General features: G+C 40.0%; 2 protein-coding genes and 1 long non-coding RNA gene across 3 annotated transcripts; 1 reads left to right on the top strand and 2 right to left on the bottom strand.

Moving 5' to 3' along the window:
* The first annotated feature begins 4217 nt into the window (after window positions 1-4217).
* LOC121367243 (phospholipid phosphatase 1-like) lies at window positions 4218-32969 on the top strand. The gene is made up of 6 exons (XM_041491352.1): window positions 4218-4352; window positions 21606-21760; window positions 23635-23930; window positions 27399-27456; window positions 31113-31289; window positions 31804-32969. Exons 1-6 carry the CDS (start codon window positions 4292-4294, stop codon window positions 31939-31941), a joined length of 885 nt encoding a protein of 294 aa, XP_041347286.1. The 5' UTR covers window positions 4218-4291; the 3' UTR covers window positions 31942-32969.
* A 6218-nt stretch (window positions 32970-39187) lies between these two features.
* LOC121367250 lies at window positions 39188-39838 on the bottom strand. The gene has a single exon (XM_041491360.1). The coding sequence runs from the start codon at window positions 39836-39838 to the stop codon at window positions 39188-39190; it is 651 nt and encodes a 216-aa protein (XP_041347294.1).
* A 3218-nt stretch (window positions 39839-43056) lies between these two features.
* LOC121367238 lies at window positions 43057-45963 on the bottom strand. The gene is made up of 3 exons (XR_005957349.1): window positions 45814-45963; window positions 44729-44868; window positions 43057-43164 (listed from the first exon to the last, which is right to left on the bottom strand). It is a non-coding gene; the product is annotated as an uncharacterized LOC121367238 (long non-coding RNA).
* Window positions 45964-60661: the final 14698 nt, after the last annotated feature.

The following is a 60661-nucleotide window of genomic DNA, read 5'->3' as shown; positions in this document are numbered from 1 at the left end:
AGATGAAACCCGCTACATTTTTTCATTAGTAGCAAGGGATCTTTTATATGCACCATCCAACAGACAGGATAGCACATACCACGGCCTTTGATATATCAGTCTTTTCCTACTGGGCTACGCCCCGCCTTCAATAAAGCATTTGGATTACTAAAAAATCAAGATACATGTACAAATCTTTCGCAAATTGGTTCCTGAAATCGACAATTCTTTCGCTTTTTTTCGCAATTAAGAATACACGTACAAAATAGGATTATATGGAAAGGAAGGAAGGACATTTTTTTATTATTATTTAACGACGCACTCAACACATTTTATTTACGGTTATATGGCGTCAGACATATGGTTCAGGACCACACATATACTGAGAGAGGAAAACATACCACGGCCTTTGATATACCAGTCGTGGTTCACTGGCTGAAGCGAGAAATAGCCCAATGGGTCCACCGACGGGGATCGATCCCAAACCGATCGCGCATCAAGCGAACGTTTTACCACTGGGCTACATGATATATGAAAGGAAGGAAGGAAGGAAATGTTTTCTTTAACGACGCACTCAACACATTTTATTTACGGTCATATGGCGTCGGACATATGGTTAAGGACCACACAGATATTGAGGGAGGAAACCTGCTGTCGCCACTTCATGGGCTACTCTTTTTCCGATTAGCAGCAAGGGATTTTTTATATGCACCATCCCATCGACAGGATAGCACATACCACGGCCTTTGATGTACCAGTTGTGGTGCACTGGCTGGAACGAGAAATGGCCCAATGAGCCCACTGACGGGATATATGAGAGCGGCACGACGACAAACCAGATTTGGAATCTAAGAGTTTTATTACAGTCATCAGAGGAAACCCGCTACATTTGCTTTTAATGTATCAAGGGATCTTTCATATGCACCATCCGACATACAAGAGAGCACATACCACGACCTTTGATATACCAGTCTGCTAGCAATAAAGTACCAAGGTTGGTTGGTGGGTTTTTTGTTGGTTTTTTGTTGGGTTTTTTTGGGGGGGAGGTTTTGTTTTTGTTGTTGTTGGTTTTTACATGGCATGTTGTTTCCCGTAGACAGGGCCGTACATACTACGGCTTTTGAAACACTGGGTGCGGGCATTGGTTGGAACGGGAAAACACCAGAGTCCATCCATAGCAATCGATTTACCGCACCTCTGGGGTGAACTAGCACTGAGTTGCTGCATCCCGCATCGAAAACGTTTGTTTTGTTTAACGACACTACTACATTATATTTGTTAATTAACCATCGGTTCTTGGGAGTGTGAAACACTTGTTTCCATTAGTAACAAGGGATCTTTTATATGCATTTTCCCGCTGACAGGACAGCACATACCACCTTGTGTTAACAACGTTTATTTTGTTAACGACACCACTAAAGTACGTTGATTTATTAACCATCGGATATTGGATGTTAGACATTTTGTAATTTTGACAGGATAGCACATACCACAACACTTGATTTACCAGTCGTGGTGCACTGGCTGGAATGAGAAATAGACCACCGGTGGAAATCGATCCTAGATCGACCGCGCATCAGGCGAGCGCTTTACCACTGGGCTACAATACGCCCCGCTTCTCGTTGACGAAAATGTACGTTTTTTTGAAGGTTTTTTCTTTTCTTTTTCTTCTTATTCTATATAAATAAAAGTTTTTTTTAAATGTGGCTTGTGTCCGCCAATAAATACACACACGCACACATACACATACACACACGCGTGCGCGCGCGCGCACACACACACACACACACAGAACGTAATTTGAGAACAATACATTGTAAAATGATCGATAGCATTTATTTCATTTCAACTTATTTTCGTGCTTATATCCAATTACGGTTCAAGTACGCTGTCCTGGGCACACACCTCAGCTATCTGGGCTGGGATGTCCAGAACAGTGGATTACTTGTTAGTTGGTTAGTGGTTAGTGCAAGAGAAGAGGGTGTAGTGGCCTTACACCTACCTCTGGGTTGGTGACGGTACTGGGCTGCGAACCCTGTACCTAGCACTCTGTAGTCCGATGGCTTAACCACTGCGCCACCGAGGTCAATACAATTTGCGACTGTAATTTTAAAAACATTATTTGACTGGATCATACACTGCGATCAATGTTTGTAATTATTTCATTTAATTCACTAATTTACCAATTTAGTACATGAATTGTTTTCACATATTCAGTGTATACATATGCATACAAATAGTAACTCGTATTTCATATTAAAGCATGCATTTATCAGCATGTATCATGTGGTACAACTGTATTTCAGAAGAAAAAAAAATAATGTTCCTTCCCTGTTCCCTCCCACTAAAATTTCGATCTGTCAGCTCCCCCCCCCCCCCCCCCCAACTCGCAAAAAAAAAAAAAAAACAAGAAAAGAAAAAGGAAGAAGAAAATGTTTTATTTAACGACGCACTCAACAAATTTTATTTACGGTTATATTAATAATATATGGTGTCAGACATATGGTTAAGGACCACACAAATATTGAAAGAGGAAACCCGGTGTCGCCACTTCATGGGCTACTCTTTTCGATTAGCAGCAAGGGATCTTTTATATGCACCATCCCATAGACAGGATAGCACATACCACGGTATTTGATGTACCAGTCGTGGTGCACTGGCTGGAGCGAGAAATAGCGCAATGGGGCCACTGACGGGGATCGATCCCAAACCGACCGCGCATCAAGCGAGCGCTGTACCACTGGGCTACGTCTCGCCCCCCAAAAAGAAAAGAAGGCATTGCCCTCGTTTGACACCCAATAGCGCGATGCGTGCTTTTGTGCCATTACATCGTAAACTATTCATCCATTCATTCATTTGTGTCTGCGAATGCCTGCCACATCAGTATCGAGGGGCCTTTTATATTATCAATCCAACAGACAGTGCCTGAATTATAAGGGGGCAAAAGGGGCAATTGACCCGAGCCCGACTGCTAGAGGGGCCCCCAGACAAAGGACTTCCTTTATAAAAAAAAAAAAAAAATAATAATTAGTTAATTTTTGTATATGTCATGTAATTTAATTTCTATGTAAAGGGTCCCCCGCACCTGAAGTGCCTCCCCGCCCCCCCCCCCCCCCCCCCCCCCCCCCCCGGTCTAAATCCGGCCCTGTCAACAGACATACCACGGCCTTTGATATACCAGACTTGCTGCACTGGCTGGAACGAGAAATAGTCCAACGGGCGTACCGACGGGGATCGATCCTAGACCGATCGCGTACCAGGCGAGCGCTTTACAACTAGGTTACTGTATTATGTGGTAGCATGTCTTGCCCTCACATCCCCGCCCCAGGGGAAATTGCTGCGGAAGCCCACGGCTTTGGGGAATCCTCTAACTAAAATGTGTGAATACTTGATGTTCTAAAATACAATTTCCTACTTTCAATAAACGAAATTCATCCTGACAGATATATCAATCTAAGATAGATTTTAACAGAAGAAAATACGTCCACAACAATCCACGCCCCCCCCCCTCCCCCCCCTTAACCATCCCGCCATAAGCGTACGAGACAGGGTGCGGGGGAGGGGGGGGGAAGGTCAACTTCCCTCCTAGTGCTGGAGCAAAACCTCAAATTCGGTCAAAAATGGTGCATAAAAAAGGTGCTAACCTCAGGCCTTTTTACCATGTATTTCCATCATTCAGTTATTCATTTGCAAACCTATATAGCTGTTTGGTAACAATGCTAATATGAATAAATTTTGTTATGCAGATTCGGGCATTTTCGATTTATATTCGGACAAAACCCTGCCTATCCCCTACACAAATGTGAGTCCGTAAGCCTACGTCTATGACCCCCCCCCCCCCCCCCGCCGCAGGCCTATTTCCTTTCATACACCATATTGTTTCTGGGCCGAAGGCCCTACCCCTAGGCTACGTATACGTCACGCTTCATAAACTCTCATTGGTACAATAAATAAACAAACCATACCTGACCGGTTTCGAAGCGTGATCAATGTATAATGTTATGAGTCGACGAATAAAATATCAGGCGAGACGACACCGTAGCCTAGTCGCTTTCATCTCAGTCTGTGCACAGTTAATCCTACTGACTGTCATTTAGCCAGGCTATATAGCTCAAACGTCACTAGTTTTGACAGCTACCGGTATGTCAGGTGAGACGGCCGATCTGGTGAGAATGCGCACGATTGGGCACGAGGTAGACTTCGGGTAAAGTCGTGAGCCATCGTTGGTGGGATTGACGATAGATACCTGGGAATTTGTCAGTGTTGAGTAAAAATACACCCGGACGAAGGCGAAGAAAGGTTTCCCCTTAAAATGGACACTAGGATGTTGAAGAAGATAAAACTCGGAGTAGATGTTCTCTTTATAGCTGCACGTGAGTATTGTTAGAAGTTTACACAGGGCATTCACGTCGCGGTCATTCACAAAACAACTGTCCGGTCATATGTCATGATATGACCTAGTTTTTAGTTCAGGTTTTATTTTACGTGCCTTCTCTCTTCTTTTTTCTTGTTTTTCAATTGTTGGGGCGGGGTGTGGAGCGACAGTCAGGGATTCTAACCGTATCTTTCAATATTAAATATTAACGATGTAAAATTTACAAAGCTTTATCCCTGAGAATAATTAAAAACAGTTGGAGTTCCGGGTGGGGTGCGCCGACATGTAGGTATGTGTGTGTTTGGCGGGGATGGGGTCGGGGTGGGGGTGGGGGTGGTGGGGTGGTAAGGCAAACGCCCTTGATATGATAATATGACTACTTCCCCATTTGAACAATGAAAGATTACATTTACTTGATCTTCTCATTGCTTTTAATTCTCAGTGTGTGTTATAGCAGTGATACTTTTTGTATGAACTGTTGTAATAGTTATACGTACTTGTTCCATTGTTTTCACCAGTGTCTAGTGAAATTCTGTGTGTACTATTAGTTGAACAGTGAAAAGCCTGGTATACCAAACTTAAGATACAAGCTAGTTCACAGGGTCCATAGGCGATGGTTCTGGGTGATGTAATGGCCACTCATTTGAATAATTAATTTTGGATAATTCTGTCCCAAGCTGCAAGCCACACGATATACTTTCGATTGTGCCAAAACACATGAAATAAAAATGGGATTAATCCAAATCCACAGCATGAATAAAGAATGTGAGTATATGATTATACTAAATGCAGTCGAACTCCACGACTAGGTCAAAACGAAAAGTGTGTCCCTAAATCTAAACTAAGTTATTGATGTGATCAAAATTCAACTCAAGGTTCATTTTTCTGATTAGTCACCAGACAGAAAGAAAATTATTGATCAAAACAGAACTTAAGTCCCATATTTTTTTAAAAGTTTAACTGATGTAAAACGACCGATTTGGAAACATGATCGCTGAATACATTTAAAGATCTATGTCTGAATATGCTGTTGACAGTGGCGGATCCAGAAAATCCGAGGGGTGGGGGGGGGGGGGGGGGGGGGGCGGCAATAAATATGTGGCCGAAGTTCACAAACGTTCCCGTAGGGATTCCTCGGATTCTCCAACATAAAAAATTAAAACAAGAGCAAAATCCTCGAGTTGTTGGTAATATTTTAGTAATCAGCAGCTCAATCGTAATTACTAAACCGGGAGCCCAGAGAGGTTTAATTAGCATTGCGAGTACAAAAGGTCTGAGGCCTGGAATATGTAGGTGTGGGCTGTGGGACCCCCAAACGGCCATTCTTAAGTGTCATCTCCTGTACCAATCTGAGGGCCGCCCATCAAAATACCCAAAATGTTAAGTTTAATTAGCATGGTTGAGTACACCAATCAAACCTCAGTGTTCGAGATTAAAATTTTGGGGAGTATCCCAGTTGGATACTAACATTTCAAAATCTGGTATCCCACCTGAGAATTTAGTATTATATGGTATCCCGGTAGGATACTGGGTTCTTGAAGTCTGGTATCCAAAATTAAATTCTGGTATCCCCGGGATATCGGGATACCGTTAATCTCGAACACTGAACCTACACCAAAATGTTCTCTGTTGATGTACTAATTAAGATCCACCATTCTTAAGTGTCAGCTCCTGTACTTAGTCCACTTAAGAACGCCCCTAATTAGCACTAATTAGAAGTTTAATTAGCATGGTTGAGTACATCAACGAAACTGATGCCAAAATATTCTTTAGGGTACCCTGACTAAGGATCAGTGATTCTTAAGTGTCAAAACCTGTACTGAATCCACTTAAGAACGGGTCAAAAGTCAAAATCCATCCAATTTCAGGTTTAATTAGCACGATCGAACACATCAACGAAACTAACGTTAAAATTTTCTCTGTTGACGTACAAATTAAGATCCTCCACCATTCTTAAGTGTCAACTCCTGTACTTAATCCACTTAAGACTGCCACTAATTAGCGCTAATTAGAAGAATAATTGGCATGACTGAGTACATCAACGGAACTGATGCCAAAATATTCCTTAGGGTACCCCCACTAAGGATCAATGATTTTTAAATATCAACTTCTGTACTGAATTCACTTAAGGTCAAAGGTAACAATTTGGCCAATATTAGGTTTATTAGCATTTACGAGTACATCAAAACATTAATATGTTCTCTGTTGGTATGGTAAACAAGATCCATCATTCTTAATGTCAACTCCTGTAGTTAGTCCACTTTAAATGCAATGAGCGTGAAATGAAAATGTATGATTAATATAACTAAATAGTTTTCTATTTGATTGTAATATTATATGAATATGATAATATGACTACTTCCACATTTGAACAATGAAAGATTACATTTACTTGATCTTCTCATTGCTTTTAATTCTCAGTGTGAGTGTTATAGCAGTGATACTTTTTGTATGAACTGTTGTAATAGTTATACGTACTTGTTCCATTGTTTTCACCAGTGTCTAGTGAAATTCTGTGTGTACTATTAGTTGAACAGTGAAAAGCCTGGTATACCAACCTTAAGATACAAGCTAGTTCACAGGGTCCATAGGTGATGGTTCTGGGTGATGTAATGGCCACTCATTTGAATAATTAATTTTGGATAATTCTGTCCCAAGCTGCAATCCACACGATATACTTTCGATTGTGCCAAAACACATGAAATAAAAATGGGATTTCTCCAAATCCACAGCATGAATAAAGAATGTGAGTATATGATTATACTAAATGCAGTCGAACTCCACGACTAGGTCAAAACGAAAAGTGTGTCCCTAAATCTAAACTAAGTTATTGATGTGATCAAAATTCAACTCAAGGTTCATTTTTCTGATTAGTCACCAGACAGAAAGAAAATTATTGATCAAAACAGAACTTAAGTTCCAGTCTGGTTCTATTCCATTGCCTTCCTAAACAACTTTCACCTTCCTTAATCTTCATCCTCAAAAAGGACTACCTCATCATCAGATGATACTGTCATGTCATCCTCTTCGATGCTGTCATCATCAACGATCCCGTTTTCATCTGGAATGAGGGTTTCTGGCAGTTGTATCAGTGAGATCGGCATTCACCCACATTTGTGAAACAAAGGATGCATGTTTGATATGCATGGTTAGCTCTGCTTCACATGGTGGAATGGCACTTGCAATTATGGCCTTCAGCTTCTCCAACGGATTTTTGGTCGTTGACTTTGGTCCATAACCCTTTTCAAATATCTTGTATTGAAAGGCATTAGGTGTTGTCTTGCTTGTATCCTTTGTTCCATAGATGCTAGCGGTAAATGTTTGCAGGGTGTTTTGTATGATATGACTGAGTTCTGCATCAATCGCCATATCTTCAAATGCTTTTTGTACCTCGGTATTCTTTTCCAGCTTAGCAGATGGTCTCAACTTTCCCTTGCGAACAAATGATACAGTGTAGTCACTACCGGTGAATGCATGGAATCCTGGTAGTGCTGCACATATCTGAGGGACAAGTATCTGGTAAATAGTGATTATATTGGTATATCTGTGGCTATTTTTGACAGCTGTACCAACATCAATCCACAGTGGCGATCAAACTGTCTGCAGTCATACAGCATGATGACTGCTATGTCAGTATCTCCTTTTACCCCAGTCTTGTGAGTGTCATCAACTGCTTTTGCATGAAGGCATATCTTGGTATCCGCCTCCTTGTGCCTTCATGCAAAAGCAGTTGATGACACTCACAAGACTGGGGTAAAAGGAGACATAGTCATCCGTGCGTCAGGTACTGACAAAGCAGTCATCATGTTGTATCACTGCAGAAAGTTTGAGTTTGATACTTGGCCCTCAGATATGTGCAGCACTACCAGGATTCCGTGCATTCACCGGTAGTGACTACACTGGATCATTTGTTTGCAAGGGAAAGTTGAGACCATCTGCTAAGCTGGAAAATAATATAAAGGTACAAAAAGCATTTGAAGATATGGCGATTGAAGCAGTCATATCACACAAAATACCCTGCAAACATTTACCGCTAGCATCTATGAAGCAAAGGATACAAGCAAGACAACACTCAATACCTTTTGATACAAGTTATTTGAAAAGGGTTATGGACCAAAGTCAACGACAAAGAATCCGTTGGAGAAGCTGAAGGGCATAAATGCTAGTGCCATTCCACCATGTAAGGCAGAGCTAAACATTCATATGAAACATGCATCCTTTGTTGCACAAATGTGGGTGAATGCCAATCTCACTGATATCCAACAACATCCAACTGCATCAACTGGTTGGGATTTTTACAATGGATATTATCAACCAATATTCCATGAAGAAACACAACTGCCAGAAACCCTTATCCAGATGAAAACGGGAAAGGGTTAACCTGAAATTAGATGGATTTTGACCTTTGACCCGTTCTTAAGTGGATTCAGTACAGGTTTTGACAATTAAAAATCACTGATCCTTAGTCAGGGTACCCTAAAGAATATTTTGGCATCAGTTTCGTTGATGTTCTCAACCATGCTAATTAAACTTCTCATTAGTGCTAATTAGGGGCGTTCTTAAGTGGACTAAGTACAGGAGCTGACACTTAAGAATGGTGGATCTTAATTAGTACATCAACAGAGAACATTTTGGTGTAGGTTTGATTGGTGTACTCAACCATGCTAATTAAACTTAAAATTTTGGGTATTTTGAGGGGCGGCCCCTCGGATTGGTACAGTAGATGACCCTTAAGAATGGCCGTTTGGGGTTTCCACAGCCCACATCTACATATTCCAGGCCTCAGACCTTTTGTACTCGCAATGCTAATTAAACCTCTCTGGGCTCCCGGACTATACCGAAATCTACAGATTCGCCAATTTGTGTTCGCTAAATTGTTCTACTTAGGCTGCTGACATATGATATCGATATAATACAACCATATTATATAACCCGTTACTGTATCGATGTAATACAACCATATTATATAACCCGTTACTGTACCGATATAACACAACCATATTATATAAACCCATTACCATACAGATATAATACAGCCATATTATATAACCCGTTACCATACCTATATAATACAACCACATTATATAACCCGTTACTGTATCGATATAATACAACCATGTTATATAACCCGTTACCGTACCGATATAATACAACCATATTATATAACCCGCTACCGTACAGATATATTAATACAGCCATATTATATAACCCGTTACCGTACAAATATAAGGCCAAGTAAAAAAAATTGTTTGGTTCCTGTTACATGCCAAAAACAAATAGGGTAGGTAGGTAGGTAGGTTCCCCCCCCCCCCCCCCCCCCATTTTCGAGCTAATATTTCCTGAATAGTATAGCAGATTAATATATTAAAAGCTCTTTCTTTGTGTTACAGTGCAACTGACAATACATACTCTAATGAGAATCATTAATTATTTTCTATAAAAAAAAACCATGTCGTAACCTAGTCAAACCACAATCGGTATTAATGTAAACACCACCCAAGTCTAATACTACACGGTAAGGTTATAAACGACGATAACACTAAAATAACACTATAATTTGTTCATTTGGAAAAAGTTTTAATATCAAAGGTCTGATCCACAACATGGTTACACCCCCTCACAACTACAGCAACAACACTGATCTTCCCGGCCTATTTCATTGCCAGTATTGCAGTAACAAAATGTACATCATGAACACAACGAAGATGTCAATAAAAATTAACAAAATAAGTTAACAAAAAGATCTCCATACTAACTATCCTCATAGCAGAGATATCAAAAGAAAACAACTATTTTCAGGAAAACAGTTTCCCTTTTGGTCGTCCATAAGGACACTGCACAGTATCTTTGCACTGTTGACAAAGAGGTAAAACAGGTTCGTATTTTTGCTTTTAAAGGTCTGATCCACAACATGGTTACACCCCCTCACAACTACAGCACTGCAGACGCTATTAAATGTGAAAAGAGTTGTAATTCCTTAAGGTTTTGGGTACTACCAGTTCATTTCAAATGCCATGGATATCATATTTAATAATAAATACAGGGGTTATTTGTCAAACAAATGCAAAATATTCATAGAGTTGATGTCTAAATATTTAATTTAAGTAATCTTTTCAGCATAATCGGCTATTTTCATGTTTACTCTTTATGTTTAACATTGAATCGTAACTCGGTATTTCTAGAAGTTCGATTACGTTTTAGGGAATTCCCCTACCAAAATAGACTGGACATTTGTATCATTCTGCTTTTTAACAGTAAACTAGCGTAACATTTTGAAGATTGGATTCACAAGTTCCGAGTAGTTCCGAATGAGTACGAGAACACGTCCGAGAGCATGTGGTGTCAATGGCGTCTTCCATTTACAGAGTAGAATGTCAAAAATGTGCTCATTCAAATCAAATAATATTACACATGTATTTAAATCAATTTCAAATGAAACGACATTCAAGGAATCGGAACACCTCGTCACATTCCGCTACGCTTATATTTCGTGGAAATGTACGAGGAGTTCCGAATGGCTCTCGGAAGCTTTTCATTTGGAACTCTTCGGAAGTAAAATTGCGCGAAGTGTTCCGGGTCTTCTGGTAACGAGATCTTGGACTGACAGATCTCGTGGCATCTCTCTGCAGTTGTTGTTTTTAGAGTCGACGAAAATTAGGATTGATATTAATGGATTATTAAATAAAACAGGTGGAAAAAAAAGGGTGGGGAAAAGGTTAAAAAAAGTTTAGGGTCGGCACCAAAAATTTAGGGACGGTCGGGTAACCGGAACCAAACAATTTTTTTTACTACGCCTAATACAACCATATTATATAACCCGTTACCGTACCGATATAATACAACCATATTATATAACCCGTTACCGTACAGATATAATACAGCCATATTATATAACCCCTTACTGTATCAATATAATACAACCATATTATATAACCCGATACCGTACCAATACAATCATATTATATAACACGTTACCCTATCAATATAATACAACCATATTATATAACACGTTACCGTACCAATACAATACAACCATATTATATAACACGTTACCGTACCAATACAATACAACCATATTATATACCCGTTACTGTACCGATATTATACAGTGCTCGCCCAATCTTCAATTTCTTTCGCCAATCTAAATCTGTATTCGCCAATTACATTTTGGCATTTCAGTTAAAAAAAATTGTTTTTAATCCTGTTCTTTATGATAATATAGTACATGCTAAGATGTACTTATTAATCAGTTTACGTCTACGTATGACACTGTTTTAGGGGATTATTTTTTTTAGCAGATCTTTCAACCTGAAAAGAAAAATTAATTAGATCTGCTCGAATTTTAGTATACACCATCCGCGTATTAGACCAAACTCTGGTTATCGACAACAGTGTGTAACCCCCCCCCCCCCCAAAAAAAAAAAAAAAAAAAAAAAAAATCCCGATGCATATATAAATGCAAAATAAATGTTTTTATTAACAAAATGTAAAAAAAAGTGCGAAACGACCCTACATGGGTGCGAACCGACTCAGTTAACAGTACAAATGGATCCGGGTCGAAACGACGCGGGCGATCTAATAACAGGGGCGAAACGACCGGTTACCAGTCACATCAGATACTGTGCTACCTCTCCAGAGTGCTCCAAACCCACCGGCCTATATGCATATATCTTAATAAATAGATGTATTATTGTATATATAATAGAATAAAATAGATAAGATTCTTCTATTATATATACAATAATACGATTGTTTTTAGAAACGAAATGACCAGACATGCTGTTTTATTTTATCAAACAAATATCTACTCAAAAAGAATTTAAGGGTCAAAAATTTATAACCAAATAAGTTTCAGAGTGTATTAGATTGATGATGTAAACTACACCAAAAAAAGTATTTATTGTTCCATATTTACAAAAAGCCCACAAATAAACGTCACTGTATACAAGAAAGTCACATGACATGCTGTCAAAGTTGAAGGTTGTCAAACATGGATTTTACACATTAGAACATTCGTTTAATAGTGTGTGAATCCACCCCTGGCGCGAATACACTCGACACATCGTTGCCTCATGCTGTTGATCAGACGTCTGAAGAACTCTTGGGGAATGGCCTGCCACTCTGCCATAAGAAGTTGACCCAGATCATGAAGGTTGACCGGAGGGGCATGGTTATCCCGAACTCTCCTGCCTAATTCGTCCCAGGCGTGCTCTGTTGGGGCCAAGTCAGGCGAATATGCTGGCCAATTCATCCTGGCGATACCTTGTTGTCTGAGAAAGTCCGTTACCACCCTGGCGCGGTGGGGTCTGGCATTGTCATCCTGCAGAACTGCCCCGCCGCCAATCTGCTGAAGGCCTGGGAGAACCAACGGCCGGATAATCTCATTCAGATAGGGGATTCCATTCAGATTGCCACCCACCACATAGAGGGGGGTCCTGTGGTGGATAGAGATGCCGCCCCACACCATGACGCTGCCACCACCGAAACGGTGACGTTGTCTAACGTTAACGCCAGCGAAGCGCTCCCCAGAACGTCTGTAGACACGAACCCGACCGTCGTTGAACTGGAGACTAAACCTGGACTCATCAGTGAACATCACTCGACCCCACTGAACACGTTGCCCCCGCAGATGAAGCGTGCACCAGTGACGTCTGGCCGTTCTGTGACGTTGTAGGAGTGTTGGTCGAACAGCCTGGCGACGGCAGCGTGGATTATTGGCTCTCAAGATGATTGTGTATGGTTTGATCAGACCCTCGAGTTCCAGTCGCAGTCCGCAGATTGTCACGTAATCGGCGTGCAGTGGTTGTGCGTTGAAGTAGAGCCATATTGGTGATGTAGCGGTCCTCTCTATTTGTAGTGCTTCGTGCTCTTCCCGAACGTGGACGATTTTGAACAGAATTCGTTGCTTGGTACCGTTGCCACAGTCGGCCAACGACACTCTGACTGACACCAAGTCTCAGAGCAACATTTCTTGGCGTATTGCCATCTTGAAGCCAAGCAATAGCCCTTCCTCGATCTTCGATAGTCAGTTGACGTCGCTACATTGTCGAATTTGGAGTGTGCACCGTACACGAACGCAAGCTCCAATTATACGGAAATTCAGCATTGGGAACATGGAATACACGTGCAAAGCGTGCAAATGAAGCGCTTTGTGAAAAAGCAAGTTATTTGCACTTAGCAGACCTTTCGCTTTCGCCCTAATTTACGTGCAAATGTAAGCATGTTTTCGCCATTAGAACTAGTCGACAGTGGATTTTAATTCATGTATGGGTTGCTTAGACCCACTTTCGTCAAAATGGAACAATACCATGCGTGACATTATGGTCTAGCTAATATAATTGACATTCAGAAAATAATGTCGAAAATATCGTCTGACCCTTAAATTGTTTTGAGTAGTATATATATATATATATATATATATATATATATATATATATATATATATATATATATATATATATATATACTGAACAAAAAAAAGAAACTTCCGATTTGTACATATAGTATTTGTTGTGTTAAAGAATTCATTGTGTAATGAAATTATATAGGTAGTATTAGCCGTGAGCTGTATTATCAGGATTCATGAATTTTATCGATTATTTTTGCACTGTTAATCGTCGACAACGTAAAATTCAATTTGCACGTGCATGCTGGTTCGACATGTCCCATGTAGTATTCGGTCAATTTGTTTTACTTGTCTTACTGACATTGTTGTCAAGTGAACGAAAATGCTTCAACATTTGTAAAAAAATTAACGTTTTTTACATTGTAGCATTTTTAGTATGCCAAGAATACCCAATAATTTACGCGAACGGGCGATTGGCATGCTTGATGCTGGCATGTCGACAGAAGACGTTGCAAGGCATGTTGGGAGTTCTAGTTGAGCGATACGAAATCTTCGCATAAGATTTCGAACGACAGGACGCACCAACGACTTGCCACGTCGTGGACGTCCGCGTGTTACAACGCGTGGTCCCCTTACCTAACCGATATAATACAACCATATTATATAACCCTTTACCGTACCGATATAATACAACCATATTATATAACCTGTTACCGTACCGATATAATACAACCATATTATATAACCTCTTGCATTACCGATATAATACAACCATATTATATAACCCTTACCGTACCGATATAATACAATCATATTATATAACCCGTTACCGCACCGATATAATACAACCATATTATATAACCCTTTACCGTACCGATATAATACAACCATATTATATAACCCCTTACCTTACCGATATGATACAACCATATTATATAACCCGATACTGTACCGATATAATACAACCATATTATATAACCCCTTACCGTACCGATATAATACAACCTTATTATATAATCCCTTACCTTACCGATATAATACAACCATATTATATAACCCCTTACCTTACCGATATAATACAACCATATTATATAACCCCTTACCTTACCGATATAATACAACCCTTACCGTACCGATATAATACAACCATATTATACAACCCTTACCGTACCGATATAATACAACCATATTATATAACCCCTTACCTTACCGATACAATACAACCATATTATATAACCCCTTACCTTACCGATACAATACAACCATGTTATATAACCCCTTATTGTACCGATATAATACAACCCTTACCGTACCCATATAATACAACCATATTATATAACACCTTACCTTACCGATATAATACAACCATATTATATAACACCTTACCTTACCGATATAATACAACCATATTATATAACCCTTTACCGTACCGATATAATACAATCATATTATATAACCCCTTATCGTACCGATATAATACAACCATATTATATAACCCCTTACCTTACCGATACAATACAACCATATTATATAACCCTTTGCCGTACCGATATAATACAACCATATTATATAACCCATTATGCTATCAGTATAATACAACCATATTATATAACCTGTTACCGTACCGATATGATACAACCATATTATATAACCCGATACTGTACCGATATGATACAACCATATTGTATCACCCGTTACGGTATCGATATAATACAACCATATTATATAACCCGTTACCATACCGATATAATACAACCATATTATATAACCCGTTACCGTACCGATATAATACAACCTTATTATATAACCCGTTACCCTACCGATATCATACCACCATATTATATAACCCGCAGTCTTTCGTTTTTGACGGACGCGAGCGCTATAACGCCCGTGAATCCCCGCCAACTCGCCCTGACGGGCGCGAAATAACGCGCCCCTAAATTGAAGGAATCACGCTTGTATATTTTTTTATTTTTTTATCTCTGCCATTTTAATTGTTTATTGAATCCAATCCACAACGCCACAATCCATTCCATTCTGTTCACAATGAACGTCCTAGAATACGTTTTATTAATTGAAACACGATTGGTTGGTTATCTTTACACTTAGCCAATCAGCTAGGAGTTCACTTATTATTAAGATTTCGTCGGTTTTGTTTTGTTTAAAGCCGCACACCCTAGTTCCATCCAGCGAAAATAAATTATAATTTGGTTAATCTACAAACCTGTAACACACTTAGATCACGTTTGTATCAAATGGAGTGAAAAAGCAGGTTTTATATCGATAAATACCATGGGAATCCCCATGTCCCAATTGCTTGAAATAATTTTTAAAGTTAGTATTCTGATGTCACCGGTAGATGTCGCTCGAAGCACAACAATGCCTACGTCACGACAAATTTCACAGACTTGGGGTGCGTTCCTTTCACCTCTCCTGGACATGTTCCAACTGTTCTGTCCTGGTTGTATCCCCTCTCCAGATATCGTAAGACTTAGCAAAATTATTGGTTTTAAGGGTTTGTAACTTTTTGTATTGAGACACTTACTTGTCTGAACTTTATTGTTACTGAAAATTTTCACGAACTGTGAAGAAATATCTCACAAATGAACAACAAGCAAACGACAACAAATCGGATGTTCATTGCGCGAACCGTGCTCGAGAAAACAAACCGAACGAAAATGATAACGGTCACGTGGTATACCAAAGTCTGTGGCGTTTACACAGGAAGATCCCTCTAAAAATAGATTGGACCTCCCTTGATTAACGTTTTTTTTCTCGAGTGCGCGCGGCATTTTAAGAAATACACAAAATGCATTTCGTGGTTTTACAAACATCAGGATTACCAGGATTACCAAAAAGCACTTCAGGTGAATGGAAATGTGTATTCTAAATAATAAAATGTAACTAAAGTGCAATTTTATTTGTGAAAAAATGGGTTTAATAGCGAAAAACAACGCCGTAATGATTAACAACTAGCCGTAACTAGGGCGTTTCCCTTTAATTTCGTACAATGCAGGTAATGTTCGCGAAATTTATTTTACACTGTCGTCGTTTTGATCACGTACAGAACAAATAATAGGTGCGTTGTCCAATAATTCTATGATGTGACTAATGTTTATACATGTTGATATCACAGTAAACGCGTACACCAACAAAAAACTAATTTAGTAAAGCAGGTTTTATTTTTGTTCATAGCAATGCGACGTATTCGCACATTTCTACTTTTTGTTTCACGATACTGCCACGTTATTTAAAGCCAAGGACATTGACTTCAGTAAAGTCAGATTTCTAGTACATGTGATCGGTTGCCGGACACCTGAAACAAACATACAAACATACACCGATTTAATTTCAACTCAGTAATTCGAATTTACCGACTGTAAAGCGTGTATATTTTAAAATTTATTTTACATTTAATAGGGTTGGGGTTTTTGGGGGTGTTTTTTGTATGGGTTGCTATGATTCGAGTTAGTAGTATAATAAATGACGTGTTAACTACAGTACACCGATAATGAAAGTTAATCCTGCTTGTAAAAAAAGATATATTTATAAATATTGCAGTAAGATATATTTGGGTAGAAAACAATAGATGTTGACATTTTCTCTGTTATGACATTTTTTATTTTTTTTTAAATAGAGAATTTGCAGGTACATAACATGTATATTATGATATGATAAATGTGATAACCATATGCTATGTGGTTGTTACACTTTTAATTTCTTTTTAGTTTAAATGATTTACAAATAGGCCTACTGACATTACTTTTTGTAAGAGTTTTATTAGACATTTTACAGTTAGAATTCTTAATAACAATATCATAGTTGTTACAATGTCAGTTCACATTCAGTTCACAGGTTTGTGTCCATGGAGAAATCATATCACTCTGCGATGAAGATTAAAATAATGCACAAACAAATCAGTTTCAATTCTTTATTCATAAAATAGTCAACAGATTATCATGATTCAGAATTTTAATGTAACATGATATGCATATAATACATAAGAAATCGATAAATGTTGTGTTCATGGTGTTTCTTTTTCTTGTGTAAGACTGCAATGGCCCATTATTTCATCTTTGAGAACAACCATCATATTAGTTAAATTAGGATATCTATTTTGAAAACAAAACATAACTCTTAAGATATTTAATTTAGAAATCATTACTCCTCAAACTTAATCATGTTCATGGGTGCAATTCCTCTCGGTCTCTTGCCTCCAGTTCTGATTATTTTGAGGGATGCGATTTTCCCCTTCTGCATTTTGAGGAGTGTGATTTCCACACACACACACACACACACACACACACACACACACACACACACACACACACACCCTCGTAAGCATTTTGAGGATTTTTAACACTCCTGGGTTTTTCAGAAACTAAAGTCTGAACCCGTTACCGTACCGATATAATATAACCATATTATATAACCCGTTACCGTACCGATATAATAAACACGAAAGACATCCAGTTTTATATTATGATTATTAGTTTTTTGTCAGGTCTTATCAGGGGACAGGAGGCTTGGGTGCAGTCAGCCTCTACCCCTTAAATAACCCTTATCTACCCTTATCGGGCTCATGTATAATTATTTTCCTGAAATAAAACAATACCAGAAGATTGATTGTTAATACTGACATGTAACCACAAACTTGTGAAGTGTACACTGGCGTAGCCAGGATTTTATATTCGGATGAAGTAGGGAGGTGGGCATAATGTAAATGTTTCCGACCAGTAGAGCCTTTTCAATGACGTAACGTACAAATTAAATACATTTTCTTATTTAAAGTATCAGTGTCTGTATTTACAAGGTGTTTGTTGTTGCCTTAATGCTTGTAGTATCCCCGTCGTGGGCCCATTGAGCTATTTCTCGCTCCAGCCAGTGCACCACGACTGGTATATCACAGGCCGTGGTATGTGTTATCCTGTCTCTGGGATGGTGCATATAAAAGATCCCATGCTGCTAATCGAAAAGAGTAGCCGATAAAGTGGCGACAGCGGGTTTCCTCCATCAATTTCCCTGTGGTCCTTAACCATATGTCCGACGCCATATAACCGTAAATAAAATGTGTTGAGTGCGTCGTTAAATAAAACATTTCCTTCTTCTAATGCTTGTAGTAGTCTAAACCGGATTTTACATCCCAGTAATTTCGTACGTACGAACAAATATATATCACGAATTAAAGTAAAAACTGAGTGCTACAAACAGTATACGACAGCAAACACATTCGAAACTGGCATTCTAAAGAAGAAAATGTGTTTAGTATGAAATAGTATTCGTTATCTTAAACATCTTACAATGGCTGCAAACTCAGGACAGTCCCTTAAAAACGTTCGTTATTTTGGGTTCGAAGTAAACTGATAACTTAATGATTGTTAATATGATATATAAGTTAAAAGTGGTTTTTTGTTTGTTTATCGAAACCACTTAGTCGGACTAGAGGACATTGAGTAAATTAATCATCGGCTATTGGATGTCTTTTATATGCACCATCCCACACACATGATATCACGTAACATGACATTTGATATACCTGTGGTGATACACTGGCTGGGACGAGAAATAACCCAATGAGTCCACCGACGGGGATTGATCCTAGGCCGACCGCTCGTCAGGCGAGCGCTTTACCACATGGCTATGTCCCGCCGGCCGTTACAGTCGCACTCAATTAGTGGTCTCTAGTGGTGTCGTTAAACAAAACATACTTTAACTTTCAAATAGCGGTGTTCCGATCATCGATTATAAATTGTAGTGTTTTCCCTAGCTTGTTTTAGCATGGTGCAGCACCATGCCTCAGTAGTCTAGCGCCATCTTGCCTTAATCAGTGCCATGCTGCCCTGAGATTAAATAAGCCTTTTTCAATAACTAATTCTAAAATTGTCTTTATAAAACACCCAGAAAGGTATTATTAATCAATAAAATATGCCTTTTATATCTTTTGCTATTCATTTATTAAAGCAAATGCATAAATCACTTTAATGTTTATTTCAATTAATTTTTGTGTATTTTTTAATGAAAAACAAATGCCCTGAACATGGTGAAAATGCCCCAAAAGTGTTTGGCACCGTCTACTATACTTTGCCAAATTTCTAGGGAAATCACTAAATTGCATAATTGATTATCGTCGAAAATATCAACTGTTATTGGAAGGAAGGAAATGTTTTATTTAACGACGCACTCAACACATTTTATTTACGGTTATATAAAATCCTAAAATTTGCTACAGTTATATTTTAAATTGATTTTTGAGGGGGGGGGGGGGGGGGTTGGGGTTTTTTTTTGTTTTTGTTTTTTTAACGTTGGAGAATCCGAGGAATCCATTCGGGAAAGTTGTTTGTATCCTTCTCCCACATATTATTGTCTATGCGCTCACCTCCCACCCCCATCCCATATGGATTTTTTACGTGACACTATTGTTCTAGCTGTCACGACCTCATGGCTAACCGCGCATCATCTTCGACCCTCGTGGGTTAGTTTTCTACAATCGACAGTCTGACGTAAACCGTGTATTACCGACCTCGGTGGCGTCGTGGTTAGGCCATCGGTCTACAGGCTGGTAGGTACTGGGTTCGGATCCCAGTCGAGGCATGGAATTTTTAATCCTGATACCGACTCCAAACCCTGGGTGAGTGCTCCGCAAAGCTCAGTGGGTAGGTGTAAACCACTTGCACCGACCAGTGATCCATAATTGGTTCAACAAAGGCCATGGTTTGTGCTATCCTGCCTGTGGGAAGCACAAATTAAAGATCCCTTGCTGCCTGTCGTAAAAGAGTAGCCTATGTGGCGACACCGGGTTTCCTCTAAAACACCGTGTCAGAATGACCATATGTTTGACGTCCAATAGCCGATGATAAGATAAAAAAAAATATCAATGTGCTCTAGTGGCGTCGTTAAATAAAACAAACTTTACTCCTTTTTTTTTTAAAACCGTGCATTCTCTGTTGCAAAATAAGCGGATTATGAATACGTTTTCAGTGAGCAAATTAAATATAAATAACTCGTGAAGGCAGCGAGATGAGTGAATCAAGGCAGATATTGTGTTGCATGTTGATAATGGATTATTGTCACAACAGAATGGACATGCATTAATGAGAAACATTAGCGGTGGTAACATCTATTGGACCAAGTTGAAACACGGAACACTCGCCGATCGATAGTCTTCATTAGTATAGTTACATTTCCGATGACAATCGCTTTATCGTTTCAAAATCTACTATATAATTAGCCACTATATGGTCAGTTTTCGATTATTTCTGATTATCGTGTATCTCTGTCTGTCTTTGCCTCCATATCTGTCTCTGTTGATCTATCTTCTCTGTTCTCAATGTATGTCTATAGTTTGTTTGTCTCTCCAGTCTCTCTTTTCCTCTGTTTCTCCATCTCTATTTGTCCCTATATATCTGTCCGTGTCTGTCTCTCTCTCTCTCTACCACTCAATACCCTCCCTCTCTCTCTCTCTCTCTCCCTCCCTCTCTCCATCCCTCTCTCCCTCCCTCTCTCTCTCTCTCCCTCTCTCCCTCTCTCTCTCCCCTCCCTCCCTCCCTCGCTCCCTCTCTCTCTCTCTCTCTCTCTCTCGCTCTCTCTCTCTCTCGCTCTCTCGCTCTCTCCCTCTCTCCTCCCCCTCTCTCTCTCTCTCTCTCTCTCTCTCTCTCTCTCTCTCTCTCTCTCTCTCTCTCTCTCTCTCTCTCTCTCCCCCCTCCCCTCCCTCCTCTCCCTCTCTCCTCTCTCTCTCTCTCTCTCTCTCTCTCTCTCTCTCTCTCTCTCTCTCTCTCTCTCTCTCTCTCTCTCTCTCTCTCTCTCTCTCAGTCGCTGTTATCACTCTATGTGCTTTGTTTTCCAGTATGATTTATTACACTGTACGCTTTGTTTTCCAGTGATCACACTGTACGCTTTGTTTTCCAGTGTTCGTGGCTGTGGTCACACTGTACGCGGTCGACATGCACCCGTTCCAGCGTGGGTTCTTCTGCTCGGACGAGTCGCTGAAATACCCATACAGAGATGACACCGTCACCATGGTTGTGGCCGGCGCCGTTGGGCTCATCGCCATGCTCATCACCGTGAGTAGTTATACGGAGAGCAACCGGCAGGGGCGTAGCTGTCATCGGGACCTGGGGTGGGTGGGGTGGGGAGTGGACCTTTTTGTACACATTTGTCACCTTGATACCTATATGAATAACTTAACTGTGAGTAGTTATAGGGAGAGCGACTGACAGGGGCGTAGCTGTCATCTGGACCTGGGGTGGAGGTGGGGGTGGAATATGAACCTAGCGGATCTTTTTGAGCACGTGTTACCTCGATACCTATATTAATAACCCAACATTGCACTGTAAAATAAATGTATTAGCCCATGGGGAGGGGATCGTTGAGTCGGACAGCCCAGGTGTCTGAAATGTATGCCCTGGACAGCGAATTGGACCCCACTTGGATATAAAAAAGTAAAGTTTGTTTTATTTAACGACGCCACTAGAGCATATTGATTTTTTATATTATCATCGGCTATTGGACGTCAAACATATGGTCATTCTGACACTGTTTTTTTTTTAGAGGAAACCCGCTGTCGCCACATAGGCTACTCTTTTACGACAGGCAGCACGGGATCTTTTATTTGCGCTTCTCACAGGCAGGATAGCACAAACCATGGCCTTTGTTGAACCAGTTATGGATCACTGGTCGGTGCAAGTGGTTTACACCTACCCATTGAGCCTTGCGGAGAGTCGGTATCTGGATTAAAACTCCCATGCCTCGACTGGGATCTGAACCCAGTACCTACCAGCCTGTAGACCGATGGCCTAACCACGACGCCACCGAGGCCGGTCCACTTGGATATATGCATGGTACTAATTTGAAATTAAATGTAGTTTGTATTTTGTATTAGAAAATGGTTTTATTGCGAGACAAAATGGAGAGTTTATTAAAACGGTAGTTGTGTTTGTATTTTGCATTACTAAATTGTGGAGTAATATTGTGTAAGTTAGATTGTGAGTTCATTAAAATTGTAGGGGTATTTGTATTGTGTATTTTGTAAATGATGTAGTTATAGTATGTTGATTAAAAAATTGTGACTTTATTAAAACTATACTGGTGTTTTTGTATTTCGAATTAGTAAAATGAGGTTATAATGTGGAGAGGTGATGTTGTGAGTTTATTAAAACTGTACTGGTGTTTGTATTTGGAATTAGTAAAATGATGTTATAATGTGGAGAGGTGATGTTGTGAGTTTATTAAAACTGTACTGGTGTTTGTATTTGGAATTAGTAAAATGATGTTATAATGTGGAGAGGTGATGTTGTGAGTTTATTAAAACTGTACTGGTGTTTGTATTTGGAATTAGTAAAATGAGGTTATAATGTGGAGAGGTGATGTTGTGAGTTTATTAAAACTGTACTGGTGTTTGTATTTGGAATTAGTAAAATGATGTTATAATGTGGAGAGGTGATGTTGTGAGCTTATTAAAACTGTAATTGTCTGTTTATTTAGCACCAGTAACTGATGTTATGATATGGTGAGACGGGAATGTGAATTTGTTAAATTAAGTCATGGATTATAGCCACAGAAACCTTCAAAGAGTCATGGGGCATCATGGAAGATCATGGCATATCAAAGGCTGTGGTATGTGTTGTCTTGTCTGTCGGATGGTCCATATAAAATATCCCTTGTTACTAATATTGGAACTATTTAGCGGGTTTCCTCTCTATGGTTGTTTTATAATGACCATATGTTTGACATTCATTAGCCGATGATCAATACATCAATATGTTCTAGTGGTGTCGTTAAATAAAACAAACTGTATTTGCGTTTGCATTTTCTATTAATAAATGATAAATAGTTAACGGCGATAATGAGAGATATTAAACCGTAAATTAGTGTACGTGTATATTGTGAAGCGGGCTTGTAACTTTAAACTTTTTCATGTTTGTTTTTTCTTCCTCAGATTTTCGTCTTGGAAGGAATAAGGACGTGGATCGTTGAACACGCCGGCACGAGTTCGACCCGCGAGAAGGCGATCTCCTATGTGAAATCTGTTGTCTGGAATGTAGCAGTCATGCTGTTTGGAACCGCCTTTCATTTTCTATTGGTCGAGCTGCTGAAGCTGTCAATCGGCAGACTCCGCCCACATTTCTTTGACCTGTGCAAACCAGACTTTAATACCATCAACTGCACTTCCGGTTACGTCACTCATTATACTTGTACAGCAACAGTAGATACGAAAAAACTTAACGATGCTCAGTAAGTTTTCTTAAATATTATATGCATGATGTTTTTAATTTGTGTCGACACGTCATAAGAAATTTATTTATCAAAGGCCATGGTATGTACTACCCTGTCTGTGGTCCTTAACCATATGTCTGACGCCATATGACCATAAATAAAATGTGTTGTGTGTGTCGTTAAATAAAACATTTCTGTTTCTTTCGCCTACAATATGAACCACAAGCTAATTGCCATGTTCAAAATCGTATGTACGCAAAAACGGCGTCAAGGGTTTTTTCTTTGAAGAGGTGGTGGCTAGTATAATGAGTGAAGACGGGCAAATATTTACGTTCGAGTTTTTCTTCTTCTTTCTGCCTTCTTCTTTCTTTCTTTCCTTCTTCTTCTTCTCCTTCTTTGCCGTCTTCTTTTTCTTTCGTTCTGAGTTCTGGTCAGATGTTTTGTTATTTGAATTATTAATTTTTTCCGACTTCCTCTTCTTTTTCTTCTTCATCATTTTTCTTCTCCTTTTTTTTCTTATTTATTTGATCTTTACTTCTTATTTTCTTCTGCTTTTCTTTCTTTGTCTCCTCCACCTTCTTGGTCTTCTTCCAGGTAGGGGCGGGACGTAGCCCAGTGGTAAAGGATCGATCCCCGTCGGTGGACCTATTGGGCTATTTCTCGTTCCAGCCAGTGCTCCACAACTGGTGTAACAAAGGCTGTGGTATGTACTATCCTTTCTGTGGGATGGTGCATATAAAAGATCCCTTGCTGCTAATCAAAAAGAGTAGCCCATGAAGTGGCGACAGTGGGTTTCCTCTCTCAATATCTGTGTGGTCCGTAACCATATATTCGACGCCATATAACCGTAAATAAAATGTTTTGAGTGCGTCGTTGAATAAACATTTTCTTCCTTCGTTCCTTCCGTCCTTCTTCCAGGTCGACGTTTTCATTCCAAACGTTTTCTCTCCTTGTTCTGTGTGGTGGCCATAATGTTCTGTCTTATACTGTATGTACTGCCCTGATTGCTTCATACATTGTTTATGTGGCGAGATTTAGCTGGCGAGATTTAGCTGAGTCAGTGGAGTGCTCGATTGAGGCTAGGCGCTTGTGTCGCAGGATCGAACCACCTCGGAGGATCCATTCAGCTGATTGGTTTTTTTTCTCGTTCCAACCATTGTACCACAACTGTTCACAGGCCGTGGTATGTGCTTTCCTGTCTGTAGGAAAGTCCATATAAAATATCCCTTTCTACATTAGGAAAAATGTAGCGGGTTTCCCTTGATGTACTACTCAAAAGAATTTAAGGGTCAAAAATTTATAACCAAATAAGTTTCAGAGTGTATTAGATTGATGATGTAAACTACACCAAAAATTTAATTTATTGTTCCATATTTACAAAAAACCCACAAATAAACGTCACTGTATACAAGAAAGTCACATGACATGCCGTCAAAGTTGAAGGTTGTCAAACATGGATTTTACACATTAGAACATTCGTTTAATAGTGTGTGAATCCACCCCTGGCGCGAATACACTCGACACATCGTTGCCTCATGCTGTTGATCAGACGTCTGAAGAACTCTTGGGGAATGGCCTGCCACTCTGCCATAAGAAGTTGACCCAGATCATGAAGGCTGGCCGGAGGGGCATGGTTATCCCGAACTCTCCTGCCTAATTCGTCCCAGGCGTTCTCTGTTGGGACCAAGTCAGGCGAATATGCTGGCCAATCCATCCTGGCGATACCTTGTTGTCTGAGAAAGTCCGTTACCACCCTGGCGCGGTGGGGTCTGGCATTGTCATCCTGCAGAACTGCCCCGCCGCCAATCTGCTGAAGGCCTGGGAGAACCAACGGCCGGATAATCTCATTCAGATAGCGGATTCCATTCAGATTGCCATCCACCACATAGAGGGGGGTCCTGTGGTGGATAGAGATGCCGCCCCACACCATGACGCTGCCACCACCGAACCGGTGACGTTGTCTAACGTTAACGTCAGCGAAGCGCTCCCCAGGACGTATGTAGACACGAACCCGACCGTCGTTGAACTGGAGACTAAACCTGGACTCATCAGTGAACATCACTCGACCCCACTGAACACGTTGCCACCGCAGATAAAGCGTGCACCAGTGACGTCTGGCCGTTCTGTGACGTGGTAGGAGTGGTGGTCGAACAGCCTGGCGACGGCAGCGTAGATTATTGGCTCTCAGACGATTGCGTATGGTTTGATCAGACACTCGAGTTCCAGTCGCAGTCCGCAGATTGTCACGTAATCGGCGTGCAGTGGTTGTGCGTTGACGTAGAGCCATATTGGTGATGTAGCGGTCCTCTCTATTTGTAGTGCTTTGGGGTCTTCCCGAACGTGGACGATTTCGAACAGAATTCTTTGCTTGGTACCGTTGCCACAGTCGGCCAACGACACTCTGACTGACACCAAGTCTCAGAGCAACATTTTTTTGCGTATTGCCATCCTGAAGCCAAGCAATAGCCCTTCCTCGAACTTCGATAGTCAGTTGAAGTCGTACCATTGTCGAATTTGGAGTGTGCACCGTACACGAACGCAAGCTCCAATTATATGGAAATTCAGCATTGGGAACATGGAATACACATGCAAAGCGTGCAAATGAAGCGCTTTGTGAAGAAGCAAGTTATGGGCACTTAGCAGACCTTTCGCTTTCGCCCTAATTTACGTGCAAATGTAAGCATGTTTTCGCCATTAGAACTAGTCGACAGTGGATTTTAATTCATTTATGGGTTGCTTAGACCCACTTTCATCAAAATGGAACAATACCATGCGTGACATTATGGTCTAGCTAATATAATTGACATTCAGAAAATAATGTCGAAAATATCGTCTGACCCTTAAATTCTTTTGAGTACTATATACATTGCTTCTGTTACTGATTAAAAAATACAATTCTTACAATTCTTTATTAGCTTTAAATTTTACAACTCATCAGCATATATACAAAACATAATACAAAACAAATATATATATATATATACAATATATACATGTGCACAAAAATGATGGGTATGTTTTAAAAAATAAATAATTAGGGATACTAAAAAAAACATTTAAAAAAAAAAAAAAAAGTTTTCCTTACTTACTGTAATAGCTAATCTGTAATTAGTACAATTATCACCATTCAATTATACCATAGTGTCTTCCAGCTGCAAAGAAAGAAAGAAATGTTTTATTTAATGACGCACTCAACACATTTTATTTACGGTTATATGGCGTCAGACATATGGTTATGGACCACACAGATAGTGAGAGAGGAAACCCGTTGTCGCCACTTCATGGGCTACTCTTTCCGATTAGCAGCAATAATAATAATAAAAAATATTTAAAATACTTAATGTTGAAATGTTTTTAAAATATAATTCATTATAACAGGTTTTGAAAGCTTTTTTTCGCTTCCATACCATGTATGTTTGTGCATGTTTTTGTTGGCATGTTTTTGTCTGTGAATTTTAATGATATCTTTTTCTCTTTTTTTTCCAGTAAATCCTTTCCGTCCGGACATGCGTCATTTATAGCCTACAGCATGACCTATGTCATTGTGAGTACTTTGAAAACAGCTCATGTAACCCATTTCAGCCCTCTGTCTCGTCTATAGCCTACAGCATGACCTATGTCATTGTGAGTACTTTGAAAACAGCTCGTGTAACCCATTTCAGCCCTCTGTCTCGTTTATAGCCTACAGCATGACCTATGTCATTGTGAGTACTTTGAAAACAGCTCGTGTAACCCATTTCAGCCCTCTGTCTCGTTTATAGCCTACAGCATGACCTATGTCAGTGTGAGTACTTTGAAAACAGCTCATGTAACCCATTTCAGCCCTCTGTCTCGTTTATAGCCTACAGCATGACCTATGTCAGTGTGAGTACTTTGAAAACAGCTCGTGTAACCCATTTCAGCCCTCTGTCTCGTTTATAGCCTACAGCATGACCTATGTCAGTGTGAGTACTTTGAAAACAGCTCGTGTAACCCATTTCAGCCCTCTGTCTCGTTTATAGCCTACAGCATGACCTATGTCATTGTGAGTACTCTGAAAACAGCTCATGTAACCCATTTCAGCCCTCTGTCTCGTTTATAGCCTACAGCATGACCTATGTCATTGTGAGTACTTTGAAAACAGCTCGTGTAACCCATTTCAGCCCTCTGTCTCGTCTATAGCCTACAGCATGACCTATGTCATTGTGAGTACTTTGAAAACAGCTCGTGTAACCCATTTCAGCCCTCTGTCTCGTCTATAGCCTACAGCATGACCTATGTCATTGTGAGTACTCTGAAAACTGCTCATGTAACCCATTTCAGCCCTCTGTCTCGTTTATAGCCTACGGCATGACCTATGTCATTGTGAGTACTCTGAAAACTGCTCATTTAACCCATTTCAGCCCTCTGTCTCGTTTATAGCCTACAGCATGACCTATGTCATTGTGAGTACTCTGAAAACAGCTCATGTAACCCATTTCAGCCCTCTGTCTCGTTTATAGCCTACAGCATGACCTATGTCATTGTGAGTACTTTGAAAACAGCTCATGTAACCCATTTCAGCCCTCTGTCTCGTTTATAGCCTATAGCATGACCTATGTCATTGTGAGTACTCTGAAAACAGCTAATGTAAACCATTTCAGCCCTCTGTCTCGTTTATAGCCTACAGCATGACCTATGTCATTGTGAGTACTCTGAAAACAGCTAATGTAACCCATTTCAGCCCTCTGTCTCGTTCATAGCCTACAGCATGACCTATGTCATTGTGAGTACTCTGAAAACAGCTCATGTAACCCATTTCAGCCCTCTGTCTCGTTTTATAGCCTACGGCATGACCTATGTCACTGTGAGTACTCTGAAAACTGCTCATGTAACCCATTTCAGCCCTCTGTCTCGTTTATAGCCTACAGCATGACCTATGTCATTGTGAGTACTCTGAAAACTGCTCATGTAACCCATTTCAGCCCTCTGTCTCGTTTATAGCCTACAGCATGACCTATGTCATTGTGAGTACTTTGAAAACAGCTCATGTAACCCATTTCAGCCCTCTGTCTCGTTTATAGCCTATAGCATGACCTATGTCATTGTGAGTACTCTGAAAACAGCTAATGTAAACCATTTCAGCCCTCTGTCTCGTTTATAGCCTACAGCATGACCTATGTCATTGTGAGTACTCTGAAAACAGCTAATGTAACCCATTTCAGCCCTCTGTCTCGTTCATAGCCTACAGCATGACCTATGTCATTGTGAGTACTCTGAAAACAGCTAATGTAACCCATTTCAGCCCTCTGTCTCGTTCATAGCCTACAGCATGACCTATGTCATTGTGAGTACTCTGAAAACAGCTCATGTAACCCATTTCAGCCCTCTGTCTCGTTTATAGCCTACGGCATGACCTATGTCACTGTGAGTACTCTGAAAACTGCTCATGTAACCCATTTCAGCCCTCTGTCTCGTTTATAGCCTACAGCATGACCTATGTCATTGTGAGTACTCTGAAAACTGCTCATTTAACCCATTTCAGCCCTCTGTCTCGTTTATAGCCTACAGCATGACCTATGTCATTGTGAGTACTTTGAAAACAGCTCATGTAACCCATTTCAGCCCTCTGTCTCGTTTATAGCCTATAGCATGACCTATGTCATTGTGAGTACTCTGAAAACAGCTAATGTAAACCATTTCAGCCCTCTGTCTCGTTTATAGCCTACAGCATGACCTATGTCATTGTGAGTACTCTGAAAACAGCTAATGTAACCCATTTCAGCCCTCTGTCTCGTTCATAGCCTACAGCATGACCTATGTCATTGTGAGTACTCTGAAAACAGCTAATGTAACCCATTTCAGCCCTCTACGTTAAGTTTAACATCTAGATGGAAGGAAGGAAATGTTTTATTTAAAGAGGCATACCCTAGTTTCAACCCGTGGAAATTAACACTAAGTTTAGTTAGTCTATAAACCTGTAACACATTTGGATAAAGTTTCAGTTGCGTGAAACATGAGTGTGACTTTGAAATGGTGAAATACCCTTAAAAAACCAGACCAAAACTAGACTCCATAACTGTTACTTCTCAGACGCACGTGCGTTTTTAAAAATATGAGAAATGCATTTTGTGATATTAAAAATACCAGGATGACCAAAAAGACTTCGAATGTACGGAAATGGATAATCTAAACAATAAAACTTAAGTAAAGTATGATTTCAGTTATCAAAAGGAGCTCTTATAGTCAAAAATATACCTTTGTGTTTAAAAACGTTAACAACACATTCGACACATTTTATTTTCGGTTATATGGTGTCGGACATATGGTTAAATACCACACAGATATTGAAGGAGGAAACCCGCTGTCGCCACTTCATGAACTACTGTTTTCGATTAGCAGCAAGGGATCTTTTATATGCACCATCCCATAGATAGGATAGCACATACGACGGCCTTTGATATACCAGTCGTGGTGCATGGAGATCGATTCCAAACCGACCGCGCATCAAGCGAGCGCTTTACCACTGGGCTACGTCTCGCACACACACACACACACACACACACACACACACACACACACACACACACACACACATCTAGATGGCGCCTACTTATATTTGTATGTAGTTTTTATGCAAGATTTTAGTTGCCAAATGGAAAAAAAATATGGTCGGTTATACGACAAAATCGGTGGCAATGTAGAGGGCTGCCGTTATATTTCTAAACATCCTGTTTCACGGCGGTGAGCAGAATTGTTTCAGCGACGTGGGCGGGCGGGGTACAGCGTTTAAACAAGGCACATGCAGTAATATGTGTGATATCTGGACTAGAGACAAAAACCATAGACGCCAGAAACCGGGGTATATCTCTGTCCCTCTCTTTGTATGTCTGTGTATGTCTGTATATCTTTTCTACTCACAGTTAATAATATATAGTCAATATTATCATTCTCTGTTTACAGAAACTGTTTTAATATGACTAGATTTGATTATACCATTGTAAATTGTTTTATAAAAAAATATGTGTAGATAATTTAAGAAAAGTATACATAACTTTGCATTAAAAAAACCCAGTCTACATAAAAATACACGCAAGAAAAAAAAAACATAAAATGTTATCCACTCTCAAAATCCACACATTAAAACCATCATAAAACTACACATAAAACCATATATGTAGTATAAAAACCACACGTGAAAAGCACACACAGAAACCGTCACCCATCTGTTTCTTGTTCCAGGTATATCTCCAATTGAGGCTGCCACGTCACAGTTTCCGGTTGATGCGCGCGTCGCTCCAGTTCTGTTCGGCGATGGTTGCGCTGTACGTCTGCGTGTCGCGCATATCCGACTATAAACATCACTGGAGTGACGTCATCTCCGGCGGCGTCATAGGCACCCTTGTGGCTGTACTCACTGTAAGTAAAACGAGGACCAGTCTAGGCGCATGTGGCGGGTGTGGGAGGTGGGACGGGTGAGGAGGTGGGGCGATTGAGGGAAGTATTTTGTATTAGTAAATGATGTTATAATATGGTGATGTGAGATTGTGAGTTTATTAAAACTGTAGGTGTGTTTGTATTTTGTATTAGTAAATGATGTTATAATATGGTGAGGCGAGATTGTGAGTTTATTAAAACTGTTAGTGTGTTTGTATTTTGTATTAGTAAATGATGTTATAATATGGTGAGGTGAGATTGTGAGTTTATTAAAACTGTAGGTGTGTTTGTATTTTGTATTAGTAAATGATGTACTATAGTGAGGCAAGATTGTAAGTTTATAAACACTGTAGGTGTGTTTGTATTTTGCGTTAGTAAATGGTGGTGTAATATTGTGGGGTGTGATTGATTATTAAAACCGTAGTGTGCTTGTATTTTACATTAGTAAATGATGATATGGAGGGGCAGATTTCAATGTTTTCTTTTCGTTGTACAGATTGCGTACATATCTGACCTCGTCCCACGACGACAGGTGGACGGAAGTACGTCGGACAGCGGAACTGTATGTGCCAAGACGAACTCCGGCGTGACAGAGAGTTATAAGAAAAACGACATTGAAATGCAAAGAGAGTAGTGACGTATGAAGATGGGTACAGGTCTATAGGTATCGGACGATGCCACCAAACAGAGGGGAGAGGGGTACTATAATAAATTGTTCTTTCAGTTACTGGGAGTATTGCATGACCATCACAGTTTAGAGGTCAGTGCCTCCCCCAACCCCCGAAATGATGTTTTTCCTTTTTGTTTTATCACTGAAGCGATATTTCTTCAGATACACATCTGGGCCCGGTAACATAAAGCACTCGTAACACTTACGTAAGACGTACACAGTACATAATGTATGGCGTACGTCTGACGTAAGTGTTACCAGTGCTTTGTGTTACCAGGCCCTCTACCAGACCATTTCCGACTAAATTTGGTGAGAAGCTTTCTTGACCCATAGACAAACACAATTATACGTTTTGTCATTCTGACTCTTCCCCTTTCCGTCCCCAGGGTCTGATTTGGTGGCCTAAATTGGGAAGGAAAAACAAGCCGATTTTAAAAGTTCTTCCATAAATGTTAAACCTTAGCAAATGGAAAAATAAATTAGTGAGTTTGGTCATTCCGACTCTCTCCAGCCAAGGGAAAGGGCCCAAAAAGGAGAAATTGAGCCAATTAAAAAAACAAAATTCGTCTACTTCCAGAAGATGCTATAACCGAATAGTCTTCTTATATGTAAAAGTCTTTAGATCATTGACGTAGGAACGGGGGGGGGGGGGGGGGCATACTCATACACACACATGCACGCACACACACACACACACACACACACACACACACACACACACACACACACAACACACACACACAACACACACACAAATACACACATACAAATACATACATATACACACGTGTCCTCAATGAGTCAGGTATCTGCTCCATGAGTCAGGTATGTCTGCTGCATGAGTCAGGTATGTGTGCTGCATGAGTCGGGTATGTGTGCTGCATGAGTCAGGTATGTGTGCTATGTGTGCTGCATGAGTCAGGTATGTGTGCTGCATGAGTCAGGTATGTGTGCTGTATGAGTCAGGTATGTGTGCTATGTGTGCAACATACTGTCGGGTAATATGCTATGTTGCTACATGAGTCGGGTATGTGTGCTATATTTATGAAAAGGTTTAAACTAACTAAATCAAATGTCTGCTCCATAAGAACATGTTGATATATTCAGGTATATTTCCATGAGTGGTATTTTCTAATGTGTCTAATGACCATTTAGGACATTTCTTTTATACATTCTTTCATTGTATCTTTCACTTTATATTGTATTTGTAAAAACATTAAACTAACTAAATAAATGTCCATTGTACATATTAATAAATGAGATGTTTTTGCTAATGTGTCTAGTGTGGCGGACATTTCATTATACACGGAATACTGATCTGAGTTCAATCAAAAAAAAAAATATATATATACAGTTGTAGACAATGGCCAAACGTAATCGTATTGGGGGACGGGATTTAGATCAGTCGGTTGAGTGCTCGCTTGAGACGCTTGCGTCGCAGGATCGAACCATTTCGGTGGACCCATTCAACTGATTGGGATTTTTCTCGTTCCAACCTTCCTGTCTGTTGGAAAGTGCATATATAAAAGATCCCTTGCTGCATTAGGAGAAATGTAGCGGGTTTCCCCCGAGGACTACGAGTCGGAATAACCATATGTTTGATATCCAATAGCCGATGATTAATTAATCAATGCCCTCCAGTGGTGTGGTTAAACTAACACAAACTTTGAAAAAATTGTATTGATCAAATGATTCGATCTCTGTGACCAGGGCAGTACCAGGTAGAGGGGTGTGTGTGTGTGTGGGGGGGGGGGTGCCTCTTTTCTAGACAATGTGTCATTTTAGTTTAAAATTGTGTATTGAAGATGCATACCACTAATCCCTTTAATTAAGTTAGTCAAAGTACGGCCCTACTGTTAACCAGTCAGTCAAGTCAGTTAAAATTCATATCACTGGACTGTGCGATTGTTAGTTTAATTTCATTCCAGTATTTCTGTGATAAGCTCATATCTTTCAACTATTGTCTTTATTTATTTTATTGTGCGTCTTTTTTGGGGTTTGTTTTGTTGATTTTGTTTGTTGATTTGTTTTTGATTTTTTTTTTTTAACGGGAGGGTTTGTAATTCGATGGGGTGGGGGTGTGGGGTTCTCAATAATGTGTACTTGCTAACGAGACTATCTACACTCAACCAGTGTAAATTACGGGTTGTGTTGGCTATTTAATTATTGTTATTATTTTTTTATATTGAATCATCAATATATGTGTGTTTGTGTGCGTCTGTGTGTTTGTGTGTGTGTGTGTGTATGTGTAGGTATGCGTCTGTGTGCGTGTCTTTACGTGTAAACTGAACCCTATATTGTTTTTTCCTGTTCCAATCAGTGCTCCACGATATATATCTATCTCTCTGTGTGTGTGTGTGTGTGTGTGTGTGTGTGTGTGTGTGTGTGTGTGTGTGTGTGTGTTTCAGTGATAGAAATAAGTAGAATTTTTCATTTGTCCACCGGACAAGTACATCTAGAAATCTGCTTGTCCACCCATATTTTCGCTTTTCCAAATAACTGGTTTCTCTTATTCAAGTACAAGGACGATGTTTTTGACTGCTCAAAATGAAAATGCATTTGATCTTTTTACTTCTCCACTGGACAACCATTGAGGTACATTTTGCTTGTCCGAGCAGATTTGTACTTGTCAGGACAAACAGACAAGTGCTTATTTCGAACACTGAAGGTATACTCTGTGATATCCTATGTGATTCTTCTTTCGCCATTTCGACCAAGTGTTGCAGTAACCATGTGTTAGACACCAACCAGCTCTATTCTGAAATGTGCTGAGGTGGCGTTAAACAAACATTCCGTTCCTTTCTCTCACTATCTAGACCAAGTGTAGAAATAACCATATGTTAGACACCAAATAGCAACGGTTTAAAATGTGCTGAGGTGTCGTTAAACAAACATTCCTTTCCGTTCTCTCACTATCTAGACCAAGTGTAGAAATAACCATATGTTAGACACCAAATAGCCGTAGTTTAAAATGTGCTGAGGTGTCGTTAAACAAACATTCCTTTCCTTTCTCTCACTATCTAGACCAAGTGTAGAAATAACCATATGTTAGACACCAAATAGCCACGGTTTAAAATGTGCTGAGGTGTCGTTAAACAAACATTCCTTTCATTACTTAAGATATCAAAATGGGTCCAAAATTTATTCTGGAAAGATGTAATCAATAATTATGCATTATACAGGAAAATGAATTATACAAACCTCACTACTAAATTTTATTCTACCTAAAATAATAAAACAGTTCCTACATTGGTATGAAAAGGGTCTAAAATCGGTATGTGATTTATTTACACCGAATGGTATGATAAAGCGATTCATAAGAGTTAAAAATGAATATAACCTAAATGGTAATTATTTACTATACTTTAAAATACTTTCATATATTCCAAAATATTGGTTACGCAAAATAAAAGGACATGTGTTAACTTTGGAAACCCCAGATAATGACAATATTTTTAAAACAATGCAAAAAGTCGAAAAGCTGTAAATTTATTTGCTATTTATATATAAATTCAAAAGTATTTTCTGCATTACATATTGCAAATAAATGGTCACAAAAACTTAATACAAATATTACTGAAGGTCATTTGTCAAAATGTTTTGAAATTATAAAACATATTACCGTGACATTAAAACTCAAAACTTTCATTTCAAGGTTATACATCGTATTTTGACAACAAATACCTATCTCTGTATGTGTGTCATACAGGCGGATAATAAATGCAGGTTTTTGTGCTAACGAACCAGAATCTTTGGAACATATATTTTTCTATTGCCCTCACTCTAATCAAATATGGAAAACATTTCAAATTTGCTATGAAACAAAAGATAGGATCAGTTATTAAATTAAATATCCAAGATGTTTTGCTGGGTATCCCTAGTCAAAGAATTTTAATAAATCATCTACTTGTGATACTAAAAAGAGATCCTTTCAGCTGGAGATACAACATTTCCTTAATGTTCTTACTAATATAACTGTCCTCGATGACTTTGCCGATCCCTGTCATGTAATAGTTGTACATGGCTATTTTTTATTATTATTTTATTTTGCGATGTTATTAAATTTTCTTCTAATACGATGTATGATATTTATTATGTATATGTGTGTTTATAGTATACCCAAGCCACGTGGGTATATTACACGGATGTAAATGTGGCATTTTATGGAAATAAACTTTAAAAAAAAAAAAAAAAAAACCCAAAACATTCCTTTCCTTTCTTCTCGACCAAGAGTTGATGTAACCAGATGTCAGACACCAAATATCACTAGGGGTGGTAATGCGTTCGTTCGATGCGCGGTCGGTCGGGGGTGGATCACCGTCGGTAGGCCCATTGGGCTATTTCTCGTTCCAGTCAGTACACCACGACTGGCATAGCAAAGGCCGTGGGTATGTACTAACCTGTTTGTGGGATGGTGCATATAAAAGATTCCTTACTGCTAATCAAAAAGAGTAGCCCATGAAGTGGCGACAGCGGGTTTCCTCTCAATATCTGTGTGGTCCTTAACCATATGTCTCACGCCATATAACCGTAAATACAATGTGTTGTAATTAAAATGTGTTGAGTGCGTCGTTAAATAAAACCTTTTCTTCCTTTCATCCAAATATCTCTATTTTGGAATATGTTGAGGTGTCGTTAAACAAACATTCCTTTCTTATCCTGAATGCATAGGACCGTTATATGTATTCCGGCAAAGGGACCGTCATGGTGTCATTGTAACGTTTCAGTCCGGTTAGGTCAGGTCATAGTGTTTTACGTGCACATTCAGAACAAGCTGTTGTAGCGCACGCCTGTCATGGGCACAAGAGCTGGCCTTCGCCGGCTCCTCCGTCCATGACATAACGTTTCAGTGGCGGATCCAGGATTTTATAAAATTTTAATATGGGGGGGGGGGGGGGGGGGATGGGGTGGAGTGGAATGAACCAAGCTACCATAGAGGGGGTAAGTAGGTGTTGAAGGGTATGCTTTGTTTTGATACAGATGCCCAGAGAGGCGTGTCCAAGGCAGTTTAGTGTGGTTGATGAATAAATAACACAAAACCCAGAACATTATTTAAAAGGACACGATAACCGACCTCGGTGGCGCAGTGGTTACGCCATCGGACTAGAGGCTGGTAGGTACAGGGTTCGCAGCAAGGTACCGGCTCCAACCCAGAGCGAGTTCTTAAGGGCTCTATAAAGGCCACTACACCCTCTTCTCTCTCACTAAGCACTAACCATCTAACAACTAACCCACTGTCCTGGACAGACAGCCCAGATAACTGAGGTGTGTTTGCCCAGGACAGTGTCCTTGAACCATAACTGGATGTAAGCACGAAAATAAGTTAACATTCTTTAAAGGAGCACTTGAAATGGGCGTGGGGAGTCACGGGTCAGTTGGGTATAGAGATGTTGATATTGTAAACAAGAACATGTATTTGATATGCAATTGTAGTAAAAAAGGCTGTGTAATGCTAGTGTAAGACTATCAGCTGTCACGACGAAGTTGTCCAACTCGGTTGTGTTGTAATTTCCCCCAACTCCTGACTTACGACGGATGCACTCAGATTAACAACTAATCGATTGTAGGAGTCGTATACGACGATACTCGAGTTGTAAGAGCGCCCAGCCTAGCAACTGGACAGTCGTAGAAATCGTAACAGCAGAAAGTTGGACAGCTATGTCGTGACAGTTGTTAGTCTTATCCACGTCACCGTTCAACCATAGCAGATCTCAGTCACGGTCCAGCTTTTCGAAGCTATCCTAGTCCAGCGATATTCTAAAATGTCGTAAACTACGGTATACGTCATTGTGATGTCACAGCGTACAACGGTTTTACGATATCGTAGCGCTACGATAGCTTCGAAAATCTGTAGCTAGGATACTCGGTTTAAGTCTTGGTGGCAGTTCTCAAACAGGTGCCCTGCTTAGTCAGCAAAAACAGTTTTTTTATAAGTCGAACGATTTTCGATATTTTAAAAATGTTTTTGCGACCCACTTTCTAATTGCAATTAAACAAGCTGCGAGTTAAAGGCGGATGCATACATATGTAATTTACAATATTTTAACCACGCCTGTCTCTGCCCCGATATATTCTGTAATATATATATTTTTAAGTAGTGTGGAAACTCATACTGACCCATACCTTCTTGTGACTAGTACAGTGAAACTCCTCTAAACCGGACACCCCAGTAACCAAGTAAAATGTCCGGTTATAAGAGGTATCCGGTTTAGAGAGGTTCTCTTCTGTACAAATATTTAAAAAGAAGTCGCGAAAAACGCCCGTTTTTTAGGGAATTCCGGTCTACAGAGGGTCCGGATTTGTGAGGTTTCACTGTATAGCAAACTGAGTACAGTCTCTTGACTATTCCAGATACGATACATATATTTATGTTTATATTTGATTTGGTTATTACTTCCTTATCATTGTCTAGTAAAAAGAGTAGCCCATGAAGTGGCGACAGCGGGTTTCCTCTCTCAATATCTGTGTGGTATATGCCTGACGCCATATAACCGTAAATACAATGTATTTAGTGCATCGTTAAAGAAAACATTTCTTTCTTTCATTGTCTAGTGTGGATGAAACGGCTATCATGATAAAACTCGTGCATTGTAAAAAAAGCCACTAATAAAAGGAGCGTCTGTCGTGTGTTTAATTAACTCCTAGCCAGCTTAATTAAAGTGCTTGTGCGCCACGACTAGTATAACAAAAGCCGTGGTATGCACTACCTTGTCTGTCAGATGGTGCATATAAAAGATCCATTGCTGCTAATCAAAAATAGTAGCCCATGATGTGGCGACAGCGGGTTTCCTCTCTCAATATCTGTGTGGTTCTTAACCATAATATGTCTGACGCCATATAACCTAAGTAAAATGTGTTGAGTGCGTCGCTAAATAAAACATTTCTTTCTTTCTTCCTTTGCTTAATTAAAGTAGTGATGGAGATGGTAGTTTGGTGCCAGGTGGTGTCGATAGTTGCGGCGATGATGGATAAACTATGGTATGATGGTACGACTGCTCAACACAGGCGTACAGGCTCCCTCCGATTTGTGTAGGAGGCAGGTTGAATTTTCCCGAATTGAATGAAAATTTCCGATTTTGGATACCGACATTTATTTATATATAGGGTTACAAACGAATCACTACGCATTTTTACACTGATTACAACTTATACTATGGGTACAAATACACGGTGAAACGGTTTCAAACAAGCTCTTTCCCCCTGAATATCTCTATCGTCTCTGTTTGAACTTGAGGATTTGCTCCCCGTCTCGTATGGTTATGATGATGATGATGATGATTGTGGTACTGATGACGACTGATATATTACTGATGATGATGATGATGATGATGATTGTGGCACTGATGATGACTGATATATTACTGATGATGATTGTGGTACTGATAACGACTGATATATTACTGATGATGATTGTGGCACTGATGACGACTGATATATTACTGATGATGATGATGATTGTGGCACTGATGACGACTGATATATTACTGATGATGATGGTTGTGGCACTGATGCCGACTGATATATTACTGATGATGATGATGATGATTGTGGTACTGATGACGACTGATATATTACTGATGATGATGATGATGATTGTGGCACTGATGACGACTGATATATTACTGATGATGATGATGATTGTGGCACTGATGACGACTGATATATTACTGATGTTGATGATGATTGTGGCACTGATGACGACTGATATATTACCGATGATGATGATGATGATTGTGGCACTGATGACTGATATATTACTGATGATGATGATAATGACGATTGTGGTACTGATGACGACTGATATATTACTGATGATGATGATGACGATTGTGGTACTGATGACGACTGATATATTACTCATGATGATGATGGTGATACTGATAACGACTGATATATTACTGATGATGATGATGATTGTGGTGGTTAGCCCTTAAGAACTCGTTCTGGGTTGGAGCCTATACCGGGCTGCGAATCCTGTACCTACCAGCCGATGGCTTAACCACGACACCACCGAGGCCGGTGATTACAAACAAATAGAATCGACACCTTCGTGTTCAATATATTTGCGGGGAAATAACTCTTGAATGTGAAATAGCGATTGATGTGACACCAGTTATCTCCCTTGCTGACAAACGACTAAGCTGTGACGGGAATGGTTGAATCCACTGGTCTCGGTGGCGTCGCGATTGAGCCATCGGACATAAGATTGTAGTGGGTTCGCAGCCCAGTACTGGCTCCCACCCAGAGCAAGTTTTAGGTAAGACTATACTAAATAAAATCCCATAGGCGACCATGTTAACGTTTGTGTTTAAAAACACTATATGCATATATCAACCAAACTATGACCCATAAATATCAGTACTACAACCCCTACCTCAAAGTATTAACTGCAGAAAATAGTACCTTTCATGGCTCATTTTCGGTACAACCAGATGTTTTTACAACACCCCTAGTTTCGCACAAAATTTGAGAACCTTTTTTTTTACAAGTATCCCATACATGTTCCAAGCACAATGCTACTTGACACGGTGATACTATTTGAAATAAAACTGCATCCATTTTTAGCCCAGATGAAACAATGTTTTTTTACAACCAACATACTCGCATATATAACCAATCACAGAACTTGTGGTGTTAACTTCTCGATCAAAAGTTGGGTGCACCTCGAACTTTGATCCAGCTGGAAGTTATTTGGTTTAGACCTATAACCTCTCTCTCTCTCTCTCTCTCTCTCTCTCTCTCTCTCTCTCTCTCTCTCTCTCTCTCTCTCTCTCATTGACCACTAGCGATTAACAATTAACCTGGACAGGCTACACATATCAGATAGCCGAGGTATGTGCCCAGGGCAGCGTGCTTGAATCTTAATTGGATATAAGCACGAAACTAAGATGAAATGAATGGTTGAATGAAAGAAAGAAACAAATGTTTTATTTAACGACGCACTCAACACATTTTATTTACGGTTATATGGCGTCAGACATATGGTTAAGGACCACACAGATGAAAAGTTGAATGAATAACGATATCCAGTAAATGTTTATATTATAACAATGATCTTTCTATCAAGACAGCACATATACCACAGGATACAAGATGAAATCGGATACTTCCCTAATATACTGAGTCAAATTATAAACTTCACAATCTAAAATTTGAATAAAGTCAATGAGTGTTGAAAGCAGGTATTTTTCAGGAATAAATATTGTAATGGCAATGTCTACACTCCATTTGAAGCCCACGTGACCCGATTCATAGTACGTGCACAACACCATTGAGGCAAAAGTGGTTTTGCACGTGCCACTGGTCACGTGACTACAATAGCACATATTTTCATCGTTACTTGCTCACAGTAGTCTGACACCACGAAAAAACACATTAAAACGATATTTGTTAAGACCTGTTTCGATGCCACGCCTCACAAATGTGCACCGTGAGCGTGTCGTCAGCATGTTGCACGCGGGAACGTCAGTAGTTGACGTTGCAAGGGCTATGGGTTGCAATCGATGGGCAATTTATGATTTGCGGACACGAGTACAACAAACGGGCACCACAGCTGACCGCCCCCGACCGAAGAAGAAAGAAATGTTTTATTTAACGACGCACTCAACACATTTTATTTACGGTTATATGACGTCAGACATATGGTTAAGGACCACACAGATTTTGAGAGGAAACCCGCTGTCGCCACTACATGGGCTACTCTTCCGATTAGCAGCAAGGGATCTTTTATTTGCGCTTCCCACAGGCAGGATAGCACAAACCATGGCCTTTGTTGAACCAGTTATGGATCACTGGTCGGTGCAAGTGGTTTACACCTACCCATTGAGCCTTGCGGAGCACTCACTCGGGGTTTGGAGTCGGTATCTGGATTAAAAATCCCATGCCTCGACTGGGATACGAACCCAGTACCTACCAGCCTGTAGACCGATGGCCTACCACGACGCCACCGAGGTCGGTCGCCCCCGACCGGGTAGACCACGTGTTACGTCATAGACGGATGGCCGTCATATTGTGTTACGTCTCCTCCGCAACCGTTTCATGACAGCTACAGCAACCAGTAATGAACTTTCCTGACGTCGGGTGTCCGCGCAAACAATCCGAAATCGGCTGCGAACCGCTCACCCCCACGCACGGCGTCCATATGTTGGAGCCATTTTGACCAAATTTCATCGACGTCAGCGTCAACTGTGGGCACAACGCCACTTGGTTTGGACTTGGGAATGGAATAGAGTCGTGTTTAGCGATGAATCAAGATTCACACTGCATTTGCCGATGGCAGGCAAAGTGTTTGGAGACGACGTGGTGAACGTCATGCTCAGTGTTGTGTCAGTGGAGTTAACAGATTTGGAGGTGGAAGTGTAATGATTTGGGGTGCTTTCTGTGGAAATGGACGTTCTCAACTTCTTGCCATCCGTGGCAACCTCAACGCTGCTGCATACCACCAGCACCTCGTCGAACTTGTGCCCTTCGTGGCAGCTCATGATCCAGGCGTGACCCCACACGGCCATCCTGACAAGGGATTACCTGAGGAAAGCGGGCATCAATGTCATGGATTGGCCTTCAAGGTCGCCTGACCTCAGTCCCATCGAGCATGTCTGGGATGTGCTGGGAATACCACTGCGCACTCTCAGGAACCCCCCACAGACATTGCAGGAACTTGGTGCCTCATTAGTGAAACAATGGCGCCGTATCCCTAATGCAGTCTTTACACGCATCAGGCAGTCAATGAGGAGGCGTTGCATTGCAGTTGGGGGTACACGTGAAGGGCATACGCGCTACTGAACCTGTGATTTCATCAGACGACCCTGCTTGTTAATGACCATTTTGACTGTTTGTGGTTTTGACGAATGCTGTGGGCGCATCGAACAGAATTTTAACTCAACATTTATTCCTATTTTTTCTTTGGACGTCATACAATAAAAAAATACCTTATTTAACACATTCTTCTGTCATATTTGCTAATTAGCCACTATGAAATGGTTGTGAAGTTTTTAATTTGACTCAGTATATTATTATATACTTATCGCGGTTCTGTATGTCCCATTGTTTCTTAGGTGCAACAAAAATAACAACTAATCATTTGCTTTTAAGACAATATTTATTATGTAAAGTCTTCGTCTACATAGCGTTTACATATTGCCTTTCAACGAATACAGGTGTGTTTTGTGATGGTGCCTACTTTTCGTTCTGTAAATAAAAAAGGGAGTAAAATGAGGATTGTTGGATGGATGGACAGATGGACAGATGGACAGATGGATGGACAGATGGACAGATGGATGGATGGATGGGTGGATGAGTCGGTGGATGGATGGATGTGGATGGATGGATGGATGGATGAATGTGGATGAATGGATGGATGGATGGATGGATGGGTGGATGAGTCGGTGGATGGATGGATGTGGATGGATGGATGGATGGATGGATGGATGAATGTGGATGAATGGATGGATGGATTGATGGATGGGTCGGTGTGTGGGTGGATGGATAGATGGATGTGGATGGATGGATGGATGGATGGATGGATGGATGTGGATGGATGGATGTGGATGGATGGATGGATGTGAATGGATGTGGATTGATGGATGGGTCGGTGGGTGGATTGATTGATGGATGGATGGATGGATGTGAATGGATGTGGATGGATTGATGGGTGGGTCGGTCGGTGGGTGGGTGGATGGATGGATGGATGGATGCGTCGGTGGGTAGATGGATGGATGGATGTGGATGGATGGATGGATGGATGTGGATGGATGGATGGATGGATGAATGTGGATGAATGAATGGATGGATGGATGGATGGGTGGATGAGTCGGTGGATGGATGGATGTGGATGGATGGATGGATGGATGAATGTGGATGAATGGATGGATGGATTGATGGATGGGTCGGTGTGTGGGTGGATGGATAGATGGATGTGGATGGATGGATGGATGGATGGATGGATGTGGATGGATGGATGTGGATGGATGTGAATGGATGTGGATTGATGGATGGGTCGGTGGGTGGATTGATTGATGGATGGATGGATGGATGGATGGATGGATGTGAATGGATGTGGATGGATTGATGGGTGGGTCGGTCGGTGGGTGGGTGGATGGATGGATGGATGGATGCGTCGGTGGGTAGATGGATGGATGGATGTGGATGGATATCTGGATGGATGTGAATGGATGGATGGATGTGGATGGATTGATGGATGGGTCGGTGGGTGAATGGATGGGTCGGTGGGTGGATGGATGGATTGATGGATGGGTCGGTGGGTGGATGGATGGATGGATGGACAGATGGATGGACAGATGAATGGATGGATGGGTCGGTGGGTGGGTGGGTGGATGGATGGACAGATGGATAGATGGAGGGATGGGTCGGTGGGTGGATGGATGGATGGATGGATGGATGTGGATGGATGGATGGATGGATGGATGGATGTGGATGGATTTACATATATATTATTAAGTATTGTATATACTTATTTGATTACTTTGTGTTCACATTTCTTTTGTGGTCTCAACCATATATTGTGTTTTATATAGACGTATATTTGTAATACTTTATTGTATTGACAACCAAACAATGATTGATTGACCGATTAATCGATGGATCGATTGCCTGATTGCCCGATTGATTTATAGGTTGATTGATTGATTGATTTGTTGATTTATTGATTGATTGACAGACTGACTAACTGACTGACTGACTGACTGACTGACTGGTCGATTGACTGATTGGTTAATTCATTGATTGAACTTACCCGTCTGTGGTTGTGACAGCGGCACGTCCCTCTGTCGTCACCTATTTCTATCGTACACTCGTATCTTTGACCAACCGCACAGCAGTCCTGGCACTGGTGGTTGCTATGGCAACCATCCTTCCCGCACGTGTCCAGAGCCACTATATGATGATGATCATGATAATAATAATAACAACAATAATAATAATAATAATAATAATAATAACAAAATTAATAAAATTAATAATAATAATAAAATTAATAATAATAATAATACTAATAATAAAGTTATTGTTAATAATAATAACAACAACAATCTTAATAAATAAATAGATAAATAAATATATCATAAGTGATCCGCCGTATGGGAGCGACACCGGATATTGGTACTAAGCGAAGCGAAATAAATGTGTGAGAAGGCTAGACGTGAGGTAAGACTTCTGAAAATTACTTTATTTATAAGTAACACACATGAACCAGATTTTACACACTCATTCATAACTGTTTCGGCCATCAACCAAACCTAAAAGTATACTTATTCAGTTGGATATTTTTGATAAAGCTCATTAAACATATCATCTAGTACCGGCAAAATGTTGCGTCTGTCAACTTCAAGTGCAGCAAAAACAGTTTCTAATGACTTAGATTCATACTTATTATGTCATTTCTGTTTGATTATTTTCTACTATTAACCTAAATGTGCATTTATTTTAGTTTCATTTTCAATCAACGTCAAAATCGCATGACATGTTTAATGCGCTTTATCAAATATATCCAACTGAATCTATACTTTTAGGTTTGGCTGATGGCGGAAACAGTTATAAATGAGTGTGTAAAATCTGGTTCATGTGTGTTACTTATAAATGTAGTAATTATCAGAAATCTTACTTCACGTGTAGCCTTCTCGCTTAGTACCAATATCCGGTGTCGCTCCCATACGGTATGATCTGCTTGTTAGAAATTACGTTATTATCGGGAATGTGGAGGAGGCAGAAACGATTTACACGCACACAGACACACACATACACACACACACACACACACACACACACATATACACTTAAAGTAAGTAAATAGTTTAGGTACAACAAAAAAACGCTACTTACAGGAGTTAGAAATTAGCAGTGCGGACACCAAGAAAACCAGAATCAACAACTTCATTTTTTTGTCTTTTTGTTTATCCCGGAGTTTTAATGTTTATTAGTAGGCTTATTGTTGTTATTCCCGTTTCACCGTACAGGAAAACAAAGCTTATATTCAAACACCACAGTGGCGCCATATGATGTATTTCCCATGAAACGTCAACACGTGACGCACGACTTGATATCTTTGAGACATTTCTGGGAATAATCATGAAATCTCTAACATTATGGCCATCCTAGTGATTGCAGGTGACGTCATAGCATATCTTTGTTTGATACGCACGTCAATATAGATAAACAGTCAGATGTTTCTTCTTAGTAAACGTTTTCCAATATAATTGTTTGATATAATAATAAAAGAAAGGAATTATATTTACATGACAATAAAGTTGTCTTTTCGTATGCGCGATTGGCTCACTTGGTTTGGCTGTTAACGGTCATGAAGTTCGAATATAAAGACGTTTAAACATTTCATTTTTTTAAAATGAATATTATCTTGACAGTGATAGTTGTGTTACGGGACAGGCAAGTGGTGTTATTTAGATGAAATTTTGTATTGAATCTCTTTGAAAGTCGACATTTTAAAGCGGCAGTTTGGTTAACTCAGAGTGATATTTGTATTTATAACTAATCGCACGTAAATCCTATCACGGTGAAGATAATACTTACGAAAAAATGAAAATATCCCTTTGTTTCTTCGAATTCGACCCGCGTGACCTTTTAATGACCTCTGGTGGCCCCGCCCACCTTTCAAAGTTGATCTCCACTGGAATGGGATGCAGAACATCATCTTACATGAAATTAACATACTGGCTGCTGTTTCTCTCTTCAAGTTGGGTAGACTGAATTCCTAAAATATGTGGAATCTGTCTCCGGACTGTAATAAATAACACTGTTTTCATAGGGACAGGAGCAAGGGCAATGGGCATGGGGCAGGGGGCGATGGGCGGGACGTAGACCATTGGTAAAGCGCTCGCCCACATTCATTATTATACATATAATCTACATTCCACATTTATTATTATACATATAATCTACATTCCACATTCATTATTATACGTATAATCTACATTCCACATTCAGTATTATACATATAATCTACATTCCACATTCATTATTATACGTATAATCTACATTCCACATTCATTATTATACATATAATCTACATTCCACATTCATTATTATACATATAATCTACATTCCACATTCAGTATTATACATATAATCTACATTCCACATTCATTATTATACATATAATCTACATTCCACATTCATTATTATATGTCACGGGGATCCTATAATACCCGTAACTGAATAAAACACGATTATCCAAATATCTCTTCAAACTGTATATCTTTTAGATCTCTCTGTATCGGGCAGTATAATACCCGAGTGGCTCGGCTCTAGGTATGATCAGAGATAAGATCTGATATAAATATATATATATGTAGCACGTTTAGTTCACTAGAAAACACAACAAAACACAATACACTTTGGAATCTGTATTAACACTACGCTGACAAATGTACTTGCCGCAGTAGTTAATTAACAACAACAATGTAATAACAACCCAGAACTAATCACTTAATTAGTTAATCACTAGGTGTATAGTTTACACAATATTCTAATCACTTCACCGTGATACAACACGCACACGTGTGATAATTGAGAAACGCTGCCAGGGGAACTTAATTAATAAAGGAATTACAACTCTATTCCTAACTGGTTAATTTTTAATTAACCCTTAACTACTCATTCAGTAACCTTATAATACAGAATTAATACTGGTGCATATCACCATAAAGACAATAACCTAGAGTTTACCTAGGTCCTCTAGGATGACCGGCTAAGCTTTATCTTACCAAATACTCGTATAAATATATTAGAACAGTGAAGTCTACAATGTACTTCGTCAGATTACCGGAGACACTGTCTAAAGAATATTGGTATAATACAGTATTAAAATATTTAATGTCACATCAATCACATCAAGGTTATACAACAGAGCAGAAAAATATATTTACCACGTCCGGACTGAACTTATATAGATCGTTCAGTGGACGACGTCCGTTACCCTGGATACTTCCAATGTTTCTCCTCGATATCTCTAAAATCCTATCTATTTATTCAAAAATCTCAGAGACAGCGAATATCGCCTGGGGGCACAACGCGGTACCTCACCTATCATGTGATAGTTCCACAACTCCCAGAGACGGTATATTTTCTTAGATGGCCAGAGTTATTACGTAACTACTGGCCACATGGCCTCCACACCCCGTCTGGGTATGTATTAGTGGGTACGGTCGCGCGAAGGTATTACGTAACCAAGCTGCACACGGCCCTCTAAAACAATTAACATCGCCACAGGCGAAAAGATAAGAGCATGTTCCGTCACACACACCCACATCAAAAAGGATATTTCCTCTACTCTAGGAATAGGGAAATATACTACATTTAAACAAAACAAAATGTGCGTTAACCGACGCATCCGGGCATTTATAACACATAGTAATAAGGTGACTACCAGTAATCACACTGAGTCTCTGAGTCCCTTGTATACAATAAAATATATAAAAACAAAAACAGCAATCAAGAATGTCAACACATTATCATAACGTTCAACTTCGGGACAGGGCATTAGCGATTACATTGGATGTGCCCTTGATATGTTCAATGGTAATTGGGAATTCCTGCAGAAGAAGACTCCATCTCAAACTCTGGTTGGTGGCTTTCATTCTGTGAATGAAAGTAAACGGATTATGGTCAGTAAAGACAACCACTTGATGCAATGCCGACTTCACGTATATCTGAAAATGCTTCAGAGCTTGTACCATGGCCAAAGCTTCCTTCTCTATAGTGGAATAGTTCACCTCGTGTTTGTCAAACTTTTCGGAGAAGAAACTTACAGGATGGTCCAGTCCATTTTCGTCTTCTTGGAACAGTACAGCTCCAGCTCCCACGTCACTGGCATCCACAGCCAGCTTGAAAGGCATTCGGTAGTCTGGTGCTGCCATCACGGGAGACGAGGAGAGCATCTGCTTAAGACGGTTGAATGACTTCTCGCATTCATCTGACCACTGGAACTTCGATTCCTTCTTTAGCAGCGAGGTGATGGGGGCAGCTACCGTCGCAAATTTAGCACAGAAACGACGGTAATAACCGGTCATACCAAGAAACCGGCGAACTTCACGACGGTTGGTCGGTGCAGGATACTGGCTGATGCTTAGTGTCTTGGCCTGCAGTGGGGCGACGCAACCATGTCAGACAGTATGACCTAAGTAGGTCACTGAAGCTTTCACGAATTCACATTTACCCAGGTTCACAGTCAAGTTAGCTTTCATTAGGCGACTGAATATTTGTAAACTGGTTAAATGTTCATCCCAAGTGTCGGTGGCTAACACCACATCGTCCAGATACACACTGACGTTTTCTAAATCTGATAACACCTGGTTCATCATCCTTTGAAAGGCAGCAGGGGCAGTCTTCAAACCAAACGGCATCACTCGGAATTGGAAGAGGCCGTCAGGTGTGATGATCGCCAGAATGTCCTTAGCTTCCTCCGTTAATGGAATGGCATAAAAAACCCTTCAATAGGTCCAATTTGGTGATGTATTGAGCGTGTCCAACTCGGTCGATGCAATCGTCAAGGCGGGGTAGAGGGTAGGCATCTGCCTTGATGAGTTGATTCACGCGACGTAGGTCAGCACACACCCGGAAACTGTTATCTCCCTTTTGAATTAGTATAACAGGTGATGCCCACTGACTGTTTGATGGTTCCAGAATGTCGTGTCCCAACATGTAATCTATCTCCTTTTTCAGTGCCGCACGTTTTACAGGGTTTATCCGATAGGCATGCTGTCGAATCAGTGTAGCGTTGGGTTCCAAGCGCACATCCTGGACTAAGGTATTGGTAACCGTTGGAAAGTCCTGACAAATGGAAACATTGTCTTGTATCAACGTAGTCAACTTTGCTCGCTGGGGGCTGTCAAGGTGCTGTAGATAAGAACTCGAGTCTGCTAGAATCTGGCTGTTGGTTAACTTGATCTCTGCAGTCTTGACGTCATCACAGGAAATTGAGTGACTCTCAATTTGGACAGGTAACACTGGAACTATCGGCAGTCTGTCAAAATAACCTTTTAGCAAATTGATGTGACAATACCTACTTTTCCTAACCCTATCAGGAGTGTTTATCACATACCCTGTCTCATTAATCCGTTTGTGCACAACATAGGGACCGAAATACCGGTTCTGTAATGAACCCCGTTTAATGGGAAGGTACAGCAGCACTTTATCCCCTGGTTTAAATTCCCGACTCCTAGCCATCCTATCAAACACTGATTTTATTTTGCTCTGAGCATAACTCAGATGCTTCCTAGCTAGTTCGGTCGCCTGCCACAACCTATCTCTAACTCTCTTATTCATTAATACTCCCTTGTCCATATAATAACCTGACATCTGATCCTCCATCTCACCCTCAGTTAACAATGTAGTGCGAGCTGCCAACAAATTTGGATCAGCCCCCTGCTCTAGGATTAACTCTTGTCTATTACAAGGTAAGGCCCCTCTATCAAACACAACTGGTTCATTTCCCCTCTGCGGGAGGTCAACAGGTTCCACCACATTTAGTTCCTCAGTTGATTTATCTACCATTTTACTGATAACCTCATCCACTCCAATTTCATGGCTCACACACGTATCAGACAAATCACAATTTTCCTCTGGGTCTCGTGCTACCCTTCTGGCCATAGCCCTAGTCATTACACACGCAGGGTATCTAATCTCATCAACCTCACACTCTTCTATTGGTAAAGGGCTGTCTTCAGTTAACAATTTGTCACCTTGCCGCTGGCAACACTGACTAGTCAAATCGTTACCCAACAAAACTCCTATGTTTTCAAAAGGCAAGTCCTTCACAACACCCATAATGACTGGTCCCGTCACAAACTTCGAACACAAGAACACGTTATGTAACCGGACAACCATATTTTCTCCAGTAACCGAGGTTAAGGACAAACTACGTCCTGTATCTGAATTCTCAATACCAGCTAAATAATCTGACGTTATAAGAGACTGGCTACACCCTGTATCTCGATAGATTGATATTGCCTTAGGAATCAACTCTTGTTTTACATCACAAACCATACCAGTGGACACATACGGGTTTACTTTCTCTGCCATGGGACTAACCATTAATTCTCTCGCTAACGGAGCTGACCTCACAGAACCGACCACTTGCGCATTATCGCGTTTCCTTTTAAAACAGTCCCCGACAAGATGGTTATCCGTTTTATAGTAACTGCAATGTGGACGAAAAGTTCGTGCATTGGCTGATAATGCAGGTTTAAACTGTGCCCACCAGGTTTATTCCTTGCCTGACTAGCTGACTAAAACTCTCCCCGATAGTTACTTTCCCGGGAAAAACCTGGCTGAAATTTCTTCTTATCACCCTGTTGTATAGAGCTACCCTGTACTGCCTGAGCGTTGTGTATTAACACGTAATCATCTGCCACTAAGCCTGCCTCCTCTATTTTTTTGATATCACGATCCTCTAAATGAATACGTAAGCTAACTGGTAATCCATTTTTAATGTCCTGTAAGATCAACAATTCCCGTAACTCGGTATATGACCCTACCTGATGAGAAACCACTCATTTATCAAACATCCCTGCTTTCTTAGCCACGAACTCACTATAAGACTAACCCTGTGTATTTTTCAACTCGCTATACCGTTAGAGAATAACTAACGAGCTACGAGGAATTACGGATTATCTGTCCCGAGTGAATTAATGTTGTAAACCCGAGCCTCTGACGAGGGTTTTACAGCATTAATTCACGAGCGACAGATAAACTATTAACAACCCTTGGCGTGACTTTTCAAGTGATTCTCTTTTTACCCATTGTCAATCTTCCTAAAACGATTTTAAAAGTATATTTACGTTCTCGCTGCTGTAACGGTGGGGGGTAACAGGCTCTACCAGCTATAATTATATATTCTTACGCGCCGCGTACCGGTGCACACCTTAACAGTAGGGCCGGCCTCCCCTCCAAAAAAACCCCAGTCAAAATAATAAAATAAAATATTTGGCAGCCGCTTTGTACATGTACCTTTGATTTTTAATTGAATGTAAATTTCGAATCGTATAAAAATATTTGAAGTTCGTATCTAATAGTTTGACCGATAAATGGAATCATGAATGAATAAAGGATAGTAGTCCCGGCAGTATCTTTAATTGCGCAATCAAACTTTTTTAACCCCAAAGCCAGCCAATCAGTGACTGTAGAAGCAATCTGCACACTGTGAAGAGATCGAAAAAATATTACCCCGTATATTTGAGCCCATATGGGTAATAATAAACGATACTCCTCAGGTCGTAACTCATAAGCCCTCAACACTGCAGACTTAACTAGGTCGTACTGACTTGCTCGCTCATCACTCATTGAATTATAAGCTACGCTAGCCTTCCCCTTAAACTTAGACACGGCTAACAATGTCCACTTAAACTACGGCCAATTTAGCTGCTTGGCGGCCCATTCAAAAAGTTGGAAGAACATATCTACCTCCTGGTCGTCAAATACAGGCACTGATCTATAAGCCTCCGACATGTTAAAACCATTTCCTGCCTCTCGTCTAAACTCTTCAGTATTCAACTTTAACTCATGTTCCACTTTTAATTTTGCTAACTGGAATTCTCTATCCCTATCTCTCTCTTCCCTCTCTCTCCCTATCCCTATCTCTCTCTTCTCTATCTCTATCTCTCTCTTCTCTATCTTTATCTTCCTTTTCTCTATCTCTATCTTCTTTTTCTCTATCCCTCTCTTCCCTTTCTCTCTCTATCTTCTTTTTCTCTATCCCTCTCTCTATCTAATGCACGTTCTTCTCTTTCGTACTCAAGCTTTTTAAAAGCTAACTGTTGTTCCACACTTAACTCATTTATCCCTATGTCTGGAACAATCTCACTGTCTTCCATAACAGGCCTATCACCAAAAACTTCCTGGATAATAATTGTCTTTATATCACCTAATGTTTTAGCTGATGTTAAATCAATTTCCCGCTCACTCGCGATTTCATCTAATTCGGCCTTACGCGCTCGCTTAATCTCCACTACACTGACCGTAGGCCTATCCAGCAAATTCTTATCCATGTTTAGGTATGACGCACTTATTATTATTTTTTGCTAGTGAACAACGTTGCTACTTCTGGTTAATTTGTAAAAATAATTCATAAAGCCCCCATTTACAAACAATACTTTTTAAATAGGCATGTCCCGTTTCAGATCCGGGACGAGCCCCCAATTTTTACTCCTGTCACGGGGATCCTATAATACCCGTAACTGAATAAAACACGATTATCCAAATATCTCTCCTAACTGTATATCTATTTGATCTCTCTGTATTGGGCAGTCTAATACCCGAGTGGCTCGGCTCTAGGTATAATCAGAGATAAGATCTTATATAAATATATATATGTAGCACGTTTAGTTCACTAGAAAACACAACAAAACACAATACACTTTGGAATCTGTATTAACACTACGCTGACAAATGTACTTGCCGCAGTAGTTAATTAACAACAACAATGTAATAACAACCCAGAACTAATCACTTAATTAGTTAATCACTAGGTGTCTAGTTTACACAATATTCTAATCACTTCACCGTGATACAACACGCACACGTGTGATAATTGAGAAATGCTGCCAGGGGAACTTAATTAATAAAGGAATTACAACTCTATTCCTAACTGGTTAATTTTTAATTAACCCGTAACTACTCATTCAGTAACCTTGTAATACAGAATTAATACTGGTGCATATCACCATAAAGACAATAACCTACAGTTTACCTAAGCTTTATCTTACCAAATACTCGTATAAATATATTAGAACAGTGAAGCCTACAATGTACTTCGTCAGATTACTGGAGACACTGTCTAAAGAATATTGGTATAATACAGTATTAAAATATTTAAAGTCACATCAATCACATCAAGGTTATACAACAGAGCAGAAAAATATATTTACCACGTCCGGACTGAACTTATATAGATCGTTCAGTGGACGACGTCCGTTCCCCTGGATACTTCCAATGTTTCTCCTCGATATCTCTAAAATCCTATCTATTTATTCAAAAATCTCAGAGACAGCGAATATCGCCTGGGGAAACAACGCGGTACCTCACCTATCATGTGATAGTTCCACAACTCCCAGAGACGGTATATTTTCTTAGATGGCCAGACTTACTGTCGCCTAGTTCGCCAGAAATACCCCGGTCATAAACCGCACTACCTGAGTTATTACGTAACTACTGGCCACATGGCCTCCACATCTGGTCTGGGTGTGTATTAGGGGGTACGGTCGCGCGGATGTATGACGTAACCACGCTGCACACGGCCCTCTAAAACAATTAACATCGCCACAGGCGAAAAGATAAGAGCATGATCCGTCACATTATACATATAATCTACATTCCCCATTCAGTATTATACATATAATATACATTCCACATTCATTATTATACATATAATTTACATTCCACATTCATTATTATATAACCCTGAATGAGTGCTCCGCAAGGCTCAATGGGTAGGTGTAAACCACTTGCACCGACCAGTGATCCATAACTGGTTCAAAAAGGCCATGGTTTGTGCTATCCTGCATGTGGGAAGCGCAAATAAAAGATCCCTTGCTGCCTGTCGTAAAAAGAGTAGCCTATGTGGCGACAGCGGGTTTCCTCTAAAAACAGTGTCAGAATGACCATATGTTTGACGTCCAATAGCCGATGATAAGATAAAAAATCAATGTGCTCTAGCGGCGTCGTAAAATAAAACAAACTTTACTTTTTTTTTCATTATTATATATATAATCTACATTCCACATTCAGTATTATACATATAATCTACATTCCACATTCATTATTATACATATAATCTACATTCCACATTCATTATTATACATATAATCTACATTCCACATTCAGTATTATACATATAATCTACATTCCACATTCATTATTATACCTACTATCTACATTCATTGTTAGATATATATTCTGTACTACCCATAATATACTACACATATAATGGGCGCTCCACGTTCATTATTACACAGATAATCTACACTCCCAATTCATTATTATACGTATAATGTACACTCCCCATTCATTGTTATACGGATAATGTATTAAAAACCTTTTTAAAAACCCTATTCTTACACACAATTAACCGCGTATACTGTAGCACTGTTTATGACGTCAAAACGTATCTATATGGGTAATAAATGTATAATTATAACTGGGTTGGGTGAGGGTGAAAATAACTCAAGGGAGTGTCTATTATACGTACAATATTAACTGGGGAGTGCAAATTATACGTGTAATAATGACTAGGGAGTGCATACATGTATTCTTGGGGAGTGCAAATTAAATGCTACACCCACTGGGCTATTTCCCGTTCCAAGCAGTGCACCACGACTGGTATACCAAAAGCCACGGTATGTGATATCCTGTCTGTGGGTCCATGCATGTAAAAGATCCCTTGCCACTAATGGAACAAAAATGTAGCCAGTATATGTCAGAAAATTCAAATGTTTGACGTCCAGTAGCCAATGATTAATAAAAACATTTTCTCTAGTGGTGTCGTTAAACAAACGTTTACCTTTAAATACAATTTTCGTTCCTTTCTTTCATTTAGGCAATGTGCATGGCGGAAGCCGTGTTGTTAAAATCGATCAGTTCCGCATATGTAAAATAATGACCTAATGATAATAGCGATGCCGTATATGATGGTGATGGCGATGATGATGATGATAACGACGACGACGACGATGATGATGATGATGACGACGAAATTAATGTTGATGATGATGATGTTGCCGATGATCATGATGATGATGGTGGTGGTAGTGCCGGTGGTGATGGTGGTGGTGATGATGGTTGTGGTGATGATGGTGATGGTGGTGATGATGGTGGTGGTGATGATGGTGATGGTGGTGATGATGGTGGTGGTGGTGATGATGGTGATGGTGGTGATGATGGTGATGGTGGTGGTGATGGTGATGGTGGTGGTGATGATGATGGTGATGGCTGTGATGATGATAGTGATGAAGAAGATGATGATGATGGTGATGATGATGATTATAATGGTGATGATGATGATGGTGGTAGTGCCCGTGGTGATGGTGGTGGTGATGATGATAATGGTGGTGATGGTGATGATGGTGGTGATGATGATGGTGGTGATGATGATTGTGATGGTGATGATGATGATGATGGTGATGATGATGACAATAATGATGATGGTGGTGAAGATGATGATGATGATGGTGGTGATGATGATGGTGGTGGTGGTGATGATGATGGTTATTATGATGATGATCATGATGTTGACGACGTCGATGATCATGATGATGATGATAATGATGATTATGGCGATGATGATGATGATGGTGATGAAGATGATGATTATAATGGTGGTGATGATGATGGTGATGAAGATGAAGATGATGATGGTGGTGGTGGTGGTGGTGGTGGTGGTGGTGGTGGTGGTGGTGATGGTGGTGATGATGATGGTGATGATGATGGCGATGAAGATGATGATGATGTTGATGATAATGATGATGATGCTGATGATGGTGGTGATGATGATTGTGATGGTGATGATGATGATGATGGTGATGATGATGACAATAATGATGATCTTGATGATGGTGATGCTGATGGTGATGATGGTGATGATGGCGGTGATGTTGATTATAATGATGATGATGATGATGCTGATGACAATGACGATGATCTTGATGATGATGGTTATTATGATGATGATCATGATATAGACGACGACGACGATGATGATGATGATGATGATGATGATGGTGATTATTATTATTAGTATTATTAGTATTATTAGTATTATGCAGAACGTGTATTTTAAGCTTTATAAATGTTACCAAATGACCAACCTGTAGCACCTGAATCGCCGGCGTGTATTGCAGGTGTGCTATACATTATTTAGGCTCGATCTATTTCTGTCGTGGGTCGGTCTATGCGTGATGCGCAGTATTCACTATTGATGAGTCGGTTAATATCTCATTTCATTTCATTTCCATTTAGTTTCACGTTTATATCCAATCAAGATGAGTATCCAGGGCCGGGCTTAGGGTGGTTGGTTGGTTGGTTGGTTGGTTGGTTGGTTGGTTGGTTAATTGGTTAGTTGGTTGGAGAATTTGATACGGTGACCAGGCGTGAACCTCTTTTTTCGCCGACATCAAAAATAATAAAAATAATAAATAAATAAATAAGCAAACAAATAATAAATAAATAAATAAATAAATAAATGAAAGTGTTCAAACACCTCTTAACATCCCTGGCGAACCACCCACCTACCCAATATAAAAGCCTGGATGCGCCAGTGGGTATGCGGTGTCCACCCAACTGACCGGGGACGTAGCTCAGTGGTAGAGCGCTCGTCTGGGGTGCAGTGGGTCCCGTTCAAAAGCCATGATATATGCTGCCCTGTTTATGGGAAAGCGTATATAAAAATTCCTTTGCTGCTAAAACCAAATGAAGCGGCTTTCCTCTGAAGACAATGCCAGATTTACCCCCATAAAGTTAAACTTTGTTTTGTTTAACGACACCACTAGAGCACATTGATCTATTAATCATAAGCTATTGGATGACAAACATTGGGTAATTTTGACATACAGTCTTATAGGGGAAACCCGCTACCTTTTGTAATTGTATCAATAGATATTTTAATTGCACCACTGTCCTACATACAGGATAGCACACACCATGGCCTTTCGTGGTGCACTGGCTGGAATATATTTACCAAATATTTGACATATTAACATATGATAGCTGATGGTTAATTAATTACCTTTTCCTGCTGCCTCATAACATGACTCATAGATAGGATTTTTACCCCCACCTACCCCCAGTGTGCCCCCACATTTGAATATTTAAAAAATCCTGGCTATGCAAATGTGCAGACGATGCCCAATCTCTTAAAATTACATGTGATAGCTGACGATTAATTAATCATTTTTTCCTGCTACCTTATAACATGACTCATAGACAGGGTGGTTGCCCCCACCTACCGCCAGTGTGCCCCCACATCTGAATATAAAAAAATCCTGGCTATGCAAATGTGCAGACGATGCTCAATCCCTGCCCCCCTCCCCGCCCACCACAGTATCATACTGAAAATACAAACACAAAAAAAACATCACAGACAACTTTATAATCCTATTCGTTATGTCTTACGCTTTACCAAATCGGATTTCAATAAAATACACCAAAATACCATTCATTTCCTTATCGCAGTTTAGCGGGCGAACTACTCTCCGCCTTATTAAGACCACTTCATTACAAATGAATGGCTTATCTCCCTTGAAGTATGGCTTATCTCCCCTGAAGTGTCATCTTAAATCTTTATTCGTCTAATTCCGCCAAACCTTTCAATTACCCAGTTCTCGCTCGGCTGACAGCGTATTGATCTTCGTGGCGCTATAAGCTTATCGACGCTGTCCGCGCGCCGTTCCTTAATGCGGCCACTGATGTGAGGAAGAACGAAACTGCAAAAGAATGTAGGTAGCCTGATAGATGTCGTCATATTTCATAACTGCTTGGCTAAAACAGACAGGCGATTCGATTGGATGATTGATTTCGGCGCATGCGTCTTCCAGTAGCTCAAGATTGCGTTCTTGCCTCAACAGTGGAGAGGTTGAGCCATGAAACTTAATTAAGGCTGGTAGGTACTGGGTTCGCAGCCCGGTACCGGCTTCCATCCAAGTCAATGGGTGGGTGGGTGTAAGACCACTACACCGACTTCTCTCTCACTAGCCTCCGACGCCATATAACCGTAAATAAAATGTGTTGAGTGCGTCGTTAAATAAAACATTTCCTTCCTTCCTTCCTCTCACTAGCCACTAACAGCTAGCCACTAGATCACTGATAGCCGAGGTGTGTGTGAGTGTGTGTCCAGGACAGCGTGCTTGAACCTTAATTGCATTTCAGCACGGAAATAAGTATAAAGAAACACCGGCCTCGGTGGTGTAGTGGTTAACCCACCGGACTTATGGCTGGCAGGTACTGGGTTCGCATCCTGGTACTGACTTCCACCCAGGGCGAGTTTTAACGACTCAATGGGTGGGTGTAATGCCTCTACCCCGACTTACCTACCACTAGTTACTGATAACCTAACCAATAACACACTGTCGTGGCCTGACAGTCCAGGGTCTCGCTCCACGAAGCGATCTTATCGCTAAGACCTCCTTAAAAGATAAGATAGCTGTGAACTTAAGGCGAACTTAAGGCTAAAATCGCTCCGTGGAGGTCTGAACCCAGGATAGCCTACTTGAACCTTAATTCGATATAATTCCATTTTATAATTACTTTTTTGTAATAGGCGTCTGGATTGGTTAAAACCCTATCACGTGATCTAAAAAAAACCGTTCATTCTTCCATAACGCAAAAACTGCACTTTTTCGGTAAACAAATGAAAACAGAATGTTATTACTGTAACTACTTTTTGTCAATTACGTCAACAACGGAATCCCCGAGAGTTCCATCGTTTCTATTTTTATTCCAATATCGTCTGCACTGTGAGTAACAGTGACAATTCAGGCTTTAAACGACTCCGGTTTTGAACTGAGATACATAATGTATATGACAGGCCACAAAAACGAAGCTTCTATTAGAAGTTATAGCAAAGAATGCTCAACAAATCAAAAGAGAGACATGAGCGCAGCTCTGTCACATTTGACAAAAATACCAAATCGACAACTTATACGTGCGAAAACACATACGCCTTCGTGCACAATTCCGCGACCTGTCCTTTCCGAGAATAATATCACACAATCACAGGCTTCGTCTGAAATCCACACACACAGTAACACTGAAACCGCTTTATCCCTTTCAAGTCGGTGTTCACATTCACTTTTCACTAATTAAACTTTAATTAAAATTTATAAAACCTTATGTAAATCATTATAATTAATCGGAGATTTGACGGAAAAAAATGAGTGTAACTTTCTAAGGGAATTCCCTTATTTGTGTGTTCAAACAGTTGTAAATCATTGTGGAATAGAGTTCGATTGGGGTTTTTTAATGTAGTTTTGTATAATTGCAATATTAATGCTTTTGAAATTATAACGCCATTCATACAGTGTGTAAAACTGTTTTGGTGTTTATCATCGCATGGACGTCAAAAATATAACGTTCAGTTCTTAAAGAGACATTCCTGAGTTTGCTGTGTTGTAAGATGTTTCCGACTAATAAAATATTTCTACGATTAAAGTTACACATTAAATATATGTTCTTGTTTAGAATGTCAGTGTCTGTATATTCAGTGTGTTTCTGGTCTTCATAATATTTGTAAGAAGCCCAAACTGGATTTTGTCTTCAAATAATTTCGTACGTACGGGAAAAAAACATATTTTAGGAAATAAAATGCAATTTAACCTAGTACAAATATTAGAACGACCAGAAACACGTTTAATATACAGCCACTAATATTTTATACAGACAAATACAGTTGATATGTAATTGCAATCGTTAAAAAGTCTGTTGGTCCATAACATCTTAAAAATTGCAGCAAACTCAGGAATGTCCCTTTAAATAAGCAAGAAAATAAATACTAACAACCTTAAGTCTCGCGAAAATTTCTTTTTCCAAATCTTCCCCCAACCCTCCACAGAATTTAGTCATTCAAGTAAAGGTTGAATTCTTAAAATTAAAATTGTTTTATTTCCCTATTTAAACTGTTGTCATAAATAACTACAAATTAACCGATCCTACATATGATATTTGAATAATT

The sequence above is a fragment of the Gigantopelta aegis genome, unplaced genomic scaffold, assembly GCF_016097555.1.
Source record: "Gigantopelta aegis isolate Gae_Host unplaced genomic scaffold, Gae_host_genome scaffold72, whole genome shotgun sequence".
NCBI classification, from domain to species: Eukaryota; Metazoa; Mollusca; class Gastropoda; order Neomphalida; family Peltospiridae; genus Gigantopelta; species Gigantopelta aegis.
The sequence above is the reverse complement of the archived record's forward strand: the minus strand, read 5'-3'. Positions and strand labels throughout refer to the sequence as shown.

Coding starts and splice junctions, on each gene's coding strand:
- LOC121367243 (XM_041491352.1), top strand. CDS start 4,292: ATGGACACTAGGATGTTGAAGAAGATAAAACTCGGAGTAGATGTTCTC. Junction 4,353..21,605: donor TGTTCTCTTTATAGCTGCAC/GTGAGTATTGTT, acceptor TTTGTTTTCCAG/TGTTCGTGGCTGTGGTCACA. Junction 27,457..31,112: donor ACAGCATGACCTATGTCATT/GTGAGTACTTTG, acceptor TTCTTGTTCCAG/GTATATCTCCAATTGAGGCT.
- LOC121367250 (XM_041491360.1), bottom strand. CDS start 39,838: ATGAGTAATATATCAGTCGTCATCAGTACCACAATCGTCATCATCATC.